Below are 72,089 nucleotides of genomic sequence, written 5' to 3' on the forward strand. Positions count from 1 at the left end.
TACTTCTCATTTATCACATATGGCCAAAAGTGCCAGCATAACTACACACAGAAAACACACAAACCACCCATCCACCACGTATCACACCATAAGACCAAACAGTTTCAAACAACAAACAACTCCAGCACTGTGATCTATCCCTACAGACACAACAAACCCAGTGCACACAGTAAAGCACCCCCAGAAAGCTGACATACGGTTTGCAGTATAAATCTTCATATCATAACATAATCTGGAATAATTTTGCCTTTAATTCTATACAATATGAGTAAAACAAATAACCACATTGTTCACTAAATTCATTTCTGTGGCAGAAAGTGTGGGATTGTTTCTGGATGAATTTAATGGCATGGATAACACCCATTGCTGTCATCCTTACACCATAGAGATATCCCATGCAATGTCTTAACGTCCACCCAATTTACTCATCATGTTTGACCAAATAATGTAAGTAAAATTCCTATGCAGGACGCATAGACATCTAAAAAAACGTATCTATAAAATAATAGGTGGAAAATCAGGCCACACACAACATGGGTTCAAACAAGAATTACCGAGTGAGGAAGGCAGTGCCAAGGTATAAGGGTGAACATCCATTCAGAGCACCAAACCCATGCCATTCCCAAGCTGTGAAAAGAAGTGCATGTCACAAACCAGTCCAACAATCCAGGGTCTTGTAAGTAAGCAGAGCAGTGAAGGAGGCTAAAGATAGAAAGGCCATAGCAGGGCAGAAGAGTAACCCTGGAGGGTGGGGCAATAACCACACAGCCTACGTATACAAGGAAGGACACACCATGAACGCAGCAGCCCTCATACGCCAAGGGGCAAGGGGGTTTTGAACCTCACAATTAGTCCACCGGAGGATGGTAAAATGGGTCACACAGTTCTAAATAGTCGATGGAACTCCTTGCATAACCCTGGACAGGCAGGCAAGAGATGTGCAAATGGACATCACAAGAGAGAAACAAGATATGGAACAATCACCTTCTTTGCCAAGAGGCCCCATCATCTCTCAGTGCAATTATGTCACAACATGGCATCCTTCAATGTTCAGCAGAGCATCATGCACAGTCAGGAAAGTCAAAACGGATACATGATTCTGAAGTAAGTAATGTCCCTGGGAGTTCTTCAAGTGATAACATTAGGACAATACTACATATTCTGTGGAATGAGAAACATTTACAAGACTCACACTTCCTCTGCCCTTAGATGATGAAAAAAGCCTTTTAGGCCAAATTCGACCTTGATACATATTTCAACAATAACACATGTTTACTGTACACAAACACATCCACAAGAGTTGCATGTAAATGGAATTTCTCTGAGTTAATTTCTATTTGCAGACAGAATAGGCAGGAGTGTCTGTTCTCCCACTTTTATTCTTGCAGGCCTTTCAGATACCAGTCACATATAGGTGAAATGAAAACATCCAGGGCCGCAGGGAAAGTGATAATAATATTATTGTTAGATGACATTGTGCTGACAATAGGAAACCCCAATGAATCAATTAGGGTACTGTTGATGATTGTCAAACAGTTTTCCCAATTCCCATTTTAAAAGATTAGACCCACATGCGATGCACTACCCATACCAACAATTCTGAAAGTACCTAAATATCTGGCAGTAGAGGATGACGGGGACTAATTTATATGATGTATAATCTGGGCATGATCTGGCAGACATTATTTCAAAATTAAACAGACAGAAGAAACACCATCTCTCCATGTGGGGGCAGTTTCTTTTAATGTGTCCCTTAAGGGATTGAAATGTTTTTTGTTTGGAACAACATTGGGTTAAGACTAAGCATTTATAAGTTGTATATAGGACCACACATTCATGATCTAAAACTCCCCAAAACAGAACTTTAATATCTGATCTTTGAATCTGTGCCTTTTAAAACATTCCTCCTATGATCTTGCTATTGTAAGGAAGGCATGGTATCAAACAGTAAGCCGGACACAAGTGATCACAGTTCAAAGGAGTTTATTGAACTTCAATTGGGTTTGTAAAATGCCTATGTAATCCTAAATCTAAAGATGGAAGTAAGCTATGAACATCAAATAATAATAATGCAGTCCTAGTGGAGTCTGTCAAACTAAAAGGGCCTATACTAATACACCTATTGCCAATCCTTACTTCTAAATACAAATAGTGTGGGAAACAAACAGGGTAATTCATAGAATTTCGCAGAAAAGTGTCGCAAGCGGCTGGCGCAGAGTGTCCGCGTGCGATTGTCTGCGCCAGGCACGTGCGCTAAAACCGATTTCCGCGCACAGCGTATTCATGGATTTTAGGCTCCCAAACCAGCCGTGGCGCAGAGTATCGCAGCGACCCTGCAGCAGCGCCAGTAACGCCCCCAAGAACGCCCTCGCGCAAGGAAAGGCCATCAAAATCGCTAAATCATCGCAAAGGGCTGCGCTAACCCTGGACCAGTCTACAGGGCTGCCAAACAAGGAACGCAAAGCGGGCAACGTGCATATCAGGGGTACGCGTGAAGTTATACACGCGATTAGCCAGGGTACGTGTATTACAGGGGTACGCGGGAAGTTCTACACGCGATTGGCCAGGGTACGTGTATAACAGGGGTACGCGTGAAGTTTTACACGCGATTAGCCAGGGCACGTGTATCACAGGGGTACGCAGGAATTATCACACGCGATTTGGCTGGGTACGTGTATCACAGGGGTACACGGGAAGTTCTACACGCGATTTGGCTGGGTACGTGTATCACAGGGGTGCGCGGGAATTCTCACATGCGATTTGGCCAGGTACGTGTATTACAGGGGTGCGCGGGAATTATCACACGCGATTTGGCTTGGTACGTGTATTACAGGGGTGCGTGGGAAGTTCTAAACGCGATTGGCCAGGGTACGTGTATTACAGGGGTACGTGGGAATTATCACACGCGATTTGGCTGGGTACGTGTATTACAGGGGTACACGGGAAGTTCTACACGCGATTCGGCTGGGTACGTGTATTACAGGGGTGCGCGGGAATTCTCACATGCGATTTGGCCAGGTACGTGTATTACAGGGGTGTGCGGGAATTATCACACGCAATTAGGCTGGGTGGGTCCTCACAGGTGTTCCCTGTACACCCTCCACGGCCCCTGCAGGCAGCCCACAAAACAGGGGACTACCCTGCACACCTGCTCATGTCCCCCTGCACCCCCACCCCCCAGCAGTGCAGGGGCAGCCTCCACCCGGCCCCCACCCATGTCTCCCAACACCCCCACCCCCCAGCAGTGCAGGGGCAGCCTCCACCAGGCCCACACTCATGTCCCCTATCACCCCCACCCCCCCGCCACCAGGGGCACCCTCCACCAGGCCCACATCCATGTCTCCCACCACCCCCAACCCCCAGCAGTGCAGGGGCAGCCTCCACCAGGCCCCCACTCATGTCCCCTATCACCCCCACCTCCCCCGCCACCAGGGGCACCCTTCACAAGGCCCCCATCCATGTCTCCCACCACCCCCACCCCCCAGCCACCAGGGGCACCCTCCACCCGGCCCCCACTCATGTCTCCCACCACCCCACCCCAAAGCATCCAGGGGCACCCTCCACCAGGCCCCCACCCATGTCTCCCACCACCCCCACCCCCCAGCCACCAGGGGCACCCTCCACCAGGCCCCCACTCATGTATCCCACCACCCCCACCCCCCAGCATCAAGGGGCACCCTCCACCAGGCCCCCACCCATGTCTCTCACCACCCCCACCCCCCAGCCACCAGGGGCACCCTCCACCAGGCCCCCACTCATGTCTCCCACCACCCCCACCCCCCAGCATCCAGGGGCACCCTCCACCAGGCCCCCATCCATGTCTCCCACCACCCCCACCCCCCAGCAGTGCAGGGGCAGCCTCCACCAGGCCCCCACTCATGTCCCCTATCACCCCCACCCCCCCGCCACCAGGGGCACCCTCCACCAGGCCCCCATCCATGTCTCCCACCACCCCCACCCCCCAGCAGTGCAGGGGCACCCTCCACCAGGCCCCCACTCATGTCTCCCACCACCCCCACCCCCCAGCAGTGCAGGGGCAGCCTCCACCAGGCCCCCACTCATGTCCCCTATCACCCCCACCCCCCCGCCACCAGGGGCACCCTCCACCAGGCCCCCACTCATGTCTCCCACCACCCCCACCCCCCAGCATCCAGGGGCACCCTCCACCAGGCCCCCACCCATGTCTCCCACCACCCCCACCCCCCAGCCACCAGGGGCAGCCTCCACCAGGCCCCCACTCATGTCTCCCACCACCCCCACCCCCCAGCAGTGCAGGGGCAGCCTCCACCAGGCCCCCACTCATGTCCCCTATCACCCCCACCCCCCCGCCACCAGGGGCACCCTCCACCAGGCCCCCATCCATGTCTCCCACCACCCCCACCCCCCGCCACCAGGGGCACCCTCCACCAGGCCCCCATCCATGTCTCCCACCACCCCCACCCCCCAGCATCCAGGGGCACCCTCCACCAGGACCCCACCCATGTCTCCCACCACCCCCACCCCCCAGCCACCAGGGGCACCCTCCACCAGGCCCCCACTCATGTCTCCCACCACCCCCACCCCCCAGCATCCAGGGGCACCCTCCACCAGGCCCCCACTCATGTCCCCTATCACCCCCACCCCCCAGCAGTGCAGGGGCAGCAGGCAGTCAGGCAGCAGCAGGTGGGAGCGTGCTCGGGGCTCTGGGGGGCAGTAGTTCGGCCTTCCGGGCAGGAGCGTGGTATTCCGTGTGTGTACGCGTGGCCAGCTTGGTACGGAGTGATTTGGCACGTGAAAATTCTGCACGTCAGCGTGAAAACCGAGGAAAGGCCCTCAGCGCGTAAGCGCGTCTGTGACGTGACCCGCACGGGTGTTTCCCACACAGCACGTGATGACAGAGCACACGTGGAAAGACTTCACGTCAGAGTGTAATCGCGTGTGATTGGTGGAAATGGCCCTACACGCAGAAGTGACAAAGCGTGTGATGGGTGGAAATGGCCCTACACGCAGAAGTGACAAAGCATGTGATTGGTGGAAATGGCCCTACACGCAGAAGTGACAAAGCGTGTAATTGGTGGAAATGGCCCTACACGCAGAAGTGACAAAGCATGTAATTGGTGGAAATGGCCCTAGCGCGTACACGCACCATAAGTGACGCTGGACGTGTGGGCCTGTATAAAAGGTATGTGTAGAACACGTTTTCCTTGTACGTGCTTTTCGTGGAGAGCGAGTGGGTGAATTCTGTACTTCTTGTCGTTTCACACGCAATTTACTTCACGGCGTTTCTAGTTCGTATTCCCTGTTACCTCTGACAGCTTTTTCTCTATTTTCGCTATTACTGGTTTACCTGGGCCTGTTCCCTCAAACAGTGTTCCCTTCTACTGTTGTCCTGTCTCCTCAGACAGCGTACAAATCTTCTTTTGGCGGGGGTGTTGCCAACCAAACGTGCTCCTTTTACACGCTCGTTTACCAGGCAGACGGTGAGTCACGCACGTATCTAACATCTGTGCTTGCCCCGTGTGTAGCCTACCCCTTCAGAGGTCATTCTAGGCTGCGTGTGACACGCATACGTTCATTCTTGTGTTACTGGGTGCCACAGCGTAGTGCAGGTTTTTCTTTCTGCACACATGGTCTAGCAGGGGTTGCGTGCACGTCATCTCCCTTTTTTGTGGCTCCTGTGCGTAGCGTGACCCGTCATCTTTCCCCAGGGGTTACAATCAGCCTTGCAAGAGCACTAGGGTACAATTACCATCTGGTACCCAACCCCTTTGACCCCCAATTGCCCAGGACAATAGTTTACAGCCACTCCCATACGCACATTTACATCAGTGCCATGGCTGGGAGGCGAGGATTCCGTAAGGGTGGCAAAGGTGGAAGAGCCACAAGTGGTGGCCTTGGTGGATCCGGTAGGGGACGTGGTCGTTACTTGCAGGGTGAGCCTGTCCCCCCATGTGTGGAGGACCAGTCAAGGGCACCCATAATCCCCCCCCCCTCCCGTTGAGGCTGATGTGGCTGACACCATCCATGCTCAGCCCTTGTTGGACCAGCCCATTGTGGCACCAGATCTGGCTGACTCCATGGCTGACTTCCAGGTCAGCAGGCCTATGACACGTGCGCTGGTGCATGTTGATGTCACCATGCCACGTGCATCTGGGCCAGCAAGGTCATCTGCTGCACCAAGGAGGCAGGGCGGAGAGGCTGCAGGGGCAGCTGCGGCTCCATCCACCCCAGCCCTCACACACCCAGCCAGGACAGTGTCGGTCCTAGTCCATGCTGCTGACATTCCCCCTGACACCATCACACTAGAGCCAATGCCTGCACCAACTCCCATGCTGAGTGTGCAATCCCACACTCCTGATACAGAGTCCACCAGGGCTCCTGCCCCTAGTGTCCAGAGCGGCGCAGGACACTCAGGATCACCACCACCTTCCAAGCGGAAGAGGAAGAGTGCTCGTCCCGCACAGGCTGATGCCCCAGACACGGCTACACAGTCCGGCCCGTCCAGGAAGCCCAGCTTCACGGATGACGAACTGAATGCACTTGTCGAGTATGTGTCCGGACATGACAACGAGATGGTCATTGTTGCAGGATCCAAGACCACACCTGCACAACGCCAGGCACACTGGCAGACCGTTGCGGACATCGTAAGTGCCCTTGGAATCGTGAGGCGCACAGCCAATGATTGCTATAAGCGCTGGAATGACCTAAAGCGCAGGGCAAAGAGTAAGCTGGCCTCAAGTCATGCCGCAACTCTAGTGACTGGAGGTGGGTCTCCAGTAGTAGGCATGGAACTCACTCCACATGAGTCAGTCGCTGGGACCTACGTCACGGAGGAACAGATCCAAGGCGCGGGAGATCTGGATGATTACGAGGCATTGTCCGGTGAGTGCACATGCATGTGTGTGTCATCCATGTGCATGGTGTGTGTGTGAGGGCTTCTGTTTGTGTGCCAGGTGAGAGTGTGTGCGCCTGAGTCGTATGGGTCAGCCATGTGCTTCATGCAATACTTCCTGCGCAGCTGCATTTGGCCATAGCAGTATCCCTTCTGCCAACAGTAGACATCTAGCCCAACTGCACGCCAGTTGCCCTTGAAGTGTCACCTTGCCACAACATTGTTGCTTATTTTTCACGGTTCATTCAGTCAGATTGTTTGCATTCCACCACTTTTACTAGGCATGTCGCTGTCCACTAGTCACATGTCTGACATGGCTATGGTAAAGTGGAGTGACTTTGTTACCTGGATATCATTTGTACACACATGTCCCTGTGCAATTGGACCATTTCGGACTGGCAGCTCCAGGTGAAAAATCTGACCTGTTAGAATTAGAAAAGCGATTACATGCGGGAACTGGACTGAATGAATAGGTGTTGCCCTCCTCTCCATCTTCACTCAATAACAATGGTACATGCCATCTGTGTGATGGCATGTGTGTTTCACCTGGCAATCACAGGCCAATGTGTGATGCCACTGCCAGGCAGCATGCAGAAAATGTGTTCATCTTCCATCTTGGTGTCATCAGTGTGTGCCATTTGCCTGCACTTCATACGCAGTGAGGGTGCATCCATGGGAGGGTTTTAGTCATGTGGGACATGTGTCAATCAAGTACTGGTTCTCTTGCTTCTCAGCCCTCATTGTGTGCCATGGTGCTAATGCCTGTTTCCATTTCTTTGTTTTCATGTCTTTGCAGGGGAAGACGCACCTGATACTGCTGGGGTTGTGGAGATGGTGCAGACCCAGGAGGGGTCCGAGGGCCGACCAGCCACCAGTGAGGGACGTGGTGTGGTGGTGGGGGAGAACCCACAAGTGCTGCAGGTCGTGCTCTCAAGGGGTGTCTCTGGCTGCACCTCCCCCGAGCTGTACTCAGGTGTTGATTCGGATGAGACCTACGTGCCGTCGCAGGTGAGTGTTCCAGGGAGGGATTCTGTTCTGTCTCACGCACCTGCACCAGGGTCAGAACCCTCAATGGGGATGTCAGTGTTGGCAGCTACGCCTTTGGTGGTTACGGATGCAGGGTCACACTCCGCGACATCTGATCCTGTTCCTGGGCCAGCAGATCAGAGGGGGAATGCAGTCCTGCAGCCTCAGGCAGTGCCGGCACAGCAAGGCGCAGTTCGCCTTGCCCCAGACAGGTGTGGTGCCCGCCGACGTGGTGGCCGTACGCCACCTGGCAATACCGCATGGGAGCAATCCATTTACGTTATGGCAACCCAACAGGCTGCATCATCCGAGATGATGGCTCAGGCCATGGATAGGGTGGCCACTTCCATTGTCCCCCCAGAAAGGCTGATGGAGCGACTAGAGCAGGCAACCGACTCCATCTGCCAGTCACACAGGGAGGACATGTTGGGGTCCAACAGGGACAGGCGGGCGGCACTGGCGACTCTGCAGGAGGCCATCTCCATTGAGTCCCAGGGCCACAGGGAAGCCCTGAGGCAGGAGCTCCTTCACCTCAGGACGACTCTTGTTGAGCTTGAGGCTTCAACACACCAAAGGACAGAACAGCAGCTGGAGCGTCTCACCCGTACGCTCTCAGCTGAGATGCAGGCAACGAGGGCGGAGGTCCGGGCATCCCGTGAGTTGTTGCATGGGGACCTCCGCACACTCATCCTCCAGAACCAGACCTACCACACCCGCATGCTTGCAGCCATGGAGGAGCAGACTAGGGCCTTGCGTGGGCTGCCTCCCATAGTGCAACCACCTCCGGATGCAGCTGCACAGGGTGATAATAGCGACAGCAGTGATACTCCCACAACAGGGTAGCCGTGTGGGCCATGAGCCCATGGAGGTGTTTTATTTTCCCAGGATCCACGCAGGTGGGTTCTGGTGTGCATCCTGTCCTCGGACCTCCTGGGTGGCCTCCCCAACCCCCCCGGGCCCATCAATGGCCATTTTTGATTGTTTCTTATTTTTATTTTTATTTTTATTTATTTTATTCCCTATTTTTTTGGGACGATTTGTTGGCTTCCGTGGTTCCTGTGGGCATACGCTGCATTGTGGCTGGGCACATGCAGGCTTGTAATGTATTTGGTTCAGATGCTTGGGTTTGAGTCACACACACCCCTCCTGCTTCCCGTTTCCATGGGCTTGCAAAGGGTGTGCCCAAGTGACAGTGAATTACACAGTGACGTTGGACTCCTATGAGCTGTGTGGGCAGTCTGTAGTCAATACTGTGTATACATTCCTAGTGCATATTCCTGTTGTGTTGTACACTGCATGTTGCATTGATGTGTAACTCATCTTCTGTGTCTACCTCCAAATTTGCAGGTCCCTTCCTCATGTCTACACAAGGACCTCTAGTCTGGAGATGGGGTCCATGTTGGCAGCAGTGCACCTACAACTCTACATGGCGCCAACACTGCACAGTTGGTAGTGGTGGGAGTGCAGGCATTTCCAGGTGGTGAGACTACTAATATGTAACATTTGTGATGTCATGTTAATGGTAGTACGTGCTCAAGTATGTTGTTGGTCCGACATTGCTGTGAGCATTTCAGGTGTTGCAGGTTTCTAATAGGGACACTGTACATAGTGACACTAGTGTCATGTTGTGGTGATTACTTTGTTTACCTGCAAATAGCATGACATGGCACGGTGTGTCGTGTGGCGGTGCTGGGGTTGGGTTGGCTGACATGGCACTGTCCTCTTGTTGCATTTTGCAAGGGGGTATTCATTTTAGCTGCTTGAATGTGTAACTTCACAAAACTGCATTGGTGGTGTCTGTGTGGGTAGGGATGCACACATTGTGACACTTCCAGGTGAACAATCTCAGGCTGATATGGTATTCACGGTTCATTCTCCAGACATTCAGGATCAGTGTCAGGTAGAGTCATCATTGATTGTCAGATGGAATGTGCCAGGGCAGTGTGCACTCCGCAGGGGTGTGATTTCTATGTGAAGTAATTAGCCACTAGCTGTGTACGGGCTGCCTCCCCCCGTGCCCTTTCCCCTCCCATGCGCAGCGGCTGTGCATGTGGTTGGGGATGTGGGGCCACCACCATGTCCACGGCCAGGCCCCGGCGTGTTGCAACGTTGTGCAGGACACATGCTGCCACTATGATCCTGCACACTACTGGGGGAGCGTATAACAGCTGGCCGCCAGAACGGTCAAGGGAGCGAAAGCGTGACTTTAGCACTCCGAATGTGCGCTCCACTATGCCCCGGGTCGTAATGTGGGCTGTGTTATATCTTACCTGGGGTGGCGTGGTGGGGTTCCGAATTGGCGTCATCATGTGGGGGCTGAGAGGGTAGGCACTGTCCCCTGTGGAGGTGGTGATTGGTAACATTGGTGGGGTTGTGACCTTGCTCAGTATCCAACATGCATGCATGTGCAGTGGCATACATACTCACCAAGCAGCCATGTATCGCCATGCCGCCCAGATTCTAGGTCCCGGCTTAGGGTGGACATTCGGTAAATGAAGCTGTCGTGGGTGGACCCGGGATAGTTGGCATATACTGAGGTGATGATTCCCTTGGCATTACATGCTACCTGCACGTTGATGGAATGCCAGTGCTTGCGGTTCCTATAGATGTGCTCAGATGCCCTGGGGGGACGTAGAGCCACATGGGTGCAGTCGATGGCACCTAGCACTTTGGGGAATCGTGCCACACAGTAAAAATCCAGGGCGGCAGCATGCCTTTCTGCAGGTGCTCTGGGCAGGTATATGTGCCTGCGGACTGATGGGCATGCAGTGATGATGTTCAAGACCTGGTGTAGGCAGCGTGACTGGGTGGCCTGTGACACCCCACCCATTATGGCACTTGTCCGCTGAAATGATCCAGTGGCTAAGAAGTGCAGTACATTGAGGACCTTCTCCAGGGGGCTGAGTGCTTGGGAGCACAGTGTGGGTGATGTGAGGTCATCCTCCCACTCACTCACCAGGTCCAGTATTATGTGTGGTGGAAACCTGTACCTCCCATACACCTGGTCATCAGGCATCCCGAAAAGGCTGGTTCTGGGTGTGAATATTCTGGCCCTGACTATCCTCCTCCTCCTCCTTTGGTAGCCCACTGCCACTGCTGCTAGGAACGGTATGTTCATCCTGGCGTCTGAGCTTGTTATTGTTAAAGTGCGCAATTTTATGCTTTGCGCGTGTTCTAGGCGAGCGTGTGACCCGCGCACCCCTAGAATCCAGTTCCCAGTCCAATAGCGTGCGGAAATTCCCACGCACCATGGGATACAGGTGCGCTGACGTACTTGCGTGTGTAAGTGCCCGTGCACCCATGAAATACACGTACATAGGCCAATCGCGTGTACGCGCACTTTTGTCCAATTACACGCGATGACACTCCGACGTGCAGTATTTCCACGTGTGCTCCGTCATCACGTGCTGAGTGGGGAACACCCGTGCGGGTCACGTCACAGACGCGCTTACGCGCTGAGGGACTCTGGTCCAATAGAATCGTGTATGCGTGCTGACGCGCTTACACGCTAAGGGCCTTTCCCCGGATTTCACGCTGACGTGCAGGATTTTCACGTGCCAAATCACTCCGTATCAAGCTGGCCACGCGAAAACACATGGAAGACCACGCTCCTGCCCAGAAGGCCGAGTTACTGCCCCCCAGTGCCCCGAGCAGCCTCCCACGTGCCATCTGCTGCTGCCTGCCTGCCTGCTGCCACCGTGCCCTGCCATTTGGTGCCTGCACATCAGCCATCTGCAGGGGTCCAGTTGCTGTGTCCACCCCTGCTGGAACTGAAGACTCCCGACTGGGATTACATCGCTCCACAGCCCAGCCCCAGGACCCAGTTGCCCACCCACACCTGCCTCTGGGGTTGCCATGTCGGGCACTTCCACATCTGGCACCAGTGGCAACCCAAGGCCAGAGGGGCAGAGGGGCACCAGCTTCACTGCCACCGAAGTTGGTGTCCTGGTGGAGCATGTCCTGGGGCAGTATGATGCCCTCTTTGGATCGTCCCGCGCAGCAAGGAAGGACGGGAGAGGATCTGGGCCGACTGTGTGGTTGCCATCAACGCGGAGGGGGTGGCAACCCGCAACGTCCTGAAGATCAAGAAGCGTTGGGAGGACTTGAGGTCCAGGACCCTTGTGAAGGCCCGGCGCCTCGTGGAGGGGGGCCGGGGCCGCATGAGTTCCATCCAGATGAGGGTCCTGGAACGCGTACGGCCAGCGCTCCACGCCCAGATCCTTGAGAGGGAGGCCCGTCTGGAGTTGAGCGGTAAGTGTCCAAGCATTACTGTGTGAGACAGGGCATATTGCGGTGTGCTGGTTCTATGATACTTGCCTGTATGTGTGCCATAGGCCATGTATGCATGTATGTGTGCAGGGACATCATGGTAATGCATGTGCGAGCAGTGATGTGTGACCCACATGGTTGTTGCATGTGTTCAAATGCCGCATGGGGATCCCTATGCAGATTTTGAACATGAGAGCATGCCAGTCTCTGTACCTGGACATGGGTGGGGGTGAGGGATGGGTGCTGATGCCAGGTACATATATGGTAGCCATGTCTGTGTGCCTGACCTGCGTGTCTGTGACTTGTGCATGCCATGGATGCATGACACATGTGTGTGACAATGCACAGATTCACTGAAGCAGCCAAATTACCCTTGTATCCGCTGTGTTTGGTGTGTTTGGGGCCAGATGGATGTGACTGAGGTGAAGTGTGTGCATGTGATAGGCATGAGCCATGATGCATGTGAGTTACATATCATTGAATGTTTCAAGAGTCCATTGGACCTGCATGGAAATGTCCATGGCATGCACCATGCCTGTTACTGTGTGTGTTTTGCCTGGACTGACCCATGTGTTGTGGAGGGACATGATGGAAGTGTACTTTGACAGTGGTGCTCATCTGCTATTGCTTCCTGTCTAGGGGACCATTGTACAGTGCCCTGATGCTTGTGTTCTTTGTCTCCCTCTACGCAGCGGCTAGTGAAGAAGAGGGCGGAGACGGCGCTGTGGAGCAAGGCGGCGGGGATACCCCCACGGCTGCAGCGGAAGGGGTGGGTGAGCCCCCACAGGGGCCTGCTACGGTGGGAGACGGTGAGGAGCCATCCAGGTTGGTGGTTTGCACAGAGGAGGAGGAGGCCGCCACTGGGGCACACATGGGGCCTGGTGGGGGCATCCCTGCTGGTGCAAGTGGTGCAGTCCAGGGCCAGGGGCAGGAGGCAGCACAGGTCACCGTGGAGGGGCCTGTGCATGTCGCTGTCCCTGACCCTGTGAGTGCACCACCATGCACCAGCAGGGATGCCCCGTCCCAGGCCCGTCCGCAGGTAGAGGGGATGTCCATGTCACCTGACTCCCCTCCACCTGCGGACGTGGGAACCCCTGGCCGTGTGGAGAAGGTCCTGATTGGGGTCGCGATGCGCACGGCTGTGATTCGTGATGCCGTGCGTGCTTCCCAGGAGGAGCACGCACGTCATCACGAAGTGCACCGTGCCGACGTGGCCCAATTGGGATCGGCCATGTTCGGAGGTTTCCTGCATGTGTTGGCCAATCTGGCGGCCCTCTCCTCCTCTGTGCAGGCTATACACCAGTCGTTCTCCTTGCCGTCTTCCGGCCCAGATGCCACCAGGGCCCCCTGTGGACCTGCCCCGACCAATGCAGCCAGCTCGGTGGGGATCCCATCCCTGCCACAGTTGGGAGTCGGAGGTCCAGCAGGGGTGGACAACACAGCAACTGCACCCCAGCAGATGGAAGATGTGACAGCATCATCGGGCAGGGCACGTGCACGACGGCGTCGGTGGTTTCCATCAGCCTGGATGCCGTCGTGCTGGCAGAGGCAGTGGCGTCGGAGGCAGCAGCAGGCTCGACGTGGGAGGCATCATGGCTCGGGGCCATCAAGATCAGAGGGGCAGGCATCGGCCGGAGGGCAGGGCAACCCTGGGATGGTGGTGTCTTCCGTGTGGGAGCAGTTGGTCCAGCGGATAGGTGCGGAGCGGCAGCGGGCGGAAGAGGAGCGGCTCACCATGGTCAGGGCGGAGTTCTCCATGCGTCGGGCGTTGAGGCGGGCTGAGTGCCTCGAGGAAGCTCGCAGGGAGTTTGAGCTGGACATGGGGTTATCCCTGCGAGACCTCGGGGCCAGGACAGAGTCCCGCCTCCAGGACATCGACATGGAGTTCGATGATGCCCTGGCCAGCAACATCACCGAGTGAGCCGCAGGACTTGCCCGCTGCCTTTGTATATAGTTATTTAGTTAGTGTTAGGTTTCCTTTCTTTATTTTTATTTTTTTGGACCGCTCGGACAATGGCCACTTTTTTGTATATATTTTTTTCATTAGGTAGTAGTAGGTTTCATTTATGGTGTTGGGCTCATGGACCCTGGAATATTTGTGTATATAGTTTGCTTTATGAAGAAACATTTTTTTTATTAATTATTGTGTTCACCATGAGGAAATGGTTTTTCTTTATTTTCCTTCAACATGATATTGCTTTGGACGACATTTGTTTTTGGATTACTTTGTTTTTTTTATTTTTACATTTGTTCTCGGACATGGACCATTTATTTATTTATCCCCATTGTTGTATGTTTGATTTGTTTACTTATTTTTCATCTTTAATACATGTTTTTTTAACTTTCACTTGTGGTATTTTCTCATTGGTTTCATACATGTCATGATATGGGTTTTGACATTCACTTGCACCCATTGTGTATGTGTGTGTGACGGACATGTGTTCATTTACAGACTTGCCATTGGGGTTGTATCATGTAATTGCATTCACTATGTGGGTGGATGCAATCCTTGCCTGGGTGTTTGTGCTGGGTATGCTGCCCATTACTGCCATGATTGAGTATCGTCAGGACCTGGGGGCAGGGGGACATGTGTGGGGGCCTGGTGGAGGGTGCCCATGGTGGCAGGGGGGTGGGGGTGGTGGGAGACATGAGTGGGGGCCTGGTGGAGGGTGCCCCTGGTGGCGGGGGGGTGGGGGTGATAGGGGACATGAGTGGGGGCCTGGTGGGGGCTGCCCCTGCACTGCTGGGGGGTGGGGGTGGTGGGAGACATGAGTGGGGGCCTGGTGGAGGGTGCCCATGGTGGCAGGGGGGTGGGGGTGGTGGGAGACATGTGTGGGGGCCTGGTGGAGGGTGCCCCTGGTGACGGGCGGGTGGGGGTGATAGGGGACATGAGTGGGTGCCTGGTGGGGGCTGCCCCTGCACTGCTGGGGTGTGGGGGTGGTGGGAGACATGAGTGGGGGCCTGGTGGAGGGTGCCCATGGTGGCAGGGGGGTGGGGGTGGTGGGAGACATGGGTGGGGGCCTGGTGGAGGGTGCCCCTGGATGCTGGGGGGTGGGGGTGGTGGGAGACATGAGTGGGGGCCTGGTGGAGGCTGCCCCTGCACTGCTGGGGGGTGGGGGTGGTGGGAGACATGGGTGGGGGCCTGGTGGAGGGTGTCCCTGGTGGCGGGGGGGTGGGGGTGATAGGGGACATGAGTGGGGGCCTGGTGGGGGCTGCCCCTGCACTGCTGGGGGGTGGGGGTGGTGGGAGACATGAGTGGGGGCCTGGTGGAGGGTGCCCATGGTGGCAGGGGGGTGGGGGTGGTGGGAGACATGGGTGGGGGCCTGGTGGAGGGTGCCCCTGGATGCTGGGGGATGGGGGTGGTGGGAGACATGAGTGGGGGCCTGGTGGAGGCTGCCCCTGCACTGCTGGGGGGTGGGGGTGGTGGGAGACATGAGTGGGGGCCTGGTGGAGGGTGCCCCTGGTGGCTGGGGGGTGGGGGTGGTGGGAGACATGGGTGGGGGCCTGGTGGAGGGTGCCCCTGGATGCTGGGGGGTGGGGGTGGTGGGAGACATGAGTGGGGGCCTGGTGGAGGCTGCCCCTGCACTGCTGGGGGGTGGGGGTGGTGGGAGACATGAGTGGGGGCCTAGTGGAGGCTGCCCCTGCACTGCTGGGGGGTGGGGGCGGTGGGAGACATGAGTGGGGGCCTGGTGGAGGGTGCCCATGGTGGCAGGGGGGTGGGGGTGGTGGGAGACATGGGTGGGGGCCTGGTGGAGGGTGCCCCTGGTGGCGGGGGGGTGGGGGTGATAGGGGACATGAGTGGGGGCCTGGTGGGGGCTGCCCCTGCACTGCTGGGGGGTGGGGGTGGTGGAGACATGAGTGGGGGCCTGGTGGAGGGTGCCCATGGTGGTAGGGGGGTGGGGGTGGTGGGAGACATGGGTGGGGGCCTGGTGGAGGGTGCCCCTGGATGCTGGGGGGTGGGGGTGGTGGGAGACATGAGTGGGGGCCTGGTGGAGGCTGCCCCTGCACTGCTGGGGGGTGGGGGTGGTGGGAGACATGGGTGGGGGCCTGGTGGAGGGTGCCCCTGGTGGCGGGGGGTTGGGGGTGATAGGGGACATGAGTGGGGGCCTGGTGGGGGCTGCCCCTGCACTGCTGGGGGGTGGGGGTGGTGGGAGACATGAGTGGGGGCCTGGTGGAGGGTGCCCATGGTGGCAGGGGGGTGGGGGTGGTGGGAGACATGGGTGGGGGCCTGGTGGAGGGTGCCCCTGGATGCTGGGGGGTGGGGGTGGTGGGAGACATGAGTGGGAGCCTGGTGGAGGCTGCCCCTGCACTGCTGGGGGGTGGGGGTGGTGGGAGACATGGGTGGGGGCCTGGTGGAGGGTGCCCCTGGATGCTGGGGGGTGGGGGTGGTGGGAGACATGAGTGGGGGCCTGGTGGAGGCTGCCCCTGCACTGCTGGGGGGTGGGGGTGGTGGGAGACATGAGTGGGGGCCTGGTGGAGGCTGCCCCTGCACTGCTGGGGGGTGGGGGTGGTGGGAGACATGGGTGGGGGCCTGGTGGAGGGTGCCCCTGGTGGCGGGGGGGTGGGGGTGGTGGGAGACATGAGTGGGGGCCTGGTGGAGGCTGCCCCTGCACTGCTGGGGGGTGGGGGTGGTGGGAGACATGAGTGGGGGCCTGGTGGAGGGTGCCCATGGTGGCAGGGGGGTGGGGGTGGTGGGAGACATGAGTGGGGGCCTGGTGGAGGCTGCCCCTGCACTGCTGGGGGGTGGGGGTGGTGGGAGACATGAGTGGGGGCCTGGTGGAGGGTGCCCCTGGATGGTGGGGGGTGGGGGTGGTGGGAGACATGAGCAGGTGTGCAGGGTAGTCCCCTGTTTTGTGGGCTGCCTGCAGGGGCCGTCGAGGGTGTACAGGGAACACCTGTGAGGACCCACCCAGCATAATCGCGTGTGTAACTTCCCACGCACCCATGTAATACACGTACCAAGCCAAATCGCGTGTGATAATTCCCGCGCACCCCTGAAATACACGCGCCCAGGCTATTCGCGTGTGGAAATTCCCGCGCACCCCTGAAATACACGTACCCTGCTGAAATCGCGTGTTAAACTTCCCGCGCACCCCTGAAATACACGCGCCCAGGCTATTCGCGTGTGGAACTTCCCGCGCACCCCTGAAATACACGTACCCTGCTGAAATCGCGTGTTGAACTTCCCGCGCACCCCTGAAATACACGCGCCCAGGCTATTCGCGTGTGGAACTTCCCGCGCACCCCTGAAATACACGCGCCCAGGCTATGCGCGTGTGGAACTTCCCGCGCACCCCTGAAATACACGTACCCTGCTGTAATCGCGTGTTAAACTTCCCGCGCACCCCTGAAATACACGCACCCAGGCTATTCGCGTGTGGAACTTCCCGCGCACCCCTGAAATACACACGGCCAGGCTATTCGCGTGTGGAACTTCCCCCGCACCCCTGAAATACACGCGGCCAGGCTATTCGCGTGTGGAACTTCCCGCGCACCCCTGAAATACACGCGCCCAGGCTATTCGCGTGTGGAACTTCCCGCGCACCCCTGAAATACACGCGCCCAGGCTATTCGCATGTGGAACTTCCCGCGCACCCCTGAAATACACGCGCCCAGGCTATTCGCGTGTGGAACTTCCCGCGCACCCCTGAAATACACGTACCCTGCTGTAATCGCGTGTGGGACTTCCCGCGCACCCCTGAAATACACCTACCCTGATGGAATCGCGTGTGGAACTTCCAGCGCACCCCTGAAATACACCTACCCTGATGGAATCGCGTGTGGAACTTCCCGCGCACCCCTGAAATCCACGTATCCGGCCAAATCGCGTGTGAGACTTCCCGCGCACCCCTGAAATACACGTACCCTGCTGTAATCGCGTGTGGGACTTCCCGCGCACCCCTGAAATAAACCTACCCTGATGGAATCGCGTGTGGAACTTCCCGCGCACCCCTGAAATACACCTACCATGATGGAATCGCGTGTGGAACTTCCCGCGCACCCCTGAAATCCACGTACCCGGCCAAATCGCGTGTGAGACTTCCCGCGCACCCCGGTATACACGCACACGTATTTTTTGTCAGCGTGTCCGTGTTTGTGGGTACCCCTTTGCACGTCATTTGTCCTGGAGGGCCACAGTATAGGACATTCATCATGGCAGTATATGGGTGCTATTTGTTGGCGCACCTTTTGGCGCACATTTCTTACAGCCGCAGAGACGCTACCGCCTGCTTTCTTGTGGCGGTCGTGTTTGTGCCTGTGCGCTGGTTTGAGCGTGCGCTTTTTTGCCCTATTCTATTCCATGAATACGTGTTGTAGGCGAGCGTGTGGGCGTTCCGCGCACTTGTGCCCTGTACTTCCCCCGTGACGCCCACGTTTTTGCAAGTTGTTCCCCATTCCGAGTGTTACGCCCGTGTTCCGCCTACTTTTGTTGCGTGCGCCGCGCTATGTGCGAATTTCGCTGTGGCCTGTGCGATTTTCGCTGTGACCTGGCGCACGATGTTAGATGGCCTGTGCGCCAACGTGCGCGGCGCACTTTTTATCGCACATCCGCTGGTTTTCTCGCGCACGGACTTCCATGAATCGACGTGCGCTGCTTTTCGTGCAATTTTCGCACTTGCACTGCGATTTTCGCTATTCCACTGCGATTCGCACGTTTTTGCCCACTTGCGCCGCGCTAATTATTCCATGAATCGGCCTGTATGTTTATGCAAAAAAGAAAAGTGTTCAAGAAAATTATGTCAGGATGTTCAAGCCGTTGGCTTCCCTTCCACATGTTTTCTGCATGGGACAAGGAGGCAGACTCAATTTAGAACACTCTCTGGCTTATTTAGCACAAGACTGCAGTTCAAAACCTTGCCATTCAAAGTCTCTTATTCCAGAGGGCCTGATGCAAAACAATAAACATTAAAGTTCCTTTCTTCTCAGGATTTCTCATATACAACTTCTCAGGTGGTTCTTTATGCACCCCGGGTCCCCCTCCACCGGGTCCCTCTTGGCTTTGAGCAGACCCACTTTGACACAGAACTTTCAATTGATCTCCCTTCTCTGGGCTGGGACCAACTTTATATACAGTTCACGCTTACGTTACTTCAAAAACCGAAGACTTTCGACAGTGCACATGATTTTGCTGAACCCGTCGCAGGACCACTTCAATTTCCAATTCTTCATTCTCTTCTTGATATAACCTTTTTCTCACTTTCATTTTTGCCAATTCTTAGCTGGATAACTTACAGAGACCTTTGATTGAGACCACTCTGTCAAAGGTATTATATCTTACTTTGAAAGTTCAATCACCCATCAGCAGTTCAAATTTACTTGCGTTCTTTATCACACTAGTTTTAACAATGTTTATTCCAGCACTCGCCATACAATGGTGCTGCTTGCAACCTTGGCTTCAACACAGACTGGTCTTGTATCGGTCTCCCCAACTCACTGGCTGTGTTGATTTCACTAACGCTGCTTTGTTCTTGGTGCCAAGGTCGGTATCACAGCAGCTCGTGCTTCTCCCCACCTTGATTATTAATGCGGGAGGGCCCCAGGTATCTCTATTCTATTCTATTCTATTCTAAAGAATATGTATATAGCGACAACAAGTAACAGTTCCTTGTCGAAAAGGTCAAGTCAACTTCCCTCCTTACGACCCCCTTCTGTTTAACCTTATTTCTTCTTTCGTTCAGCTGCGCTTTTTGAAACTGCTGTTTCCTCATGTACTTTGACTCCCTTGTGTTCCGCCTTTTATCGATGTGGGGAAGCTTAATGCAAGTCAGGTGTGTGTGATGGTCAGTAATTGCCTGACCATTGTATTGGGACACGTCAAGTACACTGCTCGGGTGTTAGTTTGTTTTCTCTCGTAGTGGGCTGATTGTGTGAAAGTGTTTGTGTTGTAAAGGGGGGTTGAATTCCTAAATATCCTACTTTGTAGGATGTAGTAAAGGTGTTATAGGTAAAGCGATACCACGTCTAACCATCCAGTGTCCCACTCCAATTCCCCGAAGACCCCTCACCCAGGTGATCCTCCCGCACTGGTCCACCACAAGGAACTGGATCCAAATGCAATGGCTGTGTCCTGGCCACCTGGATTATAGATCCCCAGGGACTAGTGGGCGGTTTCTCACACTATACACCTCAGTGATTTGTGATAGAATCAGATATAATACATTGCCATCTGTAACCTGATCTTGCAAAGATATTCAGCCACATATATTGCATTTACTTGTCCTTTGACCTGAAGAAAATTTGGTTTTGATGGTCTCTTTAAAAGAACGTCTAATACCTTTTACAGGGGGTCTCGACTAAGATTCTAAAAAATAGTGTTTTTCCAGATGTATTTGCCATGGTGTAGGGGATAAGACAGGGCTGCCTGATATGTCATTTGCGTTTTAACCTAGCTGTTGAACCCCTTGCAGCAGCAAACCAAGAAACAGAGGACACTGTAGGGATTATCATGGGCAGGGAATACCACACATCTTTGTTGGACAAGGATGATATGGTGAACATCTCATGACCTCATTTGCTGACATCAATCGAATAATTTGGGGGTAAAACAGGTCAAACAATAAACTGAAGTAAATTGGAAGCCATTCCTCTTCCACTGAGCTGTTTCATGACTCACTTTAAGAAGATGGAGTGAAATATTTAGGGTTTTATAGAGGGAGAAGTGACATATTTCAGCTTTGTAGAGCTGGTTAAAGAGCTAGACTTCTGACAACGAGATAAATCATATTCATTTGAAAGAAAGTCAAAGCAGTTAAAGTATGTCTTCTGCAAAATGTTAAGATAGGCCAAAAGCTACCAATTAAGAGGGAAAAAAACGATAAACATAGCAACTCCAGGGGCATGAGAACAAACAGCTGTATTCCAAAACAAATATCCACTGGCAGAGCGCACTATGGACACATTCTAAATGGTGTTAGAACCAACAACTTTTAAAGGAATACATTTTCATATTGACATCAGTGTTAGTACAATCACAGCAAACATCCATTATCACACTAGATTTGCTGGTAGAGTATAGATCATATATTTATCTATAGTGAACCCTTTTTATAATTGGCCCTTTTACAACTAGTAACCCCTCTTAACTCAACTTCTACAGATAATATAGTTCAATCTAATATGCTATTGGTTGGCATTCTACTACACGAATTGATGAGAAGAACATGATTTCATTGGTCGGCTGTTCGCTCACCTGACCTTGAGCACCTTGCACAGTGCCAGGTCATCTGATGGGCAAGGAGAGATGGGTAAACTGCTAGGATCCAGTTTTAAAGAAGTTACTCTCCTCTGTTCCCAGGCCTGAGGTCTTATTTGCCAGCCTTTGTTCATATCCTTGGCTGTTATCTATTTCTCTGGATGTTCTAAGGTAGTGGCAAGTGCACTATCTAATAGGGTTTGGAATGAATGGTCATTGTTAGGATCACATGGTAGAAGGCCACTGTTCACAGCTCAACTGTATGTATTTGTTGGATTGTCTGCTATCCTAACATGTGTGTTCTTCTCTTTGGCATCCTCTCTCGGTGCTATGTATTCATGCGTTATAGGATCACTTGGCACGGTAGCCACTTGGACCTGGCATCCAAGGATGTGTGTATTTCTAACGTCTTGCAACTGAAATTAATTATCTTTAATAATTGTATGCTGCGTGACCTGGGAAACATTATCTGGTGTGATTTCAGCTTGCTAAGCAGAACTCCCCACGGTGCACTGCTCTTCTGTGTCTGGGGCTCTTCTGAGCGTTGTGAGGCCTGGAAACCCGTTTTAAGAGATTTTATGTCGGCTGCAGCATTTCGGAATTGAGGCCTTGCAAATTTTGGTCTACGTAATGGTGGCAGCTCTGTTATTTAGCCACCATGTTGTTTTCTTCATTGTTTTACATTTTAGTGTTCTTCATGTCTATGTATGAATCTTCTTTGTGTCTGCTGCAAGTGTTCTATGTGCCTACTGAAGTCACCATTTTTTTATTTGTTCTACTTATTTACTTATAAAGTGCATCCTTCACGAACAAGGGACATCATGGTGCTACCTGGAGAGAACTGAAGCAGCAAACAGAAAAGGGTAGAACCACTAGAATAGCAGCATCTTCAAGAGTGATGAACCCGGAAATGATCCTATGCACACAGTGGAAAAGCATTCCATAATCTGGCAGTCACTACCAAAGAGGCACTGCCACTCAATCTGCAACAGAGAAAATGGGGGAATCTGATTGATTATTAAGGAGTCAGAATAGAGAGAATGAGCAGAGACACAAGGAGAACGTTTTTCCTGCAAGATCTCCAGGTCAGTTCCGTAGAAAGCCTGGTGCAAAATGCACAGTGCCTTAAATTCTACCCATTTAATGATGCTAGAATGGGGGCAGCGGATGCCCAAAAAGAGCCCTCGTAGCTAGCCTAGCCACAGTGTTTTGTAAAACCTGCAGCTGATGAAATAAGTAAGAAGGCTGGGCCAAGTACAAGGCATTGCAATAGTCCAGAGAGCCTGCCGCCATAGAAGATATCACTATTGCATGAAGGTACTCCAGAAGAAAAGGATGCACTTTACATAAATCTTAAAGTGTATTTAATTGCTCTCTGCCTGAGTATGCTGAGCCCTCTTACTTTTGTCATGCAATACCTGTCACCCTACTTGTGTTGCACACCCGATTCTACTCCTAATGGCGGCTATGTGGCTCTTAGTGTTTTACTTACTGTTTATAGACCAGTTATGCACTTGTACATTCGTGCATACTCAGGAGTGGGTCGGGGCAGGGCCAGACCGGGGGACACTCTCATCACCATTACCACACTCACCCCTCTGGTTAATTGATTAACAACACCTATATTTTCCTTAATTCTATCATGCCCATTCTTGGGTGTACATAATGGATACACCTACCTCAGGCTGCCTCCATGCTCTCCATATTCTTCTTTCCACATGTCATGAAGCAGCACTCCCCATCTCCTTCACAATGGACCCAGTGCTCAGTATAGTTTTCTGGGTTAGTGGGGGCTCACACATAGTGTCTGGGTATTCTGGAGAAGTGCATTGCATGTGGTTCATCTGTTTGGATGTCGATGCGTACCACGTTATCTTAACCCCAATATCACCATCATCTTGTGCTGCTCTACAACCTTCTTCACAGTTTTCCTACACTGTGGCAATATTATTTGCAGGACACAGAGACATGTCAGTACTAAGCACCCATGAGAACAGAGCTGTAAACCAGTCCTCATCTTCAACTTCTTCAGTTTTCTGGACCATTTTTGAATGCAGATTTTGCAGCAACGTGAGCTGTTAAGAATGTGCAACAGCTTGAGCCTATTTCTGCACATTAGCCCTGTCCATTACAGTGAAGATGTTGACGACATACCTGTTTTGAAGAGGCATCAATCTGATAGCTCTCAGCTCTTCCCTAATGGCATTCAATCCCTTTTCAGTGGTTTAATGCTTGAAGTAACTCCCATCATGTTATCTGCAACCATTTACCATTTGCACGCCAGTGGCAAGAAAAGATGCAAAGAAAATCAAAGCCTTGGTAAATAGCCTGTGGTTAGATGGGATAGTGTCTAATAAATCAATGGATGCCTTTGAGAGATAATTGTCTCTTTTCATGCCATGTGACCTTTTGTATCCTTGAGCCTTCACATCATTTTTTACCATAGTGTAATCTACTATGTGCACCATGTCACCTTGGGGCACCACTAATGCCGCTATGTGTATTACTGCTAGTGAGCAGATGCCAATCCAATTTGTCGGAAGCTGCATATAGGCCCATGGACCACAGGCCCAATAGTCGTCCTTTAGTACTGCTGTGCCAAATTTCATGCCTGGGAAATCCATGATGGTTCACATTCTACATTGTTCCCTAGATGTACTGTGCCATTGTTTCTGAAACACAGCAATGGATTTTCTACCCTTGATATGTGCAATGGGCCTTCTTTATCCTCTAACCATGTTAACAGTTTGACACTTTGCTTCCATTCTTCTAGGCACTTTTCATTGGCATTGTCTACAGGATGTCATGAACATCCTTTACACGCCTTGGTTCTACATCCCATTATCCCTTATACCGAACCCTGAGAGGTAAACACTTCTCCTGCTATGTGTAACTGTGGGCTATCTCTGCAAAAGGGTATCTCTTGTCCTTGTGCCTCTCAATAACGGATGGGAAGTTACTGTCAATGCTCCTCTTTGAGGCTCTGACAGTGTATATTTCATCACTTTGCTTACCATTGTCTTCTCCTTTATATAATTATCTTCATGAAGGGAATTTGGTTTTGTTACCCATTTCCTTGGCCACAAACCACCTGGAGACACTCAAGGCATATGGAAGGAGTGAGCAAACAAAGCAGTTATCATCCAAAGCAGTTAAATGCCAAAAGGGGACTGTAGGGCAGAGTATTGCTCCTCTCACCATTATCAAGGTATGGCCAGCGGTATATTGCTGACACATAGCACAATTGATAATAAAGTTAACAACATGCTCATGCTGGTTTGGGACGAACCAATGTTATGAAATGTCTGCTATTCTCTTGTGGCGTATTCTGGATAGTGGAGCTGTACTAACGCTACTGGGAGTATTTCGAGTGGCATTACAGGTTTTCCGGTGCTATTCTGTCACCACGCTAGGTCAGTGGTTGATAATCAGCATCCTCACCTTGTCTAAAGTTCCTGTTCTATCTGTGGTGCTCGTCCCTGAAATTCCACTAATTGTGTTAAGGGTAATGCATTGTAGCCCTCTTTTATCTTCATGGTAATCATACATGTGTGTGGGGCAATTGTAATTTGTGCAATGTGTGGCAAATAGTCTGCCCTTTTTGTCTCTCTGTCTACCACCTCGTTACCAATGGAAACTAAGTCTGTTTCCCTTGTATGTCCTGCACATTTCAACATGGCAGCTGCTGTGGGATATGCTAGTGGGTCTAGTAATCTTCCTAATGATGAAACATGCTGTACTGGTGTGCCGTCTGCACTCTGAAAACCCTGCCTTTTCCATTGTGACAACCCTGAATGTACTGTAGACATCATGTAGGAATAGTCAGAATATATTGTCACTCCCTGGTTCTCATGCTCTTCAAATGCTAATATCATTGCTACTTATTCAGCTGCCTGTGCAGAAAAATGTGCTGGTAAACCAATGCTGGTCCCAATCTCAAAATCATCACCCCTACTCCTCATCAATGCTGCTCCTGAATGCCTCAATCCCTGACTCTGATCGATCATCGATGAACCATCAATAAAGACCACCTTTCCCCATTCTACCATTGTTTCTTTTGCCAAGGGTACATCATCATATGTCTATGTATATAGAACCGTCATTAAACCAATCTTCTCCCTCTTCTGGTTCAGCAATAAGTCTGCAGGATTCACCGTTTAACGTCTGATAATGTTTATTGATGGATTGGACAATATGGCCTTCTACTCAGATGCTTGCTGTTTAGAGAGCGTGAACTTTGGTTTCTTGAGGATGGCAAATAGGACATGCTCCACATACAATGTTACTGCACGGGCCATTGGTATTGCAGATGATTTCTGTATTGCAAAGGCTGCTGCAGCCAGTGCTTGTTTACATTAGAAATGCCCTCTCACCACTTGATGTCAAATTCCACTGTAATATGCTTAGGGTTTCTGCCACATTGAGGTTTTCTGCATGAGAACAGCCATCATCATGTACCCTTTTTAATCAGAGCACAAATACATTTTTCCTTGTAATCTGGTATTCTCAAAATGGGGGCTGTACTTATTGCTTCTTTCAGAGCGGCTTTTTTCTTCCTGGGCTTACTTCAATCCTTACAAAAGGGGCTGAACGTACGTGCTGTAGTCAAAAACCCACATGCAACAGTAATTTCATGACCCCAGAAATTGCTGTACATCCTTTACTGTCACTGGACGAGGTGTGTTCGCAATAGCCTCTGCTCTTCCATGTGTCACCCTCCTCCCTTCTTTTGAAATTATCTGGCCCAAATATAGCACTTTTTCTTGACAATATTGTAATTTTTCCTTGCCCACCTTGTACCCCTCCTCGGCCAATACTGTTAGTAACTTTACTGAGTCTGCCCTACACTCTTCCTGGGTGGTGCTGCACACTAACAAACCATCAACATACTGTATATTTGTACTGGGTGTCTGAACATCTGCAGCAATGGGTTGAAAAGACTGGGGGACTCACAATACCCCTGTGGGAGTCTTTTGTGTTGGAGCTGGATACCGCGGTAAGTAAGCACCATGAGATATTATATTGAGAATCTTTGTGCAATTAAATGGAAAATATAGCATTTTTTAAATCAATCGCTGTGAAATGTGTAGTGGTGGGTGCTATGTTACACAGAACTTCCTGGCAGGTTTGCCAAAATTATACTTAACCGTATTGCTTAGGGATTCATATGGTACAATGATGCCTTGTTGCATCATAAATGCCTTTGTCTGCTTTTCTTGACACAGGATACTGTTTAACTTGGGGTAACATTTCTCCCTCTTTTAATTGTATTTGTACTATTTCAATCCCTTTCTGCAGAACTACACTATAAGGGCCACTAGTCCAGAGTAAACTTGGTACTTTTTCCAAAATGTGTTGCATAAAGGATGGTACCTTTTTAGCCAACAATATTATCAGAGGTATTGATTTGTACTGTATTTGCAATTGATATAGAAAGGATATTTCAAAAATAACGTCATCGTCTGTATTGTCATCTTCGAATAGCTCCTAATCTGTCACGTCACTTAATCGCTGTGTTGAGTCCAGTGCAAAGGCTGTGAACCAGAAAACACCTTCCTCCACCTTCCTATTTAACACTACTCTGTCCTCTTGCACCACTGCTGCTTCTAAATGCATCACTATGACCCCCCCCCTTCTGCCATATCCCTGGGTACTTCTGCTCTAAACAAAAACTGAGTGGGTAATCATAGCAGCTTTTCTTTTATTCGTGTTAGCCATCCAAACAACACATCTATCCCATAAAGGAATAATTCTGAATATAATGGGGCATCAATCGTAATGCTTTCCAGCCTTAAAATGCCAGTAGGAACTCTCTTGCATTTGCATAATATATGCCTGGTGTTGAGCATATTATCTCTTCCTCAGTAAATGAAATTGTCATGTTTAATTTGCCCACCAGGTCTCTTCCCAATACATCAATTGGCATTTTACGGCAATACAAATATGGTGCAGCCATCATATCTTCTCCCACCGTTATAGGTAGGTACCTCTTCTGTGAATAGAACCTTCATAAGAGGCCCAGCAAACCCTTTGTGCCCATCGATATTTGTGACAGTGGAAACGCTCCTTTTCTGACACAAGATCTTGTTGCCTCGGTGTCAACCAAGAAAGAAAAAAAAACATTCTATCTTCTTTATTCACCCCCACCCAGAGTTCCTCTTCCAGGTCGGGAGTTACTGATAGCACTGGACACATCAAGCTTCTCTGTGGATAAATGCTCTTCACTGCTCCTGTAAAGGGATTTCCTCTCACCACTGTCACATTCCATGTCTTCGATACCATAGTTTGTGGCAATATTTTCCTGTACCACTGTCTGGATTCAGTGTTTGCTGCAGTTGTTGTAAGTGCTGTATCTGTGGTGTGTGGTGCTGTGGTGCCTAGTGCCTCTGTTGCTTTATATGAGGTTGTTTCTGTGATTGTTGTATCTGTTGTTGGAATGGTTGTTGCTGTGTGTGTTGAAATATGTCCCACTCTTGCTCTGTCTGTGCAGTATATTGCAGGGGAAAAACAGGCCCCTCTCTTGGACCGGGTTGTACCCGTCCTCTGTTAATTGCCCATCCGGTCCTACACACCCATGCATAATGCCCTATCTTGCCACATATCCAACATTGTACTCCAAAACCTCTCTGTGCTCCAAACTCTCACATGTTGGTCCCATCCCACCAAAACCTCCTCCACATCCACCTGCAAATCCATACCCTATAGCCCTCTCTGCATACCCCCGTCGTCTTCTTCTAATATATCCCCTCGCCCCTTGCTGTTGATATTCCTATTCATGATTTTCTCCTCCAACACTTGTAATCATTGCCCCTGCTACTGTTACCTTTGATAATTTCTTCTGCACCAATTTAACTTCCTTTCTTTGTCTCTCATCTATCTTGTTTCTCTCCTTCTCTGTTCTAGGTCAACACTAATGAAAAATATTCAACTGTATCTCGCGCCATTGTTTCATTTGAATCCCAACAATTTTCTTTAGCTGTTTCTGCACTTCACTGTGAAGACCTTTGCATAGAATGTGTTAAAACATGGGTATATTTTTGTCCCAACCTTCTCTTGTTGCCACTTAACTCATTTTGCATGTTATAATGGCACTCATGTGCGATGTATCAGGGTACTGCACCCTCATTGCCCTCTAAATGTCTGCTCTAGAATTTTTAAACAGTGAACCATCATGTACATTATTTTGCACACAGCAGGATAGCCTGCTCTTTTCTATACACTGTCTGTTTGTTCTCCTTATGTCGAAGCAAGTAAAGTCTTCACATCTGTTACCGCTAACATTGCTGGCATCTTTTTCTCTAACTCCTTAATCCACTTTCCTGCCCCTGTGGTCAATGGTGGCTACAGCATGTATTGAACTAGCCCCCCACTCTTTTCGAGCAATGGCAACTGCATCACCCCTGCCTTGGCTCCAGGTGCAACCGCACCCTTTGTGTCTTTCGATGCTTTCATCATGTGGCTTGCTCGATGGCCTGACAAATGTCTTAATCTGTTCACATATGGTGTTCTCATTTCTGAATTTATTGGATGAAGCCCCAGGAGTGATGGCCTCTCTCGCTGCACTAGCTCATCATCCCGCAAATCTATTAGGGCATACTCTATTCTTTCAAGCGTTCCGTTTTTTGGGGGGTGATGCCACCTCTTCTTCTTCTTCCTCCTTTTCATCTTCCCACTCTTCTTTCTCTTTCTCTGCCACTTCTAACATCTTGTTGCTGATTCCTCTGCTCACCTGCACTCTTTCAATCTTGTCTATTGTACTTTGGCTAATGCTACCTGCAACGCCCCTCACACTCTCTTCTCTTTGTATGTCCTTGGTCACTCTTCTCCGGATGCTGTAATTAACTTCCTTCCTATACCCTTCTGTCATGCTCATCCTCTCTTTGCAAATACTTCATGTTGTCATTGTCAGTTTTATGTCTGTCTATTTTAAATAACATCTGCCCTCCTACCCATTTGTCTGGTACCATTGCTTCTTCTTGTTCCCCGCCCTTTATGCTTTTCACTATTTTCAACTTTTCTTTACTTATTTTACCTGCACGTCTAAGCTATGTCTTTTATCGTGTTCTACTTGCTCTTCTAACATGCCCTTTCTACCACTTTTCTTTGCCTTGTTAATTCCTTCCACCTCCGGGGGCACATATTGGTGTGTACTCTAACCTGCAACTGCTTGCAATGGATATAATGCTGACACAGTTGAGTACTGAGGACATGGTTCAGGGGGAGGAGGCAGGGTGCACTTGACACACTCTTAATTCTCTCTCCTACTTATACTTTCCTTTTTAATCTGTTCCTCATCCTCAAATATTTTCCATAAATCGAGTATGCTTAGTCTGATTTATATTCCTAATGTGTGGTGTGGAAATATGGGTGCATATGTTGCAGCAGATTTTTTTTTAATGTGCCCCTTCTTTGGACCTTGGCTGGACAATTTTGCAAGGTGTGGGTTTGACCCTCTTATATTGGGGAAGTGACTTACACAAATGAACAATGGGGTGTCCACCATTACGATAATTTGAAACTCAACTTACCAATTAATTTCAACAATCACTGTTTCGTCACACTTCCAACATTTTTCTCTTTCTCATTCCTCTCCATCACAATTCTCCACAATCCCAATACCATATCCCCCCAACTCACACCAATAAAACACAATCTCAATCTACTCTACTATAATTACCTCTGAATAGTCCTAACTGGTATTCTGCCATCACCCAGAAAGCACCTCTACAAGCCTATTACATAACAAAACTACATGTCTCTGGAGGATAGCTCAGGGGCAACGTGCTCGCCTTGGAAACAAGACGACACAGAGCAACACAGGTTCAATCCCCGCGTCCGTGCTTCAAAACCTCTGTGTACTAAGCATGTCATAAATGACATAACCAATTATAATCAACATAAATAAAATCTCTTCTACACAGCTGCCTTCCCTTTATATGGGTATTGCCTCTTTTGTTCTCCTCTTACTGCCAACAAAGGATGCTGGGCTTTACACCCAGCTGCGCGCCCTTCCCCATCTACTGCAAGAAGTATCTGTTACTCTCTCTAATCAATGCTCTTTATGAACTTAAAAAACAAAACAACACAACAATACACTACCCCCTGCAGGTATTTCCATGCATGGATATACTCACACCTTACAATCCCCGAGGTCCATCAGCTATGAATCTCCTCTATCTGCCTGCTTCCACCCTCTATGCCCATGACCGGGCCGGAAATTAGCTGAAACTGGGATCCTTCCAACCTCGTCTTTAGTTGCACACTCAAACCTCTCCCTGCAGGCAGACTCTGCTGTCTGAGGGAAACGCAATGAGGAATCCTCTACTCACTGCCAGACACTGGGTATCTCCATAAAGCCTCCAAATGTTAAAATAGGCCGGAAGAAACCAATTAAGAGAAATAACTCAATAAACAGACTAACTCCAGGTGCACGAGAAAACCTAGCTTTATTCCAAAACAAATGGCTGCTGGGATAGCATACAATGGACGATCTTCAAATGGCGTTAGATACAACAACTTTTAAAGGAAGAAATCATCATATTGATGTCATTGTTAGTACAATCAAAACAAACTTCAATTCTCACACTTTATTTGCTGGTAGAGTATAAATCATATATATATCTATAGTGAACCCTTATATATTTTTTTTACAACTAGTAACCCATCTTAGGATCAACCCTCTACAGATAATACAGTTCAATCTAAAATGCTATTGGTTGGAATTCTATTAGACTAGTCGATAAGAGGAACATGATTTCATTGGTCAGATGTTCGCTCGCCCAACCTCGAATACCTTGGGTTGTGCCAAGTTGCGTGATGGGCAAAGAGAGATGGGCAAACCACTATCCAGTTTTAAAGAAGTTACTCCCCTCTGTTCCCAGCCCTGAGGTCTTATCTGCCAGCCTTTTTTCATAGGCTTGGCTGTCGTCTCTCTGTGTCTAGATGTGCTAAGGAGGTGGCATGTACACTTTCTAATCGGGTCGCGAATGCATGGTCATTGTTGGGATCACGTCATAGAAGACCACTGTTCAGAGTTCAAATTCATCTATTTGTTGGATTTTCTGCTATCCTAACGTGTGTGTGGTTCCCTTCAGCAGCCCATTAGGGCACTGTGTATTTGTGCATTATAGGATCGCTTGGCATGGTAGCCACTTGCACCTGTCATCCAAGGGTATGTGTATTTCCCTCTGCTTCCAACTGAAAATAATGAGCCTTAATGAGTGTAATATACATACATTGGGTTTCCAAAAGACCGCTAGCGAAATTGTTATATTGCCCAAATGATGAAATAAAATCAATTAGTTTCTGTGTTGAGTATCTTTAGATATCTCAATCGTTTTGATACCTTTGTAGTTAAAGTAAACAGTCAGCCGCAACAGAAAAGAGGAAAAAGAGAAAATCTTAGCATTTTGTTTATTTCATGCTGACAAAAAAGTGTAGAAAATACTTTTTTAGAAAAATATAGTACAAGTCATTTAACAAAAAATGTTAAAAAGAACCATTGTTGAAAAATATGATACAAGTAATTTGAAAACATTAGGTTGCTAATGAAAAAGAAAGCAAAACTAATATGGACAATAAGATCTACAAGAGGTTATTTTTGTTTAAGAAAAATGTTTTGTTAAAACAACCTGTATAAGCAAAATCATTGCATGTTTAAATAGCAAAAGGCAATAGAACAACAAAAGAACAGTTTGTAATGTTGTTTGTACAAATTAAATTATTCAAAGTCTCGATTATTAAAGCAGGTTTGCCTACGTAGAAGACAACAATTAGTGGTTGGCTTCAAGGTCAAGAAATGCTGTATTTCCAGTTCGTAAAAAAAGAAAAGAAAAAACTCAAATAGTTTTTCTTTGCTATTGACCTCTGTTACGTTTCGGCGAGACCACCTGTGGGGCCTGAATATCAAAAATACGCCTTCCTCGGGGCAGTTTATTTAAGCTGACAATCCCAGTGAGGGAGGCAAACACAGAAAGAGAAAAAAGGATGTTTTCAGAAGTTGCGTACTGGCTGTCTTTCACTGCAAAGGTTAATATTATGCATTTAATGCGAGCATAAAAGTTGACTACTTAATTTGAAACTCCTGAACATACGTGGGATTCTTACCACATTAGCTGGTAAAGAAAGAGCAGGAGCAGTTTATCCCAGAACAGAGACCCGTCGTTACTGGCATGTGTGGTCCAGCATTTTGAATAAACAATGTCCGTGGTTGTTAGAAAGGGGTCAATTCTTCACTGTAAATATTCTAAATACAAAAGATAAATGACAAAAATAGCCATTATATTGAGCACTTAGATTATCTATGTCACTGAGAGTTGTTCTAGATTGATAGGTCAGAAAACAATTTATGAGTTCTTACCGTTTGCTTCTCAGAGTAGCATCTATATTTGTTCAGCCTGAAGTAATTCAATTGAAGCGCGGTTTGAGTGGCTTTTGTGCCGGTGGTTGATTATTATGAGTCCAAATTGATTTGATGGCAAATGTGTATCAGGAAAAAATCCTGAAACATAATGGAGGGAAAAAGGTAGTTTAGGAGTCATGATGACTTGTTCTTACGTATACAGAGACTCAGACATGTTACATGAGTTAGCTGAAGTAAACACGATTGGATCAGTAAATCAAACATTGGGTTTGCAAATAAGCATGCCATACTTATCATGATGCTGAACGTGGTTAAAAAGCCTTGTTGTACTGACCTCATGGTTTAAGGAAACCCCACTTAATGAGTGCATGCTGTATAGCCTTAGTAAATGTTTTCTGGTGTGGTTTCAGCTTGCTAAACATAACTCCCTTCGGAGCTCTGGCCTTGTTATGCAGTGCTCGTATGAGCCTTGTGAGGCATAGAACCTTGTTTTAAGTGATTTTATGTCAGGCTGCAATATTTCAGAATTGAGGCCTAGCAGAGATTGGTTTAAATAATAGTGTTACCTCTGTTCATTAGCCACCATGTTGTTTTCTTCATGTTTTACATGTTAATGTTCTTCAGGTCTACGTCTGAGTGTGCTTAATGTTTACTGCAAGTTTTCTCCGTGTCTACTGCAAGTTGCAGTTTAATTGTTCCCTACTTCTGTATGCAGCTGCCTCCTACTTATGTTATGAAACTACCTGTCGCCCTACTTGTGTCACACAACCTATTGTACTCATCATATTAGTAGGGGGTGGCACTTGAGGATCTTCAGGATCACTGCCTGTTAGGGAAAACTCTGGGGGCGGGATCAAGGGGAACAGGAATGGTCAGGGAGGGAGGTTGAGTGTGAAGTTGCGATCAATTGTGAGACTTTGAGAGACAAACAAAGAGAAGTTATGGATCCAATAGATTTTACAGAGGCTTGTTCGGGGGTACAAAGAGATCAGTAAAAGACAGACTGAAACAAAACAAAACAAACAAAATCAAGTGGGTGGAAGCCAAGATCTCAGGCTGAGGAAGGAAAGCAAACTTGTAGCATCTTTAATTAGCAACTTGCACAGCGGGTAAACTCTATAGAGGTGGTTAGTGAGAAGCCCTCAAGAAAGGGGGAAAAGGCGAGTGCTGTACTGAAGGTATTCCTGCCAATATTTGAAACCAATTCACAAAGGGGTCAATCCTCGAGACACTAATATTTTCTCAAAGGGGAAAATAGGGAGGGGGAGCGGGTCCTTTCTGAATCGAGTGTTTCTGTGGAATACCTCCAATCCCCAGATACAGTCTGAGGGAAATGATGAAAGAGACGCAAGGACAAAAGCCCATGCGCTGCTAGAATCAGAGGTGAGAAGTATTTTCCACAATATCTTGACCAAAGGACCGAGGAGCATTGAGCCAGAACAGAAGGAGAAGGAGTATCAATCAGGATGCTGTGCTTTTTCAAACTTCAGACCCCCATTGAGGCAACAGAAATCTGACCAACCAACAGACAAGGAAGGAAAAGAGTTCTCTTATTTAAAGAATGATCTCCCTAGGGGTGAAGAGAGAAAATCAAGGCAGGGAGTAGAGGATGTGAATGCCCATAAGGATTACACATTGAGACTAAGGTAACCAATATTTCCGGAGGTACCAATGTGATCTTAAATTACTTGTTCAATGAAGCGGGCCTAGTTCCCAACATAGATCATGCATTCTTGCCCTATTTGAGGAAATACTGGCACTTAGATTGATCTTGCCTACTGATTTTAAAATCATATACTTTATCCATCCCCAAAGATATGACTTTGTAAGAATAGTAATCCCTGCTCCTACAGTGTGTTCTATACTACTTAAGGAATCAACCAACCTACAGAAGTATGGCTACGATGTAACTATCTACAGGGAAGTGACTGGTCAGCAACAGGAGGGGAGAAATATGCCCAACATTGAAATAACTAGAGAAAAGAGTGAGAGAGTGGAAAGAGTTGAGATTCAAGACCTGGGAGTGAACTCAACAGAAGGCTCTAATTTGAACTGCATAGCATTATCCCTGAGGGATTTGATTGCTCAACTAAAGACCTGGACTCAGCCACTTTAGTGTTAAGTCATGCCTCTCTTTTGTATTATGGAATGTGAGAGGATTTCGACATCTATTGTCTTATGGAAATGTATGTAAGGATTTGAAAAACGATGATCTCTTCTTTTTACAAGAGACTTTAGGAAAAAAATAGCCTTTTCTGGATGGCTATGAGACAACCAGCCTCTATGCACAGTGAGGGCTAAGAGGTTGGCCAATGGGTGGCCTGACCATTGCGAGTAGACAAGGGAGCTATTTTACAATAATGGGGGAGTGGTGGATGCAGGAAACATTTCTGGTAATAGCTGTAAAAATTGATAATGTCCATGTTATAACATTTCTACTTTTAATAAACATCTATTGGAATCCGGGGGAAAACCTAGACTGTTCTTTGGAAGCTCTGAACTCAGTAATAGAGGATTGGTTAACAAACTCTCTGAGAGCAGAGATTTTACTGGCAGGTGATTTTAATACTGAGTGCAGGGTGGCCAATAACACTGCTCTGCAGCTATTCACGCTGAGCCAGGATAATGCGACTCATCAAATAAAAAGTGTTCATGGTATGCAATGGCTGAATTTTTCAGATAGTTGGGTCTATATTGAATTGAAGATGATTCTCTGACTTGATCTGCTAGACAGGCTAACTCCGTCACTGATTAGGTTTTCTTGTCTCATCAATTGTTCTCATGGATCAGGGATTTCGAGATAAGAATGACGCTCCATAGCGATCACTCACAGTTATGTCTATGATTGTGGTGGGTTGCAAAGGTTGAAAAAACCTCTCTAGTTTTGAAAGAGGTGATTGTGAATGTAATGGGTAATAGATATAAATGAACAGCTAATAATTCTGAAAAATTAAACAATTCCTTGATGGTAGGCCTTATGTCGACATCGATGGAAGAGAAACAGTTTAACTATTCACAGTCTCATTTTCCAGAACATATGGAGAAAATTATGGAAAAACTTAAGCTGCCTTACAAGAGGAGGCAGGGAGGTCAAAAAAGTGTGCTCATGTGTATGATTCCAGTGTTAAAGAACATAAGGTGGAATTGCTTAAAGCAATTAGAAAAATCCACAAAGAACTAGGAGTGTGTGAATCATCTAAGGTGTTGGTGAGTAAGATAAAACAATCCTAAGAGAACTGGCTCAAACACCATAATTCAGGATTTTATATAAAAGAGATGGCGAAAGGATGATGGCATCTTTAAAGGGAAAGAACTCGAGACATTTTTGGGAATTAATTAGCCAGACAGAGGTGAAGCAATCTCAGTTGGTTATTAATCCAATCACAGAGAAAGACCGGATAATTCCTTTTCAGAATATCTATAGGAGACCGGGGTATATGCAAGATGTGACGGATGTCATTGGTTTTGACTGGAATCTAGAAATCTCGATGGAAAACTTTAAGAGGATCATTGGGAAATCCAATTCTTCTAAAACCGGTGGCCCCAATAATTTAACAAACATACTTTTGAAACATAATCCGCTTCAGTGGGCCAAGATTTTACATATCAAGTTCTCTGAGATTGTGTATTCCTGCCTCTTGGCAAATCTCACATGACATAACTATTTTTAAGAAAGGTACCACACTGTCCCCTTTAAACTATAGGCCCATTGCCTGAATGGACGCTGATTATAAAATGTTTGCTGTAATTTTGTTAGAACATATATAGATGTGTGATTTTTAGATAATGAAATACTAGACTATATCACAAATGGGCTTCAGAAAAAAATGGGAACTGACTGTGGGGGATTGTTCCACAGTGGTCTACAGAGGCTGGCATGCTATCTAAATTCCCCTTCGGTGTATGTGGCATCTATGGACCTTTCTATGGCATTCAAAATGGTCAATATCCACACCTTTTGGCGGAATCTGGAGGTGTTTGGTATTCCAAACGGTCTCTTGAGCATCATTTTCCATCTACATAAAGGCTTGCAAATGAAAGTTAGATTGAATTCAGAAGGCCTGATGTCTTGTAGTTTCCCCACGCATAATGGCCTACAACAAGGTTGCATACTGGCCCCAACATTATTTAATGTATACGTTGAGGATGTGGGACAAGCACTTAAACAAGCATGCTTTATTTCTCTGAAAATTGAGACTCTTAAAATTAGCTGGGCTGCATTTGCCGATGATTTTTTTTGATAGACTGCACTCATATAGGTCTAAAGAGAATGATTGATGCATTCGGGAAGTACACAGAATCACATGGCTTAAAAATGAATCCCGCAAAAACAGTTTTAATAAAACTAACTTAGGGGGTACAGTCTAGAAGCAATAGGTTCTGTTGGAAATAGGACAACTGTGTCCTCCCAGGTTATCCTATTGTAGCAAATCACACAAAGATCTTCTTTCAAAACTATTTAAGAGCTAAAGCGGTTATCCTGGCCATGCAATTGAGGCAAATAGATAGAAAATGTGGTATATTTTCAATGATCCCCTGCCGGGAATTGTAACGAATGAAGGTGTTGCCTGAAATCTGTCATGGTGTTGAGTTTTATTCCTTTATTGATTCTTTTGGAGCTGAAGAATATTGAAAGTATGATCTGGAGACCGTTTCACCCTTCCAAACGAGTACCATTTCAAAATATTAGGTATGAATTGGGACTACAGTCAATGGCCAGGATAATCCTATGGAAAAGGTTGTCTCTTTTGCAGAAGTGTGAGATAAGCCATAAAGGGACTCTTTACTGTTTGTTGGGGAAGGATTATAGTGAGGGAGGTTTTATGAAGTAACTGCATAAAGAGGGCCTACTCTGTAATTTGGGGTCATCTCTAAAGATCCTAGTGTCAAATTCCATGAAGGTGAAAAACATGATTATAAGTAAAAATTGCGGCTAATCGTCAAGAAGCCATGGGTTTTCAATTATATAGTCAAGCAGTGTCGCCTCAAAAATTGCACAGATTTATGGAGAAGTAACTGAAACGATATCCAAGTAAAGGGGTGAGAAATAACATTATGAGATTCGGTTTAATGCAGTGAATACCAATGAAATTGTGTCAACTTTAAATGAACTGGGGGAAAATGATGGTCATTGTAGGCATTGTGAGTCCATGTCTAAGGTAGAAACTATGTTTCATATACTGATTGAGTGTCCACCTCTTCATAACAAGAGATCCCACTAGTTTAGCCCTTTTGTCAGTAGTGTGGCTTCAGTACCGAGGAACTTGTGGTTAGCCATGCTGCATGAGAACTCTATGGGCCTCATTACGAGGACAGTGGTAAGGGGTTAACAGCAACGGTAAGGGTGCCGTTGCCGTTAACCTCTTGCCACCTCATTAAGAAGTCCCTCAGCGGGAGCCACTAAGGGACCATGGAGCTAATAAGGGGGCCGCTATTAGCGGGCCCGTTATTAGCTCCATCCCTATTTTCATTGAGCCCTATGGGGGCTCGAATGGGAATGGGGAATGGTTCTCAGAATGGGGACTTACCAGGTCCTCCAAGGTTGAAATGGCCCGGTAAGTCCCTATTCCGAGAACCCGGTCCCGGAATGCGGTAGGGGGGTAGCCATGGTGCTAATAGCACCATGGCTACCTCCAACCTCGTAATGAGGCCCAATGTCTCTTAAGTTAAGAGTACACGGCCTCATTATGAGTTGTGCGCAAAGGCATACCGGGCACGGTAAGGACACTGGTGCCGGTAATCCCTTTGCGTCCTATTCCGAGTTCCCTTAGCGGGTCCCTTCCTTAATGCCTGGTTTTACCAGGCGTTAAGGACGGGACCCGTTAAGGGACTTTAGAGCTTATAACAGTACCGCAATTTACGGTACCGTTATTAGCGCCTTCCCCCTTCCCATTGAGCCCTATGGGGGTTGAAATAGGAATGGGGAATGGCTTTTTCAATGGGGACTTGCCGGTCCTGCAAAGGTCGGAATAGACCGGTAAATCCCCATTAAACGAGGGCGGACTTGGTACCGGTATTGGAGGTAGTCATGGCGCTAATAGCGCCATGATTACCTCCCAACTCGGAATGAGGCTCCTAGCATTCTTACAAAATGTTTGTAATGTGGAATAAATTATGTATGTCCTGCTGGATTTTTCTTAATCCTTATAACTGTTTCTAGGTGTTTCTTGGTTTTCATATGATAGTTGTTTTTTTTTTTTTTTTTTTGAAATTTTTATTTTAATTTTCAAAATTACAATAAGACGAACAAAAACATATTAGATGATTACAACAAAAACCTACATTCACTAATCTACATATTCCACTATATACAAACCCCCCAGAGTCAAATCAGATCTAAAATCAGGCCTAATACAATAAGAGAAATTTATTCCATATCTTATTGAACAATGCACTCTTTTTCTCCCTCAGGTATAGCACTCTTTCGATATCAGCCAAAATATGCATCTCTGCAATCCACATTTCAATTGTAACAGGAGTAGATGTTTTCCAGTTTCTCAATATCAATTTCTTTCCCACCATTGCTCCCCGAAAGATCCACTTTCTCTGGGAGGTGCTCAAATCTTCCAGCACATCGGTGCTGCCCAGCACAATGGTCTTAAAATCTAAGTGGATTCTCTCTTCGAGAACTCTCTCACAAATCTGATCAAATTCGAACCACATACCCCTCACTCTTGGACATTCCCACAACATATGTTCAAAGGTGCCCCTCTCCTGAACACACTGAACACATATGATAGTTGTAAATATATCTATTCTTGTTTGTGGTTTCATTTTTGCTTTTAAATATTAATTAGGAAAGTGAAATTGTTATGATCCTTAGAAATGATCACAACGTTTAGATCACAAGCTAACGAATATGTAAATTGAAATAGGAAATTGTAATTTGCAATTATTGAATGTGAACGGATTACGTCTGCTATATGTATAATATGTTCTGTTTCTGTAAATGTAATTCTCAAATTCTTTTCTAAAGGTTTTATAAACCAAACACATGTGTTTAATATAAAAAGAAAAACGTGTACTCCTAATGGCAGCATTTTGTCTCGTATTGTTTTACTAATTGTATAGCCAGTCAAGTGGCACAGTGAGTAGAGCGCTTGCTTTGACATCCGTGCAGAGCCTGCTAACGCAGATTCGAATCCCAGCGGGGCGGGAACAGGTGGGGAAGTTGCCGTAGTGGGTACAAATCTCATCTCCTTTACAACACAAAGATCCCTGATCCCTTGCAGATGGTATCACTTATGGTAAATACAAAGGTATAAACATCCCTGTACAAGTTGATTAAACACATCCTGTGTGGAGAGAGTAAGTGAACTCGGATTCCATTGCATTTGCTGACCTGTGATGTCAAGAGTGGAGTTTTGACCTTCCACAGCTTGAGGACTTCAATCATACCTTCATATTGTATCTGAGTAATCACCTCTTGCAAGGGGACAGTGCAATGGGGCCAGTTTGGGTGGATTTGGAGAAGCAAAAAGGTTACCTAATAATGTGTACATGTTTATTCTAAATCATCTGTGGCCCTGATGAGGGAGACCTGATTCCCCCTCCTCCTAATATCATGTTTGGGAAGTGTCAGGATTGGCTGCTGAGCAATCATGATAATCTGGTACTACACTTTAGTGCCACACTCCGGGGAACCCCTGTGCTTTGAAATAAATAAACAGTGCATGGATTGGAAGCATGGGTTGGAGTGGGAATTCTTCCAATCAGTGAAAGTATGGCCTTCCAGAGGTTATTAAAGCAAAGCCATATTGATATGGGACTTTCTGAGGGAAAGGCTGGGGATGAAGTAAATTGCCCTGGGTGGGAAGTCATAAACCGGGCAGTGTTCTAAGATAGAATGGCCATAAAGCATGGGTTTTAGTGAAATTCATCACCCGTATGCCAGAACATGCAGGTGAATTATTGTAGGTTAAGGTTTCGTGGGTGAATCACCTGGGTTCAGAATTACCTGAAAATAAATGGGAAAACATACTGACACGATAATTTCAGGTCTCTAGGACATAACCTTTACAATCTTGTCCTTTACTTTGACAAGTTCATCATCATCATCATATTTCTTTATTTTGGGAGTAAATCCCCCATGAAAGACATCTACACACGCATAGTATTAAAACAATCTTGATTTAACTGAATATAGAATTTGGAATTAAGAGCTACAATTAAAAGGACAAGACTTTTCTTCTATTAGCACAATAAAAATGCAGAACAAAAGTGATAAAGGAATCAAAGTTCATATTCTAGATAAAGCAAAGGCGCTTAGCTCTCTTTCCCTACATGGTTTCTAATTTCCCACGCTGGCTGTAAATTATTGGCAGGTAACACTTATAGTGCAATCTGACAGTAAAAAACAAAAGCAGATTTGCGTTGACAAATAGTTGTGTCTCTTAAAATGTCTCTTATTTATTTTTTTTAATTTTTTTATTTATTGTTCAGCTGTATAAAACAACCTTTCAATAATTACAAAAAAAAATGAATAAAAACATATCATAAACATATTACAAATCAATTCATCATTCAAATGTCTCTTATTGTTTCCTACTATTAAAAAATGTGGGACAAAGTAAGATGAAGTGCAACCATTACTCAACTGCATTAATGCAGAAAGCCCTGTTGTCAGAAGTTGAATATAAATGGTTATTTCCATGTGGCCAACTTTCCTTTATAGAATTTGGTGGAATTAAATTAAAATGTACTCAGGTAAAACGCAGTGCTTTTTGTAATAAGACGATTGGATGGAATTCAAAGAGATCACTACCCCACTTGGCTATTCTATATGTTGATTAATGTGTCATATTCCCTGTTATGTTACAAGCTGATGACTTCTTACTTAATTAATGGTGTTGTCGGCAAAGAATGAATTGATTTAATAAAATGCTTAAGTTGCTTAGCAACATATTGTAATCAGGGAATCCCCAATGCTCTTGCACTCAAATTAATAGCCTTTACAATATTATGAGGTACAATTGCTTTTAGGTTAGATAAAAACATGGCAACTGGACAGACATGATGTCAGATCAAGGTGGATAGCAGAGTTTGGTGCAGAACCAACAATCTCTTACAAAAACATTATCGAGCTCCCTATAGCATTGTGGCCTTTTCGAAAACCCTAAATGCTACCTCATTGTGCATTATGGACTTCAAGCAATAAGGCAACCGGTTGTGTTTCAAAAAGACTGACAAAATTAGAATATGCCCTCAATAAGCTGGTTCATGTGACACAATATATTTTCAGTATGTTTTAACAGTGATAAATCTAGCTCAAATCTACGATCAAGGTAATCATATGTTGATGATAGAATGAAGCCACCATTAGAATGAAAACATTGAAGAATAACGTGTATGGTGTCATTAGAAATCATAACTGTAGATTTGTTTCCATTGACCCACAAGTCATGCTCACTTGTATAGGTGGTACCTCAATCTATAAAAGATTTAGGGGAACAAAGAGACCATGCTGTGGTGGCCAAGATAAGGCCCCCTCGGCCAGCCTCAGTTTGCAGCAAATAAAGAGATCAGACAGACAGGTGGTAAATCAGGCTTCATGTATTATATCACAAATACACAGCATACAGAGTTATCAACAGGCATAACAGCATGCAGCATGCACGTGTTTGGGCAGTCAACACAAGGAGCTATCTCTAGCCCCCCACCCTAGAGTGCCGGTTTATATAGCATATCATGTTCAAACACTAATATCTTTCTGTACTTTCACAATGTGGTTGTTACTTGGCACAACATTACAGACATTTGGGAAGAACTGTCAACATCTTACTTGTGACCTTATGATGCAGGCCTGACGGGGACATTGTGTTGTATTATGAATAAGTGGCATTTGCAGAAACCCCTTCTTTTATCTCCCCTTTATAGGGCAAATGCTAAACTTGTAGAGAATAAGTAGAAAGGAAGGTCTGACGTGTCCTCTGCCGTAGGAGGGGGGTTGGGCCTGTCAGGGTGGCTGCATGTGGAGCAGGCACAGGGGGGCAGTGGGAGGTGACATGTAGGGTCTGAGGCCTAACTGTATGGGAGAGCCTAATAGCATTGCATTGCATTTCATAACATAACACAGTATGGCAAAACATAGCATAGCAATCCTGCATAGCATAGCACAGTATAGCAATCCTGCCACATCAATGGCAAAAGCACTGATTGGGCTCCATCAGCCAGATACAGGATTTATAAACTGTCAACTGATTGGACATCCAAATTATAATCAAATAATGCAGTGTACAGTGAACTGGTGTACAATATGAACCCCTGCCCGGCACACCAAGTAGTAGCAAAAGAAGGCGCTACTAAGCCCCTCTTTTTATAAGTCATTTAATATAGCAAAAATAACATTTAGCAGCAATTTATCTTGAGATAACTGTCTGCCATTTGAGTTAGAAATAGCAAATGGAAGGAGAGACACACAGGGTAATTCATAGAATTTCGCAGAAAAGTGTCGCAAGCGGCTGGCGCAGAGTGTCCGCGTGCGATTGTCTGCGCCAGGCACGTGCGCTAAAACCGATTTCCGCGCACAGCGTATTCATGGATTTTAGGCTCCCAAACCAGCCGTGGCGCAGAGTATCGCAGCGACCCTGCAGCAGCGCCAGTAACGCCCCCAAGAACGCCCTCGCGCAAGGAAAAGCCATCAAAATCGCTAAATCATCGCAAAGGGCTGCGCTAACCCTGGACCAGTTTACAGGGCTGCCAAACAAGGAACGCAAAGCGGGTAACGTTCATATCAGGGGTACGCGGGAAGTTTGACACGCGATTAGCCAGGGTACGTGTATTACAGGGGTACGCGGGAAGTTTAACACGCGATTGGCCAGGGTACGTGTATTAGAGGGGTACGCGTGAAGTTTTACACGCGATTAGCCAGGGTACGTGTATTACAGGGGTACGCGGGAAGTTTAACACACGATTAGCCAGGGCACGTGTATTACAGGGGTACGCGGGAATGATCACACGCGATTTGGCTGGGTAGGTGTATTACAGGGGTACACAGGAAGTTTTACACGCGATTTGGCTGGGTACGTGTATTACAGGGGTGCGCTGGAATTATCACACGCGATTTGGCCAGGTACGTGTATTACAGGGGTGCGCGGGAATTATCACACGCGATTTGGCTGGGTACGTGTATTACAGGGGTGCGTGGGAAGTTACACACGCGATTAGGCTGGGTGGGTCCTCACAGGTGTTCCCTGTACACCCTCCACGGCCCCTGCAGGCAGCCCACAAAACAGGGGACTACCCTGCACACCTGCTCATGTCTACCACCACCCCCACCCCCCAGCCACCAGGGGCAGCCTCCACCAGGCCCCCACCCATGTCTACCACCACCCCCACCCCCCAGCCACCAGGGGCAGCCTCCACCAGGCCCCCACCCATGTCTACCACCCCACCCCCACCCCCCAGCAGTGCAGGGGCACCCTCCACCAGGCCCCCACTCATGTCCCCTATCACCCCCACCCCCCAGCCACCAGGGGCAGCCTCCACCAAGCCCCCACTCATGTCTACCACCCCACCCCCACCCCCCAGCCACCAGGGGAAGCCTCCACCAGGCGCCCACCCATGTCCCCCTGCACCCCCACCCCCCAGCCACCAGGGGAAGCCTCCACCAGGCCCCCACCCATGTCTACCACCCTTCCCACCCCCCAGCAGTGCAGGGGCACCCTCCACCAGGCCCCCACTCATGTCTCCCAGCGTGCTACGTGTACTTCAGGGGTGCGCGGGAAGTCCCACTCGCGAATAGCCTGGGCGCGTGTATTTCAGGGGTGCGCGGGAAGTTCCACACGCGAATAGTCTGGGCGCATGCATTTCAGGGGTGCGCGGGAAGTTTTACACGCGACTTCAGCAGGGTACGTGTATTTCAGGTATGCGCGGGAATTCTCACACGCGATTTGGCTTGGTACGTGTATTACAGGGGTGCGTGGGAAGTTACACACGCGATTAGGCTGGGTGGGTCCTCACAGGTGTTCCCTGTACACCCTCCACGCTCCCCTGCAGGCAGCCCACAAAACAGGGGACTACCCTGCACACCTGCTCATGTCCCCCTGCACCCCCACCCCCCAGCCACCAGGGGCAGCCTCCACCAGGCCCCCACCCATGTCTACCACCACCCCCACCCCCCAGCCACCAGGGGCAGCCTCCACCAGGCCCCCACTCATGTCTACCACCCCACCCCCACCCCCCAGCAGTGCAGGGGCACCCTCCACCAGGCCCCCACTCATGTCCCCTATCACCCCCACCCCCCAGCCACCAGGGGCAGCCTCCACCAGGCCCCCACTCATGTCTACCACCCCACCCCCGCCCCCCAGCCACCAGGGGAAGCCTCCACCAGGCGCCCACCCATGTCCCCCTGCACCCCCACCCCCCAGCCACCAGGGGAAGCCTCCACCAGGCCCCCACCCATGTCTACCACCCTTCCCACCCCCCAGCAGTGCAGGGGCACCCTCCACCAGGCCCCCACTCATGTCTCCCAGCGTGCTACGTGTATTTCAGGGGTGCGCGGGAAGTCCCACTCGCGAATAGCCTGGGCGCGTGTATTTCAGGGGTGCGCGGGAAGTTCCACACGCGAATAGTCTGGGCGCATGCATTCCAGGGGTGCGCGGGAAGTTTTACACGCGACTTCAGCAGGGTACGTGTATTTCAGGTATGCGCGGGAATTCTCACACGCGATTTGGCTGGGTACGTGTATTACAGGGGTGCGTGGGAAGTTACACACGCGATTAGGCTGGGTGGGTCCTCACAGGTGTTCCCTGTACACCCTCCACGCTCCCCTGCAGGCAGCCCACAAAACAGGGGACTACCCTGCACACCTGCTCATGTCCCCCTGCACCCCCACCCCCCAGCCACCAGGGGCAGCCTCCACCAGGCCCCCACCCATGTCTACCACCACCCCCACCCCCCAGCCACCAGGGGCAGCCTCCACCAGGCCCCCACTCATGTCTCCCACCACCCCCACACCCCAGCCACCAGGGGCACCCTCCACCAGGCCCCCACTCATGTCCCCTATCACCCCCACCCCCCAGCAGTGCAGGGGCAGCAGGCAGTCAGGCAGCAGCAGGTGGGAGCGTGCTCGGGCTCTGGGGGGCAGTAGTTCGGCCTTCCGGGCAGGAGCGTGGTATTCCGTGTGCGTACGCGTGGCCAGCTTGGTACGGAGTGATTTTGCACGTGAAAATCCTGCACGTCAGCGTGAAAACTGAGGAAAGGCCCTCAGCGCGTAAGCGCTTCTGTGACGTGACCCGCACAGGTGTTTCCCACACAGCACGTGATGACAGAGCACACGTGGAAAGACTGCACGTCAGAGTGTAATCGCGTGTGATTGGTGGAAATGGCCCTACACGCAGAAGTGACAAAGCGTGTAATTGGTGGAAATAGCCCTACACGCAGAAGTGACAAAGCATGTAATAGGTGGAAATGGCCCTAGCGCGTAGACGCCGCGTAAGTGACGCTGGACGTGTGGGCCTGTATAAAAGGTACGTGTAGAACACGTTTTCCTTGTACGTGCTTTTCGTGGAGAGCGAGTGGGTGAATTCTGTACTTCTTGTCGTTTCACACGCGATTTACTTCACGGCGTTTCTAGTTCGTATTCCCTGTTACCTCTGACAGCTTTTTCCCTTTTTTCTCTTTAACTGGTTTACCTGGGCCTGTTCCCTCAAACAGTGTTCCCTTCTACTGTTGTCCTGTCTCCTCAGACAGCGTACAAATCTTCTTTTGGCGGGGGTGTTGCCAACCAAACGTGCTCCTTTTACACGCTCGTTTACCAGGCAGACGGTGAGTCACGCACGTATCTAACATCTGTGCTTGCCCCGTGTGTAGCCTACCCCTTCAGAGGTCATTCTAGGCTGCGTGTGACACGCATACGTTCATTCTTGTGTTTCTGGGTGCCACAGCGTAGTGCAGGTTTTTCTTTCTGCACACGTGGTTTAGGAGGGGTTGCGTGCACGTCATCTCCCTTTTTTGGGCCTCCTGTGCGTTGCGTGACCCGTCATCTTTCCCTAGGGGTTACATTCAGCCTTGCTAGAGCACTAGGGTACAATTACCATCTGGTACCCAACCCCTTTGACCCCCAATTGCCCAGGACAATAGTCTACATCCACTCCCATACGCACATTAACATCAGTGCCATGGCTGGGAGGCGAGGATTCCGTAAGGGTGGCAAAGGTGGAAGAGCCACAAGTGGTGGCCGTGGTGGATCCGGTAGGGGACGTGGTCGTAACTTGCAGGGTGAGCCTGTCCCCCCATGTGTGGAGGACCAGTCAAGGGCACCCATCATCCCCCCCCCTCCCCTCCTCCCCCCCTCCCGTTGAGGCTGAAGTGGCTGACACCATCCATGCTCAGCCCTTGTTGGACCAGCCCATTGTGGCACCAGACCTGGCTGACTCCATGGCTGACTTCCAGGTCAGCAGGGCTACGACACGTGCGCTGGTGCACGTTGATGCCATCATGCCACGTGGATCTGGGGCAGCAAGGTCATCTGCTGCACCAAGGAGGCAGGGCGGAGAGGCTGCAGGGGCAGCTGCGGCTCCATCCACCCCAGCCCTCACACACCCAGCCAGGACAGTGTCGGTCCTAGTCCATGCTGCTGACATTCCCCCTGACACCATCACACTAGAGCCAATGCCTGCACCAACTCCCATGCTGAGTGTGCAATCCCACACTCCTGATACAGAGTCCACCAGGGCTCCTGCCCCTAGTGTCCAGAGCGGCGCAGGACACTCAGGATCACCACCACCTTCCAAGCGGAAGAGGAAGAGTGCTCGTCCCGCACAGGCTGATGCCCCAGACACGGCTACACAGTCCGGCCCGTCCAGGAAGCCCAGCTTCACGGATGACGAACTGAATGCACTTGTCGAGTATGTGTCCGCACATGACAACGAGATGGTCATTGTTGCAGGATCCAAGACCACACCTGCACAACGCCAGGCACACTGGCAGACCGTTGCGGACATCGTAAGTGCCCTTGGAATCGTGAGGCGCACAGCCAATGATTGCTATAAGCGCTGGAATGACCTAAAGCGCAGGGCAAAGAGTAAGCTGGCCTCAAGTCATGCCGCAACTCTAGTGACTGGAGGTGGGTCTCCAGTAGTAGACATGGAACTCACTCCACATTAGTCAGTCGCTGGGACCTACGTCACGGAGGAACAGATCCAAGGCGTGGGAGATCTGGCTGATTACGAGGCATTGTCCGGTGAGTGCACATGCATGTGTGTGTCATCCATGTGCATGGTGTGTGTGTGAGGGCTTCTGTTCGGGTGCCAGGTGAGAGTGTGTGCGCCTGAGTCGTATGGGTCAGCCATGTGCTTCATGCAATCCTTCCTGCGCAGCTGCATTTGGCCATAGCAGTATCCCTTCTGCCAACAGTAGACATCTAGCACAACTGCACGCCAGTTGCCCTTGAAGTGTCACCTTGACACAACATATTTGCTTATTTTTCACTGTTCATTCAGTCTGTTTGTTTGCATTCCACCACTTTCACTAGGCATGTCGCTGTCCACTAGTCACATGTCTGACATGGGTATGGTAAAGTGGAGTGACTTTGTTACCTGGATATCATTTGTACACACATGTCCCTGTGCAATTTGACCATTTCAGACTGGCAGCTCCAGGTGAAAAATCTGACCTGTTAGAATTAGAAAAGCTATTACATGCGGGAACTGGACTGAATGAATAGGTGCTGCCCTCCTCTCCATCTTCACTCAATAGCAATGGTACATGCCATCTGTGTGATGGCATGTGTGTCTCACCTGCCAATCACAGGCCAATGTGTGATGCCACTGCCAGGCAGCATGCAGAAAATGTGTTCATCTTCCATCTTGGTGTCATCAGTGTGTGCCATTTGCCTGCACTTCATACGCAGTGAGGGTGCATGCATGGGAGGGTTTTAGTCATGTGGGACATGTGTCAATCAAGTACTGGTTCTCTTGCTTCTCAGCCCTCAATGTGTGCCATGGTGCTAATGCCTGTTTCCATTTCTTTGTTTTCATGTCTTTGCAGGGGAAGACGCACCTGATACTGCTGGGGTTGTGGAGATGGTGCAGACCCAGGAGGTGTCCCAGGGCCGACCAACCACCAGTGAGGGACGTGGTGTGGTGGTGGGGGAGAACCCACAAGTGCTGCAGGTCGTGCTCTCAAGGGGTGTCTCTGGCTGCACCTCCCCCGAGCTGTACTCAGGTGTTGATTCGGATGAGACCTACGTGCCGTCGCAGGTGAGTGTTCCAGGGAGGGATTCTGTTCTGTCTCACCCACCTGCACCAGGGTCAGTACCCTCCATGGGGATGTCAGTGTTGGCAGCTACGCCTTCGGTGGTTACGGATGCAGGGTCACACTCCGCGACATCTGATCCTGTTCCTGGGCCAGCAGATCAGAGGGGGAATGCAGTCCTGCAGCCTCAGGCAGTGCCGGCACAGCAAGGCGCAGTTCGCCTTGCCCCAGACAGGTGTGGTGCCCGCCGACGTGGTGGCCGTACGCCACCCGGCAATACCGCATGGGAGCAATCCATTTACGGTATGGCTACCCAACAGGCTGCATCATCCGAGATGATGGCTCAGGCCATGGATAGGGTGGCCACTTCCATTGTCCCCCCAGAAAGGCTGATGGAGCGACTAGAGCAGGCAACCGACTCCATCTGCCAGTCACACAGGGAGGACATGTTGGGGTCCAACAGGGACAGGCGGGCGGCACTGGCGACTCTGCAGGAGGCCATCTCCATTGAGTCCCAGGGCCACAGGGAAGCCCTGAGGCAGGAGCTCCTACACCTCAGGACGACTCTTGTTGAGCTTGAGGCTTCAACACACCAAAGGACAGAACAACAGCTGGAGCGTCTCACCCGTACGCTCTCAGCTGAGATGCAGGCAACGAGGGCGGAGGTCCGGGCATCCCGTGAGTTGTTGCATGGGGACCTCCGCACACTCATCCTCCAGAACCAGACCTACCACACACGCATGCTTGCAGCCATGGAGGAGCAGACTAGGGCCTTGCGTGGGCTGCCTCCCATAGTGCAACCACCTCCGGATGCAGCTGCACAGGGTGATAATAGCGACAGCAGTGATACTCCCACAATAGGTTAGCCGTGTGGGCCATGAGCCCATGGAGGTGTTTTATCTTCCCAGGATCCACGCAGGTGGGTTCTGGTGTGCATCCTGTCCTCGGACCTCCTGGGTGGCCTCCCCAACCCCCCCCGGGCCCATCAATGGCCATTTTTGATTGTTTCTTATTTTTATTTTTATTTTTATTTCTTTTATTCCCAATTTTTTTGGGACGATCTGTTGGCTTCGATCTGTTGGCTTCGATCTGTTGGCTCCGATCTGTTGGCTCCGATCTGTTGGCTTCGATGTGTTGGCTCCGATGTGTTGGCTCCGATGTGTTGGCTTCGATGTGTTGGCTTCGATCTGTTGGCTCCGATCTGTTGGCTTCGATGTGTTGGCTTCGATGTGTTGGCTTCGATGTGTTGGCTCCGATCTGTTGGCTCCGATCTGTTGGCTTCCGTGGTTCCTGTGGGCATACGCTGCATTGTGGCTGGGCACATGCAGGCTTGTAATGTATTTGGTTCAGATGCTTGGGTTTGAGTCACACACACCCCTCCTGCTTCCCGTTTCCATGGGCTTGCAAAGGGTGTGCCCAAGTGACAGTGAATTACACAGTGACGTTGGACTCCCATGAGCTGTGTGGCCAGTCTGTAGTCAATACTGTGTATACATTCATAGTGCATATTGCTGTTGTGTTGTACACTGCATGTTGCATTGATGTGTAACTCTTCTTCTGTGTCTACCTCCCAATTTGCAGGTCCCTTCCTCAAGTCCACACAAGGACCTCTAGTCTGGAGATGGGGACCATGTTGGCAGCAGTGCACCTACAACTCTACATGGCGCCAACACTGCACAGTTGGTAGTGGTGGGAGTGCAGGCATTTCCAGGTGGTGAGACTACTAATATGTAACATTTGTGATGTCATGTTAATGGTACTACGTGCTCAAGTATGTTGTTGGTCCGGCATTGCTGTGAGCATATCAGGTGTTGCAGGTTTCTAATAGTGCCACTGTACATAGTGAGAGTGATGTCATGTTGTGGGGATTACTTTGTTTTCCCTGCAATTAGCATGACATGGCACGGTGTGTCGTGTGGCAGTGCTGGGGTTGGGTTGGCTGACATGGCACTGTCCTCTTGTTGCATTTTGCAAGTGGGTATTCATTTTAGCTGCTTCAATGTGTAACTTCACAAAACTGCATTGGTGGTGTCTGTGTGGGTAGGGATGCACACATTGTGACACTTCCAGGTGAACAATCTCAGGCTGACATGGTATTCCCGGTTCATTCTCCAGACATTCATGATCAGTGTCAGGTTGAGTCATCATTGATTGTCAGATGGAATGTGCCAGGGCAGTGTGCACTCCACAGGGGTGTGATTTCTATGTGAAGTAATTAGCCACTAGCTGTGTACGGGCTGCCTCCCCCCGTGCCCTTTCCCCTCCCATGCGCAGCGGCTGTGCATGTGGTTGGGGATGTGGGGCCACCACCATGTCCACGGCCAGGCCCCGGCGTGTTGCAACGTTGTGCAGGACACATGCTGCCACTATGATCCTGCACACTACTGGGGGAGCGTATAACAGCTGCCCGCCAGAACGGTCAAGGGAGCGAAAGCGTGACTTTAGCACTCCGAATGTGCGCTCCACTATGCCCCTGGTTGTAATGTGGGCTGTGTTATATCTTACCTGGGGTGGCGTGGTGGGGTTCCGAATTGGCGTCATCATGTGGGGGCTGAGAGGGTAGGCACTGTCCCCTGTGGAGGTGGGGATTGGTATCATTGGTGAGGTTGTGACCTTGCTCAGTATCCAACATGCATGCATGTGCAGTGGCATACATACTCACCAAGCAGCCATGTATCGCCATGCCGCCGAGCTTCTAGGTCCCGGCTAAGGGTGGACATTCGGTAAATGAAGCTGTCGTGGGTGGAGCCGGGATAGTTGGCATATACTGAGGTGATGATTCCCTTGGCATTACATGCTACCTGCACGTTGATGGAATGCCAGTGCTTGCGGTTCCTATAGATGTGCTCAGATGCCCTGGGGGGACGTAGAGCCACATGGGTGCAGTCGATGGCACCTAGCACTTTGGGGAATCGTGCCACAGCGTAAAAATCCAGGGCGGCAGCATGCCTTTCTGCAGGTGTTCTGGGCAGGTATATGTGCCTGCGGACTGATGGCCGTGCAGTGATGATGTTCAAGACCTGGTGTAGGCAGCGTGACTGGGTGGCCTGTGACACCCCACCCACTATGGCACTTGTTCGCTGAAATGATCCAGTGGCTAAGAAGTGCAGTACATTGAGGACCTTCTCCAGGGGGCTGAGTGCTTGGGAGCACAGGGTGGGTGATGTGAGGTCATCCTCCCACTCACTCACCAGGTCCAGTATAATGTGTGGTGGAAACCTGTACCTCCCATACACCTGGTCATCAGGCATCCCGAAAAGGCTGGTTCTGGGTGTGAATATTCTGGCCCTGACTATCCTCCTCCTCCTCCTTTGGTAGTCCACTGCCACTGCTGCTAGGAACGGTATGTTCATCCTGGCGTCTGAGCTTGTTATTGTTATAGTGCGCAAATTTATGCTTTGCGCGTGTTCTAGGCGAGCGTGTGACCCGCGCACCCCTGGAATCCAGTTCCCAGTCCAATAGCGTGTGGAAATTCACACGCACCACGGGATACAGCGTGTGACCCGCGCACCCCTGGAATCCAGTTCCCAGTCCAATAGCGTGTGGAAATTCACACGCACCACGGGATACAGCGTGTGACCCGCGCACCCCTGGAATCCAGTTCCCAGTCCAATAGCGTGTGGAAATTCACACGCACCACGGGATACAGCGTGTGACCCGCGCACCCCTGGAATCCAGTTCCCAGTCCAATAGCGTGTGGAAATTCACACGCACCACGGGATACAGGTTCGCTGACGTACTTGCGTGTGTAAGTGCCCGCGCACCCATTAAATACACGTACATAGGCCAATCGCGTGTACGCGCACTTTTGTCCAATTACACGCGATGACACTCTGACGTGCAGTATCTCCACGTGTGCCCCGTCATCACGTGCTGAGTGGGGAATACCCGTGCGGGTCACGTCACAGACGCGCTTACGCGCTGAGGGACTCTGGTCCAATAGAATCGCGTATGCGTGCTGACGCGCTTACGCGCTAAGGGCCTTTCCTCGGATTTCACGCTGACGTGCAGGATTTTCACGTGCCAAATCACTCCGTATCAAGCTGGCCACACGAAAACACACGGAAAGACTACGCTCCTGCCCAGAAGGCCGAGTTACTGCCCCCCGTGCCCCGAGCAGCCTCCCACGTGCCATCTGCTGCTGCCTGCCTGCCTGCCTGCTGCCACCGTGCCCTGCCATTTGGTGCCTGCACATCAGCCATCTGCAGGGGTCCAGTTGCTGTGTCCACCCCTGCTGGAACTGAAGACTCCCGACTGGGATTACATCGCTCCAAAGCCCAGCCACAGGACCCAGTTGCCCACCCACACCTGCCTCTGGGGTTGCCATGTCGGGCACTTCCACATCTGGCACCAGTGGCAACCCCAGGCCAGAGGGGCAGAGGGGCACCAGCTTCACTGTCACCGAAGTTGGTGTCCTGGTGGAGCATGTCCTGGGGCAGTATGATGCCCTCTTTGGATCGTCCCGCGCCAGCAAGGAAGGACGGCAGAGGATCTGGGCCGACTGTGTGGTTGCCATCAACGCGGAGGGGGTGGCAACCCGCGACGTCCTGAAGATCAAGAAGCGCTGGGAGGACTTGAGGTCCAGGACCCTTGTGAAGGCCCGGCGCCTCGTGGAGGGGGGCCGGGGCCGCATGAGTTCCATCCAGATGAGGGTCCTGGAACGCGTACGCCCAGCGCTCCACGCCCAGATCCTTGAGAGGGAGGCCCGTCTGGAGTTGAGCGGTAAGTGTCCATGCATTACTGTGTGAGATAGGGCATGTTGCGGTGTGCTGGTTCTATGATACTTGCCTGTATGTGTGCCATAGGCCATGTATGCATGTATGTGTGCAGGGACATCATGGTAATGCATGTGCGAGCAGTGATGTGTGACCCACATGGTTGTTGCATGTGTTGAAATGCCGCATGGGGAGCCCTATGCAAATTTTGAACATGAGAGCATGCCAGTCTCTGTACCTGGACATGGGTGGGGGTGAGGGATGGGTGCTGATGCCAGGTACATATATGGTAGCCATGTCTGTGTGCCTGACCTGCGTGTCTGTGACTTGTGCATGCCATGGATGCATGACACATGTGTGTGACAATGCACAGATTCAGTAAAGCAGCCAAATTACCCTTGTATCCGCTGTGTTTGGTGTGTTTGGGGCCAGATAGATGTGACTGAGGTGAAGTGTGTGCATGTGATAGGCATGAGCCATGATGCATGTGAGTTACATATCATTGAATGTTCCAAGAGTCCATTGGACATGCATGGAAATGTCCATGGCATGCACCATGCCTGTTACTGTGTGTGTATTGCCTGGACTGACCCATGTGTTGTGGAGGGACATGATGGAAGTGTACTTTGACAGTGGTGCTCATCTTCTATTGCTTCCTGTCTAGGGGACCATTGTACAGTGCCCTGATGCTTGTGTTCTTTGTCTCCCTCTACGCAGCGGCTAGTGAAGAGGAGGGCGGAGACGGCGCTGTGGAGCAAGGCGGCGGGGATGCCCCCACGGCTGCAGCGGAAGGGGTGGGTGAGCCCCCACAGGGGCCTGCTACGGTGGGAGACGGTGAGGAGCCATCCAGGTTGGTGGTTTGCACAGAGGAGGAGGAGGCCGCCACTGGGGCACACATGGGGCCTGGTGGGGGCATCCCTGCTGGTGCAAGTGGTGCAGTCCAGGGCCAGGGGCAGGAAGCAGCACAGGTCACCGTGGAGGGGCCTGTGCATGTCGCTGTCCCTGACCCTGTGAGTGCACCACCATGCACCAGCAGGGATGCCCCGTCCCAGGCCTGTCCGCAGGTAGAGGGGATGTCCATGTCACCTGACTCCCCTCCACCTGCGGACGTGGGAACCCCTGGCCGTGCGGAGAAGGTCCTGATTGGGGTCGCGATGCGCACGGCTGTGATTCGTGATGCCGTGCGTGCTTCCCGGGAGGAGCACGCACGGCATCACGAAGTGCACCGTGCCGACGTGGCCCAATTGGGATCGGCCATGTTCGGGGGTTTCCTGCATGTGTTGGCCAATGTGGCGGCCCTCTCCTCCTCTGTGCAGGCTATCCACCAGTCGTTCTCCTTGCCGTCTTCCAGCCCAGATGCCACCAGGGCCCCCTGTGGACCTGCCCGACCAATGCAGCCAGCTCGGTGGGGATCCCATCCCTGCCACAGTCGGGAGTCAGTGATCCAGCAGGGGTGGACACCAGAGCAACTGGACCCCAGCAGATGGAGGATGTGACGGCATCATCGGGCAGGGCACGTGCACGACGGCGTCGGTGGTTTCCATCAGCCTGGATGCCGTCGTGCTGGCACAGGCAGTTGCGTCGGAGGCAGCAGCAGGCTCAACGTGGGAGGCATCATGGCTCGGGGCCATCAACATCAGGGGTGCAGGCATCGGCCAGAGGGCAGGAGAACCCTGGAATGGGAGTGGCTTCCGTGTGGGAGCGGTTGTGCCAGCGGATAGGTGCGGAGCGGCAGCGGGCAGAGGAGGAACGGCTCACGATGGTCAGGGCGGAGGACTCCATGCGGAGGGCGCTGAGGCGGGCTGAGTGCCTCGAGGGTCTTCGCAGGGAGTTTGAGCTTGACACTGCGTTAACCCTGCGGGACCTCAGGGCCAGGGAACATGCCCGCCTCCAAGCCATTGACCAGGAGTTCGATGATGCCCTGGCCCATGACAACAACCAGTGAGTCGTCCGAATAGCCCGCTGCCTTTGTATATAGTTGTATAGTTAGGTTTAGGTTTCCTTTGTTTTTTTGATTTTTTTTGGTAGCGATTGGACAATGCACCACTTTTTTGTATATAGTTCAGTTTTTAGTTAGTAGTCATAGTTAGGTTTAATTTGGTTGGGCTCATGGACCCAGGATGATCTTCTTCATAGTTCTTCGTTGGCTTATTTTTATTTTTCAGATTATTTTCTTGGACATTCATCTTGTTTTGTTTGATTTGCTTTGTATTTTTTCTTATTTCATTTCCATTATACTTGCTGTTCAACACATTATTTTTTTTATTCTTCAATGTGTCGTATCATCTCATTGCTTTCAGGCATGTCATGTTGGGTGTTTTGTCATTCACTTGCAGCCATTGTGTGTGACAGACATGTGTTCAATTGCATTATTTAAATTGGGGGTGTAACATGTAATTGCCTTTGATATGTGGGTGGGTGTGATAGTTGGTTGGGCCTTTTGGCAGGGGAGGATGGGCATTACGGACATGATTGGGGAATGTTGGGACCCAGGTGCAGGGGGGCATGGATTGGACATGGGTGGGGGCCTGCTGGCAGGTGCCCCACAGTGCTGGGGGGTGGGGGTGGTGGGAGACATGAGTGGGGGCCTGGTGGAGGGTGCCCCTGGTGGCTGGGGGGTGGGGGTGGTGGGAGACATGAGTTGGACATGGGTGGGGGCCTGCTGGCAGGTGCCCCACAGTGCTGGGGGGTGGGGGTGGTGGGAGACATGAGTGGGGGCCTGGTGGAGGGTGCCCCTGGTGGCTGGGGGGTGGGGGTGGTGGGAGACATGAGTTGGACATGGGTGGGGGCCTGCTGGCAGGTGCCCCACAGTGCTGGGGGGTGGGGGTGGTGGGAGACATGAGTGGGGGCCTGGTGGAGGGTGCCCCTGGTGGCTGGGGGGTGGGGGTGGTGGGAGACATGAGTGGGGGCCTGGTGGAGGGTGACCCTGCACTGCTGGGGTTTGGGGGTGGTGGGAGACATGAGTGGGGGCCTGGTGGAGGGTGCCCCTGGTGGCTGGGGGGTGGGGGTGGTGGGAGACATGAGTTGGACATGGGTGGGGGCCTGCTGGCAGGTGCCCCACAGTGCTGGGGGGTGGGGGTGGTGGGAGACATGAGTTGGGGCCTGGTGGAGGGTGCCCCTGGTGGCTGGGGGGTGGGGGTGGTGGGAGACATGAGTGGGGGCCTGGTGGAGGGTGACCCTGCACTGCTGGGGTTTGGGGGTGGTGGGAGACATGAGTGGGGGCCTGGTGGAGGGTGACCCTGGTGGCTGGGGGGTGGGGGTGGTGGGAGACATGAGTGGGGGCCTGGTGGAGGGTGCCCCTGGGGGGTGGGGGTGGTGGGAGACATGAGTGGGGGCCTGGTGGAGGGTGACCCTGGTGGCTGGGGGGTGGGGGTGGTGGGAGACATGAGTGGGGGCCTGGTGGAGGGTGCCCCTGCACTGCTGGGGGGTGGGGGTGGTGGGAGACATGAGTGGGGGCCTGGTGGAGGCTGCCCCTGCACTGCTGGGGTGTGGGGGTGGTGGGTGACATGAGTGGGGGCCTGGTGGAGGCTGCCCCTGCACTGCTGGGGTGTGGGGGTGGTGGGTGACATGAGTGGGGGCCTGGTGGAGGCTGCCCCTGCACTGCTGGGGTGTGGGGGTGGTGGGTGACATGAGTGGGGGCCTGGTGGAGGCTGCCCCTGCACTGCTGGGGTTTGGGGGTAGTGGGAGACATGAGTGGGGGCCTGGTGGAGGGTGACCCTGCACTGCTGGGGTTTGGGGGTGGTGGGAGACATGAGTGGGGGCCTGGTGGAGGGTGACCCTGGTGGCTGGGGGGTGGGGGTGGTGGGAGACATGAGTGGGGGCCTGGTGGAGGGTGCCCCTGGTGGCTGGGGGGTGGGGGTGGTGGGTGACATGAGTGGGGGCCTGGTGGAGGCTGCCCCTGCACTGCTGGGGGGTGGGGGTGGTGGGGGACATGAGTTGGACATGGGTGGGGGCTTGCTGGCAGGTGCCCCACAGTGCTGGGGGGTGGGGGTGGTGGGGGACATGAGTTGGACATGGGTGGGGGCCTGCTGGCAGGTGCCCCACAGTGCTGGGGGGTGGGGGTGCAAGGGGACATGAGTTGGTGTTCATTAGTTCAAGGAGACATGTGCCTTTGATGGGGGGCATGCCCATGGTGGGTGGGCTGCCTGCGGGACATGACCAGGGATGCAGGGTAGTCCCCTGTGGTGTGGGCTGCCTGCAGGGGCCGTGGAGGGTGTACAGGGTACACCCGGGAGGACCCACACTGTCAAATCACATGTGGAACTTCCTGCGCACCCCTGAAATACACGTGCCCAGGCTATTCACGTGTGGAACTTCCCGCGCAGCCCTGAAATACACGCGCCCAGGCTATTCGCGTGTGGAACTTCCCGCGCACCCCTGAAATACACGCGCCCCCAGGCTATTCGCGTGTGGAACTTCCCGCGCACCCCTGAAATACACGCGCCCAGGCTATTCGCGTGTGGAACTTCCCGCGCACCCCTGAAATACACGCGCCCAGGCTATTCGCGTGTGGAACTTCCCGCGCACCCCTGAAATACACGCGCCCAGGCTATTCGCGTGTGGAACTTCCCGCGCACCCCTGAAATACACGCGCCCAGGCTATTCGCGTGTGGAACTTCCCGCGCACCCCTGAAATACACGCGCCCAGGCTATTCGCGTGTGGAACTTCCCGCGCACCCCTGAAATACACGCGCCCAGGCTATTCGCGTGTGGAACTTCCCGCGCACCCCTGAAATACACGTGCCCAGGCTATTCGCGTGTGGAACTTCCCGCGCACCCCTGAAATACACGCGCCCAGGCTATTCGCGTGTGGAACTTCCCGCGCACCCCTGAAATACACGCGCCCAGGCTATTCGCGTGTGGAACTTCCCGCGCACCCCTGGAATACACGCGCCCCCAGGCTATTCGCGTGTGGAACTTCCCGCGCACCCCTGAAATACACGCGCCCAGGCTATTCGCGTGTGGAACTTCCCGCGCACCCCTGAAATACACGCGCCCAGGCTATTCGCGTGTGGAACTTCCCGCGCACCCCTGGAATACACGCGCCCCCAGGCTATTCGCGTGTGGAACTTCCCGCGCACCCCTGAAATACACGCGCCCAGGCTATTCGCGTGTGGTACTTCCCGCGCACCCCTGAAATACACGCGCCCAGGCTATTCGCGTGTGGAACTTCCCGCGCACCCCTGAAATACACGCGCCCAGGCTATTCGCGTGTGGAACTTCCCGCGCACCCCTGGAATACACGCGCCCCCAGGCTATTCGCGTGTGGAACTTCCCGCGCACCCCTGAAATACACGCGCCCAGGCTATTCGCGTGTGGAACTTCCCGCGCACCCCTGAAATACACGCGCCCAGGCTATTCGCGTGTGGAACTTCCCGCGCACCCCTGAAATACACGCGCACAGGCTATTCGCGTGTGGAACTTCCCGCGCACCCCTGAAATACACGCGCCCAGGCTAATCGCGTGTGGAACTTCCCGCGCACCCCTGGAATACACGCGCCCCCAGGCTATTCGCGTGTGGAACTTCCCGCGCACCCCTGAAATACACGCGCCCAGGCTATTCGCGTGTGGTACTTCCCGCGCACCCCTGAAATACACGCGCCCAGGCTATTCGCGTGTGGAACTTCCCGCGCACCCCTGAAATACACGCGCCCAGGCTATTCGCGTGTGGAACTTCCCGCGCACCCCTGGAATACACGCGCCCCCAGGCTATTCGCGTGTGGAACTTCACGCGCACCCCTGAAATACACGCGCCCAGGCTATTCGCGCGTGGAACTTCACGCGCACCCCTGGAATACACGTAGCCCGCTCCCCCAGGCCCGATCGCGTGAGGAACTTCACGCGAACCCCTGTAATACACGTAGCCCGCTCCCCCAGGCCCGATCGCGTGTGAAACTTCACGCGAACCCCTGAAATACACGTAGCACGCTCCCCCAGGCCCGATCGCGTGAGGAACTTCACGCGAACCCCTGTGATGCACGTACCCTGCTGAAATCGCGTGTTAGACTTCCCGCGCTACCGCCTGCTTTCTTGTGGCGGTCGTGTTTGTGCCTGTGCGCTGGTTTGAGCGTGCGCTTTTTTGCCCTATTCTATTCCATGAATACGAGTTTTAGGCGAGCGTGTGGGCGTTCCGCGCACTTGTGCCCTGTACTTCCCCCGTGACGCCCACGTTTTGGCAAGTTGTTCCCCATTCCGAGTGTTACGCCCGTGTTCCGCCTACTTTTGTTGCGTGCGCCGCGCTATGTGCGAATTTCGCTGTGGCCTGTGCGATTTTCGCTGTGACCTGGCGCACGCTGTTAGATGGCCTGTGCGCCAACGTGCGCCGCGCACTTTTTTATCGCACATCCGCTGGTTTTCTCGCGCACGGCCTTCCATGAATCGACGTGCGCTGCTTTTCGTGCGATTTTCGCAATTGCACTGCGATTTTCGCTATTCCACTGCGAATCGCACGTTTTTGGCCACTTGCGCCGCGCTAATTATTCCATGAATCGGCTTGACAGTATTTATCTTCTTCAGAAGATAAGCTTTCCATGTTGCCAGAATATTTAATGCTGTGCTGTCAAAGTAATTTCTCTCTTCTTTAATCTATCCCCCTTAGTAGTGATGAAAAGTTTAGTGATCAATATGGCAATCAGGTCATTAACATCTTGAAGTCTGATAAAGGGAATCCTTCCTTAAATCAAAACCAATCTTTGACCAAGTCCAAATCCTTACCTAAACGTATGTTGAATACATAGAGTGAATTGAGTAAATATGAGGGCTATATTTGTGATGCCAACATTGGGGACTTAAAGTCCCACAATGCCTTTGGTACTGGGATGAAGAAGAGGAGCGCAGAGGCCAAAAACTGCAAAGTACAGCCTAATGGTTCTGATGACCCTCACCTGAGCGGGACCTTTGACTACAAAACGCCTCCTCCGGTATAGGTCATTAGAACAGGAGGGTAAAGGAGTTGCCAGTCGAAGTTCAGGAAGCAGAAAACACAAGACGCCAGAACCACCATTTTTGTTAATGCACAGTCTGGTCCTGACAGGATCTTCAGTGCTGAGAAGTGGAATTGCAAAGGTCGCACAGCGGAAAGCAGTAGACTGTGAAGCTGTCCCATGAGAGAAAGAGGCTCTCTTTATGAAGTACCTGATCCCGGTAGCAAGCGTGCACCGGAGAGCAGGACTAAAGCAGACTCCTTTCCCAAATGCCCCAGGTTGCGGGAATATGACCGAGGCAGTCTGATGTTCGCAAAAGAGAACAGAGAAAACAGCGGCAGCAGTGCGAGCGGAAGTATATGGAAAAGCTGGTGTGTTTGCCTGAGATGGAAAACAGCAAAATGCTCTGTAGCCGAACTCTACCCGCTGAAAGTTATGTTGAATACCGAACAAAAAAAAGTTACCTGGACAGGTGAAAAGGGATTGTTACAATTTGGATTGCCTAGACAAAGAGGGCACAGTAGTGAAGGTGTTTAAAGACTTGCATTATCCAAGATAAAAGTGGACATTTACTAAGGAAAGTAAAAACAACCATTGTCAAAGTAAAGAGGGGGCTATACTTTGGAAGTACACAAGCCGTATTGGCAAGATAACAAGAAAACAATATCACAGAGAAAATGTAACTATTATTCCCAGAATAAAGAGAAGACAGCATTTAATGCTTACACCAACAAACATTGCCTACGCCAAGGAAGGGCTAATGTGACACAGAGACACTATAGTGATGATCTGGATCTGCTCCTGGGGAAATTTCAAGCATAAATTGGGATAAAGAACAGAAATATGTCGAGCAAGGGCCCTTGTCTGCCACAAGGGTCTATGTAACTATTACTAGTGTTCCAGTTATCTGTGATTGTACTGGATTTGGATCATTGATTTTGTCTATACAACCATTTCTACTACAGGTTGAATTGGCATCACATCTGCATTTTGGTCATTTTCTGTTCTTTTAGCACATCTGTACCATCTATGAGCCATTGTTTTTCTGAGCTCCTGTTAAATAATTGTCCCGCATTTGTTATTTTTGTGATTTTTCACAATTTATAGCCACTAAGAGTTTCTATTGCTTAAAGCTTTTTCTAGTTTTATAATGGTTTGAGTAATGTGGTGCATTATACACTGTTGGCTCTCTACCACTGCTATTACCTTGCCCTCCTGGCTCCTATTTGTTGTATTACGCATATGTTTCTGCGGTGGGATCAGGTTTGCATGTACTTTTGTACAAGTGCATCCTGGGGTTCGCTTTTGATATTTTTTATTTTCTACTGAGACACTAGCAACAGTTATTTTATGTGGATTTAAGAAATACAGTGTCAGGAGAGATAGGTTTCTTTTAAGAATCAAGGAAGAGAGGATTATAACCTGCTTTGCCCATGGCAAATAAATCAGTGGAACCAACAGCATAAATGTTTATTGGGTTCTTACATAAGAAACAATGAATGTTAAATGTTGTTTGATCCAAGAACTTTAAGAAGAAAAGCCTTACCACTAAGTAGTGGTACTAGTGTTTGGAATTGTGAGTCCTAGCAGGGAGTACACCAGGATAGGGAAAGTAGTGGTAGTCCTGGCATGTTAATGGACTAGGAAGGAGATATTAAAATACTACATTTTGGTTAAATGTTCCAAAGGAATGAAGGTGGCAAGACCACTGTGGTGTTTGATGAACAGTAGTACAAACCATTTGGATACAGAAAGTGGTAAGGCCACTGTAGTCTTTATATATAAAATGGAATGTGTGTATGTTTGTCCGACTATACAAGTCCACACTGTTGAACCCACATCTACCAAATTTTGCATGGATTCCTCATTTGTCTGGGGCAAGATCATAGTCTATGTTTGGATGTAAACATCTTGTATGCAAAAAGGTTTTTGGGATGTGTGTGTGTGTGTATGTTTGTCTGGCTATACAAATCCACACTGTTGAACCCACTGCTACCACATTTTGCATGGATTCCTCATTTGTCTGGGGCAAGATTGTAGTCTATGTTTGGATGCAAAAAGTTCACACCGTAGACACCCTCATTTACTGATGCTCATCACGATTCACTACAGTAGGTACTAGAAGGAGGCACAATTTGGAAAAGTGTCTGAAGCAAAATGGTTGATGTGTTGGTTATTCCTTTGAAATGTATTACTACTGTATACAGTTTGAAAGTGTTTATTAAAGCATTTTTAAAGGGAATAAAAAAAAGATGATTTTATCACGCCTCTCCAAATCTGGGAAATGGCAAGGTTACAGTTTACACCGTTTACTTAAGTTCATTCACAAGGAGAGAGCACAATCAATCAATCAATCAATCAATCAATCTTTCTTCGACACTTTCCCAAATGTGCTGAAGGGATTGAGTTACTGAAACATGCTGCACAAAAAGCGAACATCACTTGGAAAAACTCCATCTGATGCAAAGTGAAAATCAATATCAAGAGTTTTTGAAACACAACAAAAAGCAGCGCGACTTGCCACCCAGAGGACAAGAGCCACTTTCTCCAGGGCAAATGAAATGTCAGAGCAATCTGAAGCAAGACTTGCCGACAAGAGGACAAGATCAATGTCCTCCAGGGCACATGAGACACCACTCGATCAGAACATAGGCAACGCTGGGTACCACAGCTTGTGTTTGATAAACTGTGGTTTAAACCCTTTTGATATAGAGGTGACAAAACCAATGTGGGGTTTGGTGAATTGTGGTAAAAGCCATTTGGCTATAAATGTTGTTATGAGGTCAGAAGAATTGTGTTTTATTGTCTAAAAAGGAAGTCATTCCGAAAAGTCATTATTATAAATCAGGAAGAAGTGACAATCACATTTTACAACTTGAAGATAAAGTATTTTTCTTTTGTTTTGGGAGAAGTGTGTTAAATGTGCTGAATGCCAAGAGAGAGACTTTTTTCGAGTAAGAAGAAGTTTGTAAATATAACTTGGCTATCCAAGAGGAACTTTATTCTTTGGAACTTTCGTTGAAAAGCTAATTTGAACCTGGAGAAGGGATATCGACCCAAGACAACAACCTATTGATATCAGGTTCATGTTGATTACAATTGTTGTTTATGTTAAATTTGAAAAGCCATATGTACCTTGTATGAGTTAATGCATGCGTAAGTGTGAGGGACAGATTCCTTTGATTAGAATGTTTTCCTTTAGTTTCCTTTTTTATATCCAGGGAAATCCTCTTTAGGGTACGGATAGCGAGGCGTTTGTCACACCATTTTGGGTTAATTAAATGGCTACTTCTGGGAAACCATTACCAAGTTGTCTGCCTCACATTTCTGACCCCTCACAATAGTCTAAAACTAGTGCTGATGAAGTTCAATCTTTCTGAAGTTGGGTGTCAGTCATCAATCTCCTTGACAACCAGGTTTTCAACTCTTTCCTAAAGTAACAGTGAGCCTATCACATCAGGTTGGTTCCTATTCTGGCCAGAGTTATTCAAGGAACCCATAGATTAACAAGTAAAACCAAAATTCTCCTATTATAGATACAAATACACCCATTCCACTTCCATAATCAACTGTAATTTCTTTTAAGCTCCAAATCCAGATCAAAGTCTGCCATATACCAAGGACGGGGTAGGACTGTAGAGGACTGTGACAAAGAAGAGAAGGAATTTCTGTCTAGAAGATTAGGATCTCCATTCTTCTTCCCATTCTTTGTTTTCACTCTGTCTTTCTCCTTCCTCTCCTGCTCCAGTTTTTTCTTAATTTACAAGCTTTACTTTGCTTTCTGATAATTCACTGGCTCTCTGGTTCCAATAACTCGCCATACAACTGCCCCCCTGAAACCGCTTCCTTCCACTTTGATTCATCTTGTTAACCCTTTATTTTTTCCATGCTTGACTTCCCTTGTTAACTCCTCACTTTCTTCTGGTAGATTTCCATCTTCTTCTAAACATACCATTATTATTTGACTTCTTAAAAACCTTCTCCTGGTGTTCTTTTATATCTCTAACCACACATATTCAGTCCTTTAAGCAGGGAAATGCAACTAATCTGCACTTTATGTTCTGCAAAATTCAGCCCTCAACCATCTGCCTTCCTTGCTGTACATTTCTCTGCTCTCCATCATCTAATCCTTTGACTTCCATTGTCATTTCCAGGCCCATGACTCTCAAATCTGTTCCTCATTCTCATCTTTGTCTGACTCTCTCCACACCTCTCCTTCTGTCTGTTTCATGGCTGTCAAGGTCTGGATGCTCTCTCACTCTCTCTCTATCTAATGCCCTTGAGAACCCAGATCCTCTTTTTCTGCCTTTTCTCTATGAGACTATCTTCACCCTTCTGATTTAGCAGTCCCACTTATTATCTTACCCTTTCTGCATTGGCTTGTAAAGTAGGTGTTTCTTTTGACTCAACTCTTTCTTTCTCTCAGGATATTTCTTTTTTTTCCCATTTTTGTTATTGTCAGCAGCACAATATTCATTTGCTCCAACTTTTCTTACATTATTTGTATCTAAATCTCCTATTCTTACATTGTTATGTTTGCGTTTAGTTTACTGGTCTTGTCTTCTTGTAGGTTTACCTGCCTATGCCATTGCCCCACTTTAATAAATCATTAATTCTGTGTTTTCTTTCTCTGGTTACTTCTTCTGCACTTTCCTATTTCTAACTCTGGCCTTTCTTCAATCACTCTTGTTCCTGATTTCTCTAGTTCTCTTGTTTGTGCATTGTTTATAAACCACTTAAGTGCTGAGGAAGAGCATTTTTGTCCTATTTGCATCGACATCATAATAGCCCAACAGTTATGGGTTTGCATCCATGGTCTTGCCCCTTATTATCATTCCCTTTAATATTGCTGTATGTACCCACTCATACTCATTCCCCTTCATCTCTGTGTCTTCTTATTTTTATTTTATTTATTTATGTATGTATTTATTTATTGGATAGTTGTAAGTCACCTGTACAATACATTTTTTCAAGGTGCCACAAGACAAAAAGGGGGCTCCAACAAGGGAGAAAGATAACAATAAAGGTCCTAAATGGCCTTGTGACACTCGGATCGTGCTAGTGAAGTAACAAGAAGTGCGAGGGAGAGGGATGAGGGAAGTGCCAGTCTGTGTGAATGCGAAGTGCTAGGGTGGGATGGGAAATGAAGGGTAGAGAGGAGAGAGTGCAACTGAGTGGGGAAGTGGGTGGAGGAGGGGGGGAGTGGGTAACAGGGACTACTAGGAGAGTGATATGGGAAGGACATGATGGCAAGTACCATGGAGTTGCATGGGGTGCAAGGGATGAGGGTCCACATGCTAAGTGTAAGAAGGGTGGGTGGACTGGGTGGGGGGGCCCGTTGCTCTGTAAAACCAGAGGGAAGAAAGGCAGCCAGTCACTGCGGCAGACGGGGTGTTAGAAGGGGATGGGAAGAGGGAAGGAAAAGAGAAAAGGAACAGAACTTAAGGAGATCTGGTTCAAGCCTGAGAGGGGCAGGGAGACCATTCCAGAGGGAGGCTGCGAAGGAGGAGAGAGGCCTACTTGCCACTCTCTGCTTAGAAAAGCATCTGATCTGCAGAGAGTTGGAGCTAGAAGACCTTGGGGCTCTATCAGGGAGCTATTTAGGGAGAGAGAGTTGGATTTAGTGGGTCCTAGGCACCATAAAACCTTGTGGGTAATGCAGAGGGTCTTGAGTTTGATCCTAGCAGCAACTGGGAGCCAGTGGGGAGATCTTAGGGCTGGCGAGATGCAGTCTCTGGGCTTGAGGTCAAGGATACGTCTTGCAGTCCTATTCTGAATTAGTTGAAGGAGACAAAGGGAGGATAAATCAAGATTGAGGAAGAGGCTGTTGCAGCGGTTTAGCCTAGGGAGGACCAGAGCTATGGAGACATTGAGTTTCTGGTGAAGGTGAGGAAATGGAGAATGCCTCTTAGGAGGTGCAGCTGATAGTGGGCCTTCTTGAAAAGGTCAGTGATGTGGGGCGACAAGGAGAGAGAGGAGTCAAAGATGACACCAAGGGTTTTTGCCTCATAAGAGGGTGAGGGGAAGGGACCCATAGTGGGCGGCTGCAGGGTAGGAGGGAAGGAGGAAGCAGGGGTCCCAATGAGAAGGATCACAGTATTACTGGCATTAAGGCAGAGATCATTGGCAGCACTCCATGCCAGAATAGCAGTCAGACAGTCAGGGATGAGAGAGGAGGAAGTAGAGGGAAGCTTGAAGGAGAGCTGTGTGTCATCTGCATAACACTGTGCAGATGGGGGACCAAATCTGACCCTCCTGTCCTCCCCCCCCCTTAATCCTCAGCATGTAGGCAGCGAAACAACAGATGTGCCTCGTATTCTAGGCCTATCACCACAAACTTCAATGTACCTCACTGTGAGAAATGTTACTCACTCAGACAACTGTTCAGACCTTACCCAATCGATGACTTGGACGATATGCAAGTCAGGAGTGTGGTCAGAGTGTCCGGTGTTCCGTGAACGCTGCTTCTGTTTTATGGTGAGCGTATTGAGAGCTGCAAACAAAAATATTGGACAAGTTCCAGTAGATTGCGAATTATGCTGAGGACATGGAGTCTGCATTCACTTGCTGCTGGAGTATAGCAAAAAATCACTTGCTGCCTAACTGCCACACCTCTGACTACCAAACCTCTGCTGATGCCGACGCTCACCCCAGGACAAAAAGTGGGTTGGGAGTGAAGCGTAGCGGAGTGTGGTCAGAGTGTCCGGAGTCAGGTGACAGCGGATGGTGGTCGGAGACACCTCGCTGAGGATTTAAACCAAGGTATTTGTTGACACATTGGACGGTCGTGTGCCCTCTGTGCCCAACCATGTGGTTGATAAGAAAGAGAGTGATCACAACTTGTTAAAGTTGGAACTCAATGTCTTAACAAAGGAGAATGAGTTTTGGAGTAAACTTGTGATTGTCAAATGAAGTAGAATTGGGCTTCGATTGGAAAGTAAGGAGGTTTCGCCCTTAAACTTGGCTTTTCAATCTGAACATAACAACTCAGAATATCAGCATTTATTGAAACAGATCAAGGAGACGAACCAAGGTTTGCGACATCAAATGTTTGATCACACTCATACCTTCGACTTAGAGGTCCTTAAACGTAAACACAAGTTGGGAACAGAGCTTCGACAGTGTTCAAGAGAATCTTCCATGGAATTTAGCTTGCAAAAAAGAAAAAGAAATCAGTCTTATAAAAATTGTCTGAAAATGCACAAAGCTTCTATTCTACAGCAGGATGCGGAGGTTATGTTGTCAAAACTAGCAAATGAGAACACTCGTGATTTCTGGAACCTTATAAATAATCTTAGTGGTTCTCAAGATGCCTTTCAAGATAATATGGTAGCCGAGGACATATGGATAACTCACTATACTCAACTGTACAGCAGAAAAGGTGAAACCACTGAAGCTCCATTTTATGATCTGAATCAGTGGGCCTTAAAATTTGATCGAACAGAGATTTAGGAAATTATCATAAAATTGAGTCCGTCTAGGGCAACAGGTCCTGATGGACTCACACATTTTATCCTGAAGAAAAATCCAGAGGTATGGGCGGACTTCTGCTGTCAGCTTCTTTCAACAATTGCCTCTACTGCAACAACACTAACATCATGGATGAGTGCTATTATAGTACCCATATTCAAAAAGAGCAACAGATTAGATCCTAGTCATTATCGTCCATTAGCCCTATTGGATGTTTTGGGGAAGATTCATGCTACCCTTCCGCAACGCAATCTCCAACTTTGGTCTACTGCCAATAAGCACATAGACATTAGACAAACAGCTTTCATAAAAGGTGTGGGCTGCAGCCTAAATCTTTTGATGGTTAACCTGCTAAAGATGGAGTCCTTATGAACAGGCGGAAAGATCTACATTGCCTCGATAGATCTAGTACACGCTTTTGACACTATTGATTGTGACAAATTATGGAACAAACTGATTAAATGGAAATGGCCGCCCAGTCTCTTTTTAGCCATTAAGGATCTTCATACAAACACCAATGGAAGAATTAGGCTTGATCTATCCGGGTGCCTTTCTTCTGCAGTACAGACTTTTTGTGGGGTTAAACAAGGCTGCCCATTAACTGCCATTATTTTTTATTTATTTTTGTTTGATATTGATTTGTGACTAAGAGAGGCTGCCTCATTCCCCCCCAAAATCAATGACATACATATTGGGCACTTGTTGTATGCAGACGACATTATCTTAGTGGATACAACACCAATCGGCCTTCAACATAGTCTGCATGCACTTGAGAAATATGTCAATGAAAATGCACTTCTGGTGAATACAAACAAATCCCAGTTCTTGGTGCTACATGAGCTTCGAAGCCGCACAGTGAGAGATCGACATAGGTTCCGGTGGTATTTGGGTGACACAATGCTTTCTATCACAACACAAATGAAATATTTGGGAACCCTTGTAAATTCAAACATAAATGATGCCCCGTGCAAATGCAAAAAATTGGCAATTCAGGCAGGCTGGGTAAATCAAATATTTCACTTTTGCCAGCTTTGCGCTGCTATAATCAAAAGGCTGTCTTGAAAATATGTTTTGGTCACGTGTTTTGTGTCTCCCAAGTGGCACTCCCACAGTTTGTATTAGATATGATCTCATTTAATCCAAGAGTTTCCTGGCTGACTCTTAACTTGTTTTGAAAGATGACTTTGGATCTGCCATTACCGCAATTTGAAATATTGAAACAATCAGTAAACACAAAGAGTCCCTCTGTTTTGTCTATGTGGTCTGAACTATATATATATATATATATATATATATATATATATATATATATATATATATATATATATATATATATATATATATATATATATTGGTGGCATTAGAGACAGACTTATATACTTTACACTCCAATCCTTATTATGCTAAGAAAAAGTTGTGGAAATTGGATTGGATTTGAACGTTCAAACAGTATCGAAAACCTCGAATAATGAAAAATGTCCCAAGTCAAAAATGAGCAGTAAATGAAACTCAAAACTATTTGAAAATCTTTCCTGATCAAAAGCGAAGACAGCTTTATATGAAGTTTCGTATGAATTTATTTCAAATTAGTGAACAAATTAATGTATGGCTGAAAGCTGAAAACCCAATGAACCTGTGTAGATTGTGTAACATGAAGAAACACTTAAACATCTAACGCTACCATGTCCTGTGCTCTGCTATGAACGAAGTAATCATTTTGGCAAATTTTGTGAAAGCAGACCAAGATTAAGTTTGGAAAACTGGTGGCAAGTCATTTTTGATGAATCCGATTGAAAGCTGACCTTAGCTTTGACTTCTTTTTTACAGGTCATCATCGCTAGGCTTCCTGTGACTTAGTGTTGTGCAACATATCCTCATAGCAGGCTTGATTGAAATCTTTTATTTTATTTTTCTGGAATGTTTAGCTTGTGTTAAATGTATATTAGATGTGTATATTATGTCTTTTTTTAAAGGTTTGTAATAAAACAATTAAAAAAAAAGATATTTCAACAAACAGTGAGACGGACGCAAATGACTTGGAAGAAGACGAGAATTGGGAAGACGTGCAAATGAAAGGTCATCAAAGGGGACACTCAACTGGAAACTCAACTCTGGCCCAACATAGAAATTCAGGAGAAGTTTGAAGTCCTGAAAAGAAAAATTGCGAAAGGATTCCAAAGGGCCCAAATCAGAAAGAAGAGTCAGAAAAAGGAGCAGGAAACTCCAAAGACAGGAACAAGGAAAACCCAGAGAGAAAGGGAAGCAGTCAAGTAGCTTCTCCGTTGAGGTTAGGGCTCCCAAAAAGGAGAAGAACCCTGTCAAACAACTTGCTAAATTCGGTAAATGACAAAGACCAATGGGTTTTGACCTAAGCAAAAACAAATATGTGTTACCAAAAAAAAAAGGTGTGAGTCCATGCAATTTAAAACCTAGAGACAGGGAAGCAACCAAAGGTAAAATAATTTAGGAGCTTGAAAAAAACAGGAATAAAAAAGAAAGGAGTCGAAGTACTCTCAGGGAAAAGACAAAAACAAAGACGATGACGACGATAAATGGAACTGGTTAGCTACATTGGTAGCTACAAAATGCAACAGAAATAATGTTTAAGGAGAAGATAGATGACCAATGGAGGCTGCGAGTTGGAATACAATAGGCATTACTCAATTGTATAGGCAAGGTGACCTGCAAAAACTAAGGGCCCATGTGGTGTGCCTCCAGGAAAGATGGTTGATTTAAACACTGATGATAGAGGGTTACCAAGTGTTAACAAACCCAGCTACAAGGGGTCAAAATGGAAGACCCCAATCGGGCCTCTTGATTGCAATAAAGAATGACTTGAACTGGGAGGGGCTGGATGAGACAAATCTTTCCCCTTATATCCAGGCATTAACGATCAAGACAGAACAAGTGCCAACTAATGCGCAGAGAGTCCTGATAATTATCAATGTCTATTGGAATCCGGTAATACCATCGAACTAGAACTTTCCAGAAGACGTAGAGAGACTGATAGATGAATACAGGGAAAAATGGCCACACCCGACCTTCATAATAGTTGGTGATCTAAATTGCTCATGCCTTAGTTTGGGCAATTTACAAAACGATGAACTAACCAACAGCACGAATAAACAAAAACGTTGCACACGATAGAAACATTTAAATTCAAGAGATTGTGTAGTATTGAATGGTTCAATAAAAGGGGATGTTCCGGCAAGGCCAACCTGGAGAGGCATCTTTTCGACAGCGACCCTGGACTACATATATATTTCCTCGAACTTGTCTTACAGAATCGAAAAAATTGTAGATAGTTGATACTCTAGCAAGTGATCACAACATTTTTCAGTTGACATGTAAAAACATGAGCAACAATAAAATAAGCAATCTTGCAGCAGATTTGTCATTGTTAGTTAATCCAGGTAGAAACAGACTAAGAATTAAAGCTTACAAGTTGCCTGGCCTGACCCTCAACCTGAGAAGCTTAATCAAGAAGAGGCAAAGAGAAGAAGATGGTAACACAATTGATTACCTGCCGCTATTGAAAGTTTTTTTATACAACTCTGAAGTAAGGAAATAATAAAGCATCAAGTACTCAAAAGCATGTATATGATAGAGCAATTGCAAACCGGAAAAATACCTTGAAGAAAACAATAAGGAATTTAACCAAAATTAAGAATCAAAACCCAGCGAAGAAATAAGGAAAGCCAAACGAAAATATCGAAATTGGCTACGTATCCATAAAAAAACAGTGGTAAATCAAGACTCTACCTCCATGTTAGAAAAAATTCAAACCAAAAACAGTCACGAAATTTGGGGAATCATAAACCAAATCAATGCCACGCCAGATGCCTTGATGTTCAATCCAATAATGGCAATCACATGGTGCTAATTTTATTCACAAATGCAATAGAAACTGAGTACATATACCTCACCTGAACAATGTTCAAATGGAAAAGACACGCAACTTGAATATTCTTTTTCAGCAATGGAAGATATGATCAAGAGACTTAAAAACTCAAGGGCCCCGGGACCTGATGGTCTCACAAACGTGATGTTAAAGACCCACACA

Source organism: Ambystoma mexicanum, chromosome 8 (genome assembly GCF_040938575.1).
Source record: "Ambystoma mexicanum isolate Mex_15411 chromosome 8, UKY_AmexF1_1, whole genome shotgun sequence".
In the NCBI taxonomy this organism is placed as follows: domain Eukaryota; kingdom Metazoa; phylum Chordata; class Amphibia; order Caudata; family Ambystomatidae; genus Ambystoma; species Ambystoma mexicanum.